Raw genomic sequence first — 72,089 nt, forward strand, 5'->3', positions numbered from 1 at the left:
CTTAAGGTCTGGGCAGGTACATATGGGAGGAGGTGTTCCTTCAAATAATCTGGCCCCAAACCGTTTAGGGCTTTGAATGTCAATACCAGCACTTTGAATCAGGGCCGGACCTGGACTGGCAGCCAATGAAGTTGTAAAAGGACTGACATAATGTGATCTCACCAGCCAGTCCCTGTTAGTAAACGGGCTGCCCTGTTTTGTAGCAGCTGAAGATTCCAGACTGTTTTCAAAGGCAGCCCCACGTATAACACATTGCAGTAATCAAAACGAGAGGTTATCAGAGCATGGATAACTGTAGCTAGGCTATCTCTGTCCAGATAAGGGCGCAGTTGGTATATCAGCCTAAGCTGATAAAGGGTGCTCTTTGCCACTGAGTTCACCTGTGCCTCAAGTGACAGTTCTGGATCTAAGAGCACCCCCAAACTATGGACCCAATCCTTTAGGGAGAGTGCAACCCTGTCCAGGACAGGACAAACATCACCTCACCGGACAGATGAACCACCCGCTAACAGTACCTCCATCTTGTCTGGATTGGGCCTCAGTTTGTTAGCCCTCATCCAGTCCATTACTGTGCCCTTTTTCTTTCTCTAACTTAGCTGCTGATGGTGAAGATGACCCATAGCCCTGGATACTACCACAACATGCTCTGGAAGCATCCAGGTCTTCAGGGAGCTACTGGAACTATTGTTCATGTGATCCCTGGTGGCTCTTGACAATGCTGAAGCATTGTTGCCACTGGGTAAGTTGGGGGAAATGGAGGGACAGTATATAGAACACAGAGGAGTTTCAGGAGAGACCCCTAATCCCATTATGCTTCTGATGACATAATCAGGAGCACAACAGGCACTAAACATCACAATGGGCTCAAAAAAAATCTTTAAAAGTTTACTTTGAGAATAAATAATGGCCCTGTTCAGAAGACAGCTTAAACCACTGTGCTTAAGCCAAAAAGCCTTAAGCACCATGGTTAAAGCCATGGTTTAAGGTGTCTTCTGAACAAGGGAAATTTTACTTGAGCCCATTCAGATTTGGGCTCTAGCTTCAATTTGCATTTTATTTCTCTGTTCGTGCTCCTGGTATATCATTTTTTATTGTCCTATTATTACTAAGGACACTGACCATTTATAAAATGCCAGCTGCTCAACAGTTTTTAACTTTATATTTCTATCCTACATTGCTCCTTTCCACTTGAAGAGATATTCAATAGAACAGCACTGCCTGCTTTTCATGTGAAAACCACGATGCAAATTTGCATTGAAAAGGAGCAAACAAGCTTTGTGCAGCTGTAGAATTCACCACATGATTTAAAATAAAGTAGTTCTAAAACTAAAATAAGTGGAAGCAAACAACATCAAAACCCAATGACTATTGACAATACAAGAAAAAGGGGAGGAGAAAGTAATGCTCTCCAAGTCCTGCTTACAGTGGTGCATGGACAGTCCAAACACAGGCAAGGGCAGGAGGCTGTCCAAACAGAGGGATTTACAGAAAAGAGCTACACTATAAGAAAACAAAAACAAATAAGAGACAGGAGCTAGTATGCAGACATTGCTCCAACATTCTGTACCTAGAACTGAAGGCTTTTTAGCCCGCAGACCAAAAGTGCTAACAGAGGAATTGTCAACATTGTTATCTTTTTGGCACCAGGTTAAAACTTTTCTCTTCTCCCAGGCAGTTAACAACATATGCTGAGTTTTTTTTAACTGACCTCAGAATAGTTGTTTTAAATGATATTGCTGTTTTTATGCTTTTAAGTTTTTGTATATTTGTTTTTAAAGTTTACTGTTTTTAACTTTTGTAAACTGCCCAGACAGCTTCAGCTATGGGGCAGTATATAAGTGAAATAAATAAATAAATAAATAAATAAATAAAATAAATACTTGCCGGGAGAGCCTTACTCATAAGTATACCCTTACTAATGAAGAGTCTTTTTTTACTCAGGTGGGCACTTCTGCATCTGGAAGGTGGCTGAGACTGAACCCGTGGACAGCTGTGCTCCCTGGCCGCTTGGCATCTGCTTCAGTATCCAAGAGGGAACTAATTATGTTGTGAGGGGTAGGGTTGATGGCCATCTCCCTTGAGGAATGAGGACACTGCCGTTACTACCACTGATCTGCCTCAACTTCCCCAGAGGCAGATCAGAGTTCTTCCTCTTCCACAGAGTTCCACTCACAAAAGGTCCTTCTGCTTAGGTTTTTGTTTGTTTGTTTGTTTGTTTGTTTGTTTTGGTGGGGGGTGATTCCACTCTCCCCACCACACCACAGCTGACTTCATTCAGCAGGGTCTCCTGATTCTCTGTGTTCTCTTTTCAGGAAATAGAGGGCTGCTGTGGGAAAGAATAGTAGGGAGGAAGTCCACTTCCACCAGGACAGTTGATCCAGCATAAATCTGGATCCAACCCAATCTGAACTGCCCAACTCAGAGCTTTGTGTGGGTACAAGACAGTGCAAAGATGCACATGCAAAGCTAGCCTTCCATGGGGAAAAAAATCACTGATCTGTCTCAATGTCCCCAGACACAGGGTTCCACTAACAAAGGTCCCTCTGCTTATTGTTTTTTTGGTTTTTTTGGTTGGGGACTGATTCTACTCTCCCCACCACATCACAGCTGACTTCATTCAGCAGGGTCTCCTGATTCTCTGTGATGTTTGGCTCAGTGCTTCAAGGTCATCTTCCAGGGAAGAGTCCACCCAGAGACACCAGAGTGCCCACAAGTACCATTCCACAACTTACATAGCTCTTTTTGAGTTCTGACTAGTTCAGACCAAAACTGAGTGAATTCACTGCACCACAGACATTAGAGCTACCAGCCTCTGCTGAGTGGGGCCTCCATCCTGTAGTCTGATGACAGCCCATGAAGCCTTCCCATCCAGCCCGGTGATGCCTGGCCAAGTTCCAGCATCTCCCTAAAGCCCTGCCCCCAGTCCTGTGGCCAGGAGCAAATGAAGCAGTGGTTCATGAAGGCAAGCGAAACTAGCTCAGTCAGTAACTATCACTTCCAGGTGTCTGGAGCACCTTGAGCTAGAGATTCCCAAAGTCTCTACATTCAAGAGGCAGCTGGACTACCATCTGTCAGGTATGCTTTAGGGTGGATTCCTGCATTGAGCAGGGGGTTGGACTCGATGGCCTTATAGGCCCCTTCCAACTTCACTATTCTATGATTCTATGATCCTCATCATAACTCTCATTTTTTTCTCTAGGAATAGCCAGCCTGTCTAGGGCTAGGGTGTTCTAATCTAACCACCACTACTCTGTAAACATTTATAGTAAAAATTTCAGGAAATTCCATATGCTGCACAATTATGCCCCTCTGGAACTGGAGAGGTTGAGTCTGTTACAGTGTCTAATTTTAGTGTTCATTTTATGCAGTGATCAGATTGAAATTATTGTCAGATTTAAGGATATCTTTTAATTTTATTTCTGTTAAATAACAGATAACAGTTTGTGTTATTTATTTATTTTTAAATGTAAATGCAATGAGAATAAGATAGGCAAAATGCTGATGTAGGTTACAATCATATACCAACGTATCTAGGAGTAAGCCCTATTGAATTAAATGAGACTTACTTCTGAGTAAACAAGTATAGATTTAATTTTTTTAATGTTTGATTTAGATGCTTCAGTCAATATAATATATCTATGATTTGACCTGAATTGTACAGACCTGTCCAGTGATAAACAAGGCCTTGGATATATTTGTTTGGCTGCTGTGTCATCATCCTTATTAATGGTATGGGATTTATGTGTGTGTGTGTGTGTGTAAGGTTGGTAGTAGGGCTGTGCATGGACCCCCCCGATCTGCTTCTCTTCAAGATTCGCAACTTCTGGATTGGGTCTGCTCCGCTCCGCCTATGGTCCGCTCCTCTTCACTGCAGAGCTCCGGATCTTGATCGGAGCTCCGCTTTTCCCCCCATAGACTTGCATTAAAATCCAAAAATGCCTACAACTTTTTTTCTGTTAATGTTAGAAACCTCAAACTTGGCACTGTGATAGCTTATCCATGTATACACATGCATGCCAAGCCTCAAGCAAATCCAAGCATCTCCTGATTTTTAGGGGATTTTTGAAAATCCGACACCCCATTTTCAGAAATGGGATTTACTCCGACATTTTTACAGATAAAAACTTTGAAGTGGGCACCGTCACAGATGCAATCTAGATCCACATTCATGGCAAGTTTCAAGCAAATCCCATCATCCCCTGATTTTTGGCAGGGTTTTTAACCTTTAAAGCATCACCCCTAACCCCAATTCACACCCCTTTCGATATCTCCATCCATTTTCATGTTAGAAACCTCAAGTTAGGCACCATGACAGCTGATCCATGTATACACATGCATGCCAATCCTCAAGCAAATCCAAGCATCCCCTGATTTTGGGGGGATTTTTGAAAATCGGACACCCCATTTTCAGAAATGGGATTTACTCCGACATTTTTACAGATAAAAACTTTGAAGCAGGCACCCTCACAGATGCCATCTAGATCCACATTCATGGCAAGTTTCAAGCAATCCCATCATCCCCTGATTTTTGGCAGGGTTTTTTTCCCCTTTTAACTCACCCCAATTCCAGTTCCATGCTGGAACTCCATCAATTTTCAAGTTAGAAACCCCAAATTAGGCACCATGACAGCTGATCCATGTATACACACGCATGCCAAGCCTCAAGCAAATCCAAGCATCCCCTGATTTTGGGGGGATTTTGGAAAATCTGACACCCCAGTATCTCAGGGATTTTTAAAGCTGCAGACAGCTCAATGGGCTTTCTTTATTTATGGCCTTTTCAAAGGAAATCCCAACATGCCATGAATTGGGGAGTAGATAAACCTAAACATGAATCTTCTTCCACACTTGAAAAATTTATTTGGAACTTCAAAAAGTCTAAATGAGCGCAGGAAGGACTTATTCCCTGAGTCAAAGCAAGACACACACAAACCATCCCTGCAAGGCGGGCACAGAGGAAGACAGGCAGCACTGGGAGAAAGCATGCCAGAGGCTTGTGGGGTTGAACCACAAAGCCCATCATGTAGTACAGTTCCCAGGCACCAGGCAGGCAGAGAGGCAGGCAGAGATATGCCATAGATCTATGGGGAAGTCAGTCCCAACAGATACCCCAAAACAACAGCACCCAGGTGGAGGCGGGAAGGCAGGCATGGAGCAGACAATTCTGGGGGCACAACGAAGTGAGCCAAGGATTGTTTCAAAGCCAGTAATGCAAACCATCCCTGTGAGGCGGGAGCAGCACAGAGAGATGCCTTTTCTTTTGCATCCCATAACTTGGAGGCTAGGAGGATAAGAGTAAACCTTTGTGATCCTTGCTTCAGAGTTGATTGACTGCATTGTGATCACAGCCATTATTAAACAACAAAAAAAGAATAACATTAATAATAGCAGTACTAATTAATATTAATAGCAACAACAACAACAACAACAACAAGGGGTTGAACCACAATGAAAGCCTTCCTGACTTCACTGAAAAGGAAAAGCCAGGAGAGCTTGGGCTATGGGGTGTATAAAATGTAATAAATAAATAAATAAATAAACAAAGGAGGGGTGGAATTAAAAGCAGCAGTGTTGCTGAATAAACAACAGCAAGAAGATTTTTTTTTAAAAAAAGGCTATGTCTGTCTTTTACCAGTAAGAGGAAAGTGGACGTGCCCAAGGGGAGGGGGAACTGTGCCAATTTGACTGGCCTTAAGTACCAGTCCTTAAGAAGCTACCTGACACTTCAACTCATGACAGGCATAGCTTCTCCACTGGTTAATCTTTGAAGGGTTCTGATGACCCTCCAAGGACAGGAGTGTGTGCACTGGGCATGTCCACATGCCCTAGGGGACCTCATCCCCTTGCACCACATCTATTCAGTTGTTCACCAAGGTTAGGGTGGGTAGCAGTGTTATTTATTTGCTTAGTATATGATTTCAGGTTGTGTTTGTGCGTTTGGTGGGGCTACTGTTTAAAAAAACACTGGGAAAAGTCCGTTCAAAGACTAAGAAAGAAAAGCTTCCCAGTATCCCAAGTTACTAAGTATCCCATTTTGCTTATCCCCCCTCCAACTTTGGGATTGGAGGATGCTTTATCAGGTGATCATGACTGGGAGTTGAATCTGCCTCGCAGCACTTCAAAAAGGTACTCCCCGCTTTTTTTACCATATTTTTAAAAAAATTATAGAAAGCAAACCACAGCACGCAAAGTACTGAAAATAGGCTCAAAATTACCCCCACCCACAACTCTCTAAGCACAGCGAGTTTCAAATAGATAGCTTGAAAATCAAAAAAGTTATCCACTAATCTTTTCCGCAATGCAATCCTATGGGTGAAAAAATCCAAAATGGTGGGCGGAGCACTCCGCGAAAAGAGGAGCGATCCACTTATGGTTGCTTCTCTTTGCCATGCTTCTCCAGCCCCCCGATCCGCTTCTCTTCCTCCTGTAGCAGAGGCGGATCACCCATATCCGCTTCTGCTTCTCCAATCCGAGGAGAAGCGGATCACACCCCTGGTTGGTAGTTGAGAAGCAGAGGGAATGGAATGGAAGAGTGGGAATGTGGAAGAGGGCTTCAATAGATGCAATGGGCAAGGAATGGGCAAATTGGGAGAAGAATCAGTACAGCTAAAAGGTCGAGGATTCTTTCATTTCGTTCTCTCTCAAGTTCATTCAACAGAAGAGAGAAACTACCAAAAATATAGTAGATCACTGTGCTTAACTAAAGCAAAAAGGAAGCAATAATACAATGTATGGATAAAAATCTTGCTGTTTGAATGTATCATTGTAATCATAATCATCTTCTCTCTTGGCAATCACTTTATTTGGATGGTCAAGCATCCAATCCTGGTTGCTTTTCACTTAATTATTAGTATTGCATTTTGCTTTTCAGTTTAACATGTGCATACATTTTCAAAATGGATAAAGCAAAACACAAAAACAAAACACGAGTACCTAGAGAAGAGAAAGACTGCCAAGCTGTTGTGGAAAAAAAAGAAGAGTTAATATCACATAGATATGAACAGATTAAATGCTTCTACTCATTTCTCTGACATCATATACATTTACTAAGAGGATTTTGAATGAATTAATGGGGCTTTACCTGAGCAATAGTTCTTAAAAGGTGGAAATTCAGCAGAGTAGCTAATGTGCTACATATTTGTCACTGAGAGTTATAGACATTGTGCAGTTGTATACTTAAATTAGATAAAACTCTTCTCAAATTCAACAGGGTTTAGTTTGGTTCTACAGCTAAATAATCAATATAGGCAGTTCCTGACTTCTTTTTTTGTCCCTGCTAAACTAGGGTGACCATATGAAAAGGAGGACAGGACTCCTGTATATTTAACAATTGTATTGAAAAGGAAATTTCAGCAGGTGTCATTTTGTATATATGGAGAACCTTATATACAAATGACACCTGCTGAAATTTCCTTTTCAATACAATTGTTAAAGATACAGGAGCCCTGTCCTCCTTTTCATGTGGTCACCCTAGCTAAACAGAATCACAAAATCATACTAGGCCAACATCTGTGGGTATCCTTTTGTGCAATGCTGAAGTCTTAGAAAGGATTGATGATTTTGTACATGGCTATCGCTTCTATGTAGGAAAACCATGTAGATACTATGCAATGTGACAAGTAAACAGGTAGCAAAATAGTAAATAGTATGCTAGTCATGTGTGGGGCATGTATAGTCTACATGGAAATGATATTTGTTTATAACATTTATTTATCCTAATAGAGACCATGTTCCCAAACCTTCTTTTGTTGGTCTGCAACACACTAGCCCATTAAGGCTGCAGTTCTTTTCACATTTGCCTGGGAGCAAGCTCTGTTGAACACAGGAGGTCGTAGTCAGTGGTAAGCAACCAGTGCACCCTCAGACACCTGTCTTGACACCCACCAAGGTCCTCTCCCCTATTTTTAAACATATTATATTCAAACTAAGATTTTAAGACTAAAGATTTTTGTCTTAAAATCTCAGTTTGAATATAATATGTTTAAAAATGTTTTAAAGTGTTTTATATGTCTTTTAAGAGTATTTTAATACCTTGAGTTTTGTAAGTACCTTCACATATATTTTTATATATGAGTATATTTTTGGTACTTAGTCTCTCTTTCTAAATTGTAAATGTTTTTATCGTGTTTTTAGACTGCCCTGAGGAAGGACCAAGTTTTTGGAGTCCGAAACGTGTAGGCTTATCTGAGGCTTATCTGAATAAACATATTTCAAGAAAGGCATATTTGAATAAACATTCTTCAAGAACTCTTTTTTTGGTTCCACCCCTTGCCCTTTGGCTTTTTCCCGCATACTCCCTCCTACAGGACATGGAAAGCCACATGTTTGTAGAGAGTGGAGTAGGGCAACAGAGAACATGGACTTCTTGGGGGCAATGTTTGGCATCTGCATTAAAAAAGAGAAATGGGTCCCCCCAAAGTTTCTCTTTTTACATTTCTAGGAAAAGAATTGCAGATATCTGCTATGTAAGCATCCTAGCTCTAGAAACCAATTTCTATCCATTTTTTCTGCATGTATGGCACTTGATGGTTTAGACCTCATTGAGCAATTGTGATTGTTTCTATTATCTAGTGAGAGTGAAGGAGGTGGTGGTGAAGTGTATTTGTCTAACTCCTAAGTGAACATAACATGTGTCTCCACTGTTTCCACTGCAGGCCAATCAGTGTCATATGCTATTGCTCCCAAGGAAGAAAAATGTGCATTGCAATGAAATTCAATATTCTACAAGGAGTCAAAGGAAAGAACCGGTCCATTTTTTAAAAAAGCAAAAGCTGCTTTTATTTACTTTGTCACTTCATAAGCCCTTTTCAAGCATTATCAGGAATGCATGAAATTGAGTAAATGCACACACAACTGATTAATGAACAATTGATTGTATGAATGTATGAATTATTGAATTGTATGAATGATGAATTGTACTAATGTCTCTCTGTGTGTTCATTCATGATGATATTGTATACATGGAACTATACATGGAACTATACCATTGTGCAAATCCAGGTTCAGGTTTGCACAATGTGTTCTATACAGGCTGACTGTTCACAGTATTTTCTAGACTGGGATCACTCCACAGTTTATTCAGTGCCAGGACAAGACATTTTTCTGCCTGAAATATTCTGTGGCAAAAAGCTGACCGGACTGGAACTTGAATCCTTCTTTAACACAGGCAATGGGACAGCATCTTCCACTACCCCCTGACAGCAACAGACTAGCTTAGAAGGTGCAGGGCAGGCCACACAGCTCTCTCCTCAAACATTTGGTGCCACTTCTCATCATCTGCTACCTGAGGCAACTGCCTCACTCTGCCTAACAGTAGGGTTGGCCCTGCCTGTATTCATAGCTGTAATCCAAATCATAAACGGTGCAATGCAGAAATGTCTTTGGAAAATTGCCCTTCTGATGGAATGGGGGAATGGTAGAGGAGGAGCAATAGGCGAAGTTGCACTATCAGCTGTAGAGGCTGTGGTTCTGATTTCAGTGGGGCTGTGAATCCATTCTGGGTTTCAGTTGGAACCAGCCAGCGCTATCCAAGATGTTGAGCCCATTTGAGAATCCATTTTCAGAGTTCCAGCTGAAACCTGGAGTGGATTCACAGACCCACCAAAGTTGAAGCCACCAGCCTCCATTGACTATCGGGGCCAACTTTCCTGTTGCAATAGACTCACTGGGTGGGTGGGGGCAAGGCTGTACTCACTGATGTATGCCCTTCTTATTTTTTTCCTTTGTATTACAAAGACATAACCTGTTTTCTTTTGAAGTCCCCCCCTCCCCTATTCCAGAAATCATGGAATTCACAGCATCTCCCCCCCCCCCGCCCCTGCCCCACACAGCTTGCTTGAGAGCTATTATTCCAACCTGAGGAAGAGATGAAAGAGCCTGAGGACCTCATTTGGGAAAGAGAAAAGGGGTCGGAGGCTGGAATTGTCCACCAGGGACAGTAGAGAGCCAAGGCAGAGGTTCCCTCCATTTGTACTGAGTTTTGTGAGACCTTCATTTTGGAAAATTAAAAGGCCTTCCAGAGATTAACTAGTGGGAATGTGATCTGATTCATCTTTCCTTATTTTTGGATGCTGACTCACTTAAGGGACATTCTTGTTAACATACATCGAGGGAGGAAACTGTCTGATTAGCTGCCCTGTAACCCACACACTTCCTCAAGAGTGATGATTAATTTTATTCACTTTTCCAAGATGTTTTTGAAAACAGATGTCCAGTTTTTCCGTAACACTATTACCCCTCCGTATGATTTTTTTTATGGATTGGTAGCTTGGCTCATATTAATAAATCAAGTTCTTGCTATGGATTGACTTGTTTCAACATGAGGAGGCATGCTGGATCAGACCAAGCGTCCATCCAGTACAGAATTCTGTCCACCCACCTGTGCATGTGAAACCCACAAGCAAGACATGACTGCAAAGGCAACCCCACCCCTGCCCATGTTCCCCAGCAACTGGTTTACATAGGCTTACTGCTTCAGATACTGGAGGTAGCATAGAGGCATCAGGAGTAGCAGCCGTTGCTGATACTATTGTGAGCTTGATGGGTTAGACAAGACGGTAATGGGCAAGATCAGTCCAGGCACATCATTTTGTAAGGTAAACTTTAGTAAATGTAAGGATGGGAAACCGCTTTCAGCCTGAGGGCTGGATTTAATTTCTAAGTCCTTGGAGGCTTTAATTTCAGAGAAGTTCTTGGTAGGCAGGGCCAAATACAAAACAGGCTGGCAAAGACAGAAGGGGTGTGGCCAAAATTCCAAAAATACCAGCATATTTTAACAAAAAGAGTCTGTGGCACTGCCATGACACAGGCTCTGAACAGCAGACCCAGCCGAGGCTACTCCCTGCTCAAGCCAAGCACCACCGCTTGATATGCCTGAGGCAAGGGATAAAACCCACCTTCCTCCAAACTATGTGGAGAAAGGGGTTAAAATTGGAGAAAGAGGATTTTAATATATATAATAATGCGCTGTGAGTTATATCTGCTTAGGTGAATGATTGTCAGAGTGGGTGTTATATGTGTAAACTTAAGATGATAAATGCCAAACAGACACGTGCGATTTTTGTGGTAGTTTAAAAACAAAACAATCCAAATTTATTTTTAAAAGTTCACAAGCTTTGTTTCAAATAACAACATTTAAAACCCTTTTTGAAACCTTTCATACAATCCTGTCACTCATTCACATACGCGCTTTCCTTTTTCTCACACAATCACTCTTGAACTTTCTTTATCTCAGTATTGATTAATATACATCCACTACATGCACACCACACTCTAAAGACACCACTCTCTACACTGACCCTCAAATTTCCCAGAACTTAAGTACCATAAACACAGAGAGCACTACAGACTCTAAGAGTACCTAACAAGTCCCCCTGAAAAGTTCTCTCAATCCCCTCAGTCATGCCCTTATATATCACTCCTCCCCCCTCCCAAGACATTCTAACTCCGCCCACTCAGGCCAACATTCTAAAAACCACAGACTTATAAACCGCAGACATACATTTGGAATTGACTTGGGTGTAATGCCACAGGCACCTTAAAGACTCTCAGTGTTTTATTATTATGGCATGGGCTTTCATGGGATAAAGCAACTTCATCAGATGCAGGAATTGCACAGGTCTGCACATCCAACGTCCCTTCTGCTTTCCTCACGGGAGTGTAGGATTGCTCCCTAAAGGAACTACAATGTGTTTCTGGGATGCCATTATATTCAAGTAAATTTTCCTTTTCGTCATGAGGTTACATGAAGAAGAGAAGTTCTCTACTTTGGGTGGAATGGCCTTTAGAATAGTTTTAAAAATCCACAGCTGACAAGATATTTTCCACCTCCTTTCATTGTATCATCTATCTCTCTATACTTTAGGAAGTTCTAATAATCCAGACGATACACTATTGCCATCTGCTTTTTCTATTGTTTGATTAGAAAAATCTCTAAGAACAGTTATTATGCTGACAGACTAAAGGAACTCAAATCAGTACTTTCTATTCAGTTATTTAGGAAATTAACGAGTGTTGCAGAGAGAGAGAGAGAGAGAAGGAAGGGGTGTTGAGGAGGGTGAGGGAGAGCCAAATAATGTGATGCATTAATATAATTTAAAAGCAATTTATATTCTCCCATCATTGAAAACAATGTGTGTATATTTTTAAAATCTAACTCTTAAATATTGTTAAGCTAGGGAGATGTCCTTAGAGAACAGGTAACAAAAAAACCTTTCTGAGCTTTGCACTGGGTGGTGGTGGTGGTGGTGGGGAGAAGTTTGTGGGGTCCACAAGGAGCCAGTTTGCAGAATGAAGGAGCACTTTTCCCACGACTAACTGGGGAGCATCTTTATAAGTAATCCACCAGCCATGAGTAATAGCAGAGTCCACCCTAATTCATAGAGTATGGTCAGCGTCATAGTTATAATGTGAGAAATCAGAAACTACAAGATAAGGAACTAAAGAGGCAGAGTGTGAGAAACCGATCATCATGTAAGTATTATAGCTTCCCAGCACTTTACTAATTCTCAGGTCCACCCACAGCAAATGGCATTATCGGGTAAATGCAAGAGCAGTAGATGCTAGCATTCTCTTTTACTTTTTTAAAAAAACTATAACAAATTTTCTAATAACATACTTTCTATGTTAATTTTTTTTTATTTTTTTTTATTTTAGTGCTATCTTCCATTGCGCTCCCTAGATGCCAAAGGATGCAATTTTTGTCAAATATTTAAATAGAATACGAAAAAGAGATATAAAATAAACATGTATAATTTAAACATGCTTATAGCTTTCCATGCAAAAACCTATTCAATCAAGAAGATTAAAATGATAAAGACTTCAGTTGAGAAGATTGCAACCTTCAAGCTTTCACATTCACTTCAGTAGTTTTTAATGTAATTTTAAGGAGTTCTTATTATTCACTAGTTTTAAATTAATAATGTTTAATGTTCAAGCTGTGAAATGTGAATGCTTAGCACTCCTTGCTGTGTTTTGGTATTTGTCTGAACCTTGCTGTTTTTTTATAGTTGTAACTTAGGCCTGTTATTGGCAAACTTACATGTTACATTTGGTGAGGGAGCAAATCATAGCCACCTACACTAAAAACAAACAAACCATTGCAAAATGTAGATTGTCTATTGCGGAAGGAAGGTGAAATAACAAGACGAGACAAGAGAAATGGAGTTAAATAGGGCCACATTTATTTGTGAGTTCCTGCAAGGAAAGAAGGAGGCCTAGGCTATTCTGAGATTATAAATGGGATGTAAGTCTTATTGGCTTGGATCCAGATTTACGCTGGACCAGCTGTGCTGGTGAAAGTGGACTTCCTGGCCTACCTTCCCAGGGCAGCCCTTCCCGCCCCCTGAAAATGCTACATAAAGAGTCAGGAGACCTTGCTGAGTGGGGTGAGCTATGTCGAGACGATCCCCCCCACCCAAGTCAGGTGGAGGGATCTTCCACAAGTGAAGCTTTTCCTCCCAGGAAAAGGCAGATCCTGGTTCGAACCCATAATTTGAACTTATACACAATAGATTCTTTGCATATAAGTGTTTTAGAGCAAGGGAATGTAAATACATTCTTTTACAATGCAATCTTATTCATGTCTATTCAGAAGTAAGCCCTATGGACTTCCATGGGACTTAGCCCCCAGGTAATTACATATAGGGTTGCAAGCTTAACGTTATATAATAAAAACACTGTAAGAAAATGTAGAATTGGCTCTTGTTTCTGAAAGAGACAATCTTTGGTGTCTGGGCTGGGGGGTAGATTGTGGGATATGAAAAGATGTCACAACTGAAGGTTAGAAAGAACCAAAATCTGATTTGTTAAATTGGCTATTAGGCTTTCTAGCTGGACATTGGAATAAAATGTAGAGATTGAGGAGCATGTTGGCGAAGATCCATTTCAGATCATGAGGTCATTGGAGAAAGGTATTAGCTTCCAGAAACTTGCATTTCTGGTCATTTGGGGGCTTGCCCCCAGAAGCACAACATTACTGCTGCTGTGCACACTGGGACCTGGTGGTGCTGGCTGCCAGTAGTAGGACCCTTAGTGCCCAACCCTGGAGTAGGCAATTCTGAGCAACATGGCCCAATTGTCTGGCTCAGAATAGGGCAGTAACCTCACACTCTCAGCATCTCTAATGTATTGAGTAAAAGAGTTTCAAATAATAACCAAACTCAGGAGTGGTAGAATCTGTAACTGTTGGAAACATCCTTTAAATGGGTGGAGTTGCTCTTTACCTTGTGTCATTATCATGATTGATAAACTTTCTTTTTTATACTCTATAATCAACTCCTCTTAAGAATAACTCCTTTGATCAGAAGATTAACCAACCCACTCAAAAATGAGGAAAATAAAGTATATTGTTTCTTTGACAAATTAATTTACACCTATGCACTAATTATCAAAAGCTCAACTTTTAATGAGTACTTGAAGACATTTACATCCCATGACACTTTAATGAAACCTGTTCGGTGAAGTTCCAACAGTGACATTTCCCGTGTCCCTCAGTGGAATGATAGACATTTGCGATGTTCATTTCACAGCAATCGTGGCCTATTTCACATGTTTACATATGTTTCTCTGGTTCAGTCACACCATACAAATGTATTTTAACCCATTGGATACATTGAATATAAAAAAACCCTGCTGTGATCTACAATCCTGAAAATGACAAATACTTTGCAAAACATTACTTACTTAAGGGTGAATTTATATAATGTAGTGTCAAATAATGGAAATACCACTTCTAGAGTGGCCTTCCTGTTGTTCAGGAGAATTCTGCTGTGAAATTAAATTATTACATTTGTGACTGAAGATGTACGCTGTCACCAAACACATTACACATCGCCTTTCCATATTTGACATTCTAGACACACTTTCTATTTATTTATTTATTTATTTATTTAAGTATTTTTATGCCGCCATTCAGCCAAAAAAGGCTCTCATGGCGGCTTACAAAAGTATTTCTTGACAGTCCCTGCCCACAGGCTTACAATCTAAAAGACATGACACAAAAGGAAAGGGGATTGGGAGGGAGGAGGAGAAGGGGGGAAAAGGAAAGCAAATTCAGGCACTACAATCTTAGTTGGAAAGTTCAGCAGTTACAGGGGACAGCAGGAGGGAGGGGGCTCTCAGCTATGACAATGATAAAACTTTCCTTTATAGAACATCTGTCTAATGTTATACAAATGAACTGATTTCATGGAAACATGCTATATGGAAGTGTAAATGAGCTGAGAATGATTCAGGAATTCCGAAAGAGAATGAAGTTTGATCTACTCTGCCTCCTGAAGATGCTCTTCTCAGCCACTTAGCAAATAACGGTGCCATTCTCAGCATTGTTAACAACTAATGAGGCCTTTCTCACCCTCATATCAGTCCAACTGCCAAGGCCTTAAACACACAACTTCCACATCTCAGCAAAAGTAACATAACCCACAGTCAGCTTCTCTACACACAGAGCAAACTTCTCCATTGTTATCATCCATTTTGGTTCATTATGGCTGCTCTGATGTTTGCTGAATCCATTAGATCTTTGGGCCTAGCAGGACCAGATTTACACACTCTGATCAGGTATTGCTTAAAGGCAAACCCACAATGATAGTTCTTAGGGTGACCATATTTTGGAAACCAAAAAGGAGGATAAAATGGCAACCCCAACAGGGTGTGCCCACCAACATGTCCAGCTCCCAAGGGGACGTGTCAACCAACTTGTCCAGCTCTCAACTAGCAATTACAGGAGAAGTGAAAAACCCTTCTCCACCCCCACACCATGCCCATTGGCACAAGAGCTAATAGTTAGATCCAAAAGATCAGTGAATTCACTGGAAAACTTTAGGAGATTTCAAAGCGGTTCTAGTTGCAGCAACTAGAAAGAGTGGGACCCGCTGCACAAGATAAAAATTCTCTCTCATTCCCAGAAAGTGGCAGCAACTGTAGAATATCATAATGCATTGTTGTTTTCTAGGTTTGTATCGTAGGGGATAAGCCATCTCCCCTTTGTGACTGAAGATGTACCCTGTCACCAAACAAATTACACATCGCCTTTTCATATTTGACATTCTAGACACACTTTCTAAGACAAAGATAAAACTTTCCTTGATAGAACATCTGTCTAATGTTATACAAATGAACTGATTTCATGGAAACATATTATAAATGGAGGCAGCCATACAGTGAGGGAGAGATAGCTTTATAGCAACTTTCAATCCTATAAATGTCTAATTTCAAGTAAAACCCAGTGAATTCAGTGGGACTTACTCCCAGGAATGTGTAAATAGGATTTTATCCATAGGCCAGATCTACACCAAGCAGGGTATGAAAGCAGCATTTAAGAAGCAGGAGCCACACTACTGCTTTATCGTGGTATTGAAGTGCACTGATAACTGTTGGAGCCCATCGACACATACCATATTCTGCTTTCATAGTGCTATATCCTGCTTGGTGTAGTTCTGGCCTTAGTAGCTATGCATGCACTGTATCATTTTACCATGTAAAGTAACAAAGAAAAAAGGGCTAAAACAGGAGATTGATCCCTCACCACCTACCCATTTCACATTAAACTCTTTTGATCACCAGGCAGCTGACAACCTTCCCGTGTCCCATGCCTGGCACATGATTACAAGTGGCAAAGACTGTGAGCTGCTCCAAGCAGTCCCAATTATGTGGACTGGTAAACACAATTATAGCTTCAAGGCCCCAAGGCACTATGGTGAACTCAATGGGTGCACTCTCAGACCCCCAAAAGAGGATTCCAGAGTTACTGGTACCGTTCTGTAGGTTTTCTATCCCTGGCAAGTTAATTAAGAGCTATACTCCCCCACATCCATCTGCCCTTCCTCTCCTTTTTAAAATTTATTTTTATTTTAAATTATTTTTAGGCTGCTTTTAAGGAAAAAACCTTTGGAATAGTTGAGCAATTAATTTCATGTGCACATAGGGTGAGGTGGGGAGAAATGGCCCAAATAGAATTAGGCATAAGTACGTAAGAAGTGCTATGCTGGATCAGACTGAGGATCCATCTAGTCCAGCACTCTGTTCACACAGTGGCCAACCAGCTGTCAACCAGAGACCAACAAAACAAGACATGGTGCAACAACACTCTCCCACCCATGATCCCCAGCAACTGGTGCACACAGGCTTACTGCCTCAGATACTGGATACACAAGTGGCTATGAGTTGTTCATTAGTTTCAGATCATGGAAGAGCAGTACAACTGCACAAAAATATTACCTAGAAGGAAGGTGAACTTAGGAGGTAGATCAGAATGGCTGTGCCATATATAAATTTTGTTTTATATATTGGCAGTCAAAGAAAAGTAATAGGATCAGGTAGTAAGAATGTAGGCTGCACCTACGCTTAATTCGGTGTAGGGAAAATGTTTCTTTGTGATATGTGTGTGTGTATGTATGTATGTATGTATGTTACAAATGCAAATTAAAAAGAAATAATAAAAAGTAGGAATAATTTTCTGAAAAAGAAGGCTAAAAGAAATAAGCCCTAAAGTCTAAAAAAGAAGTAAAAGTCAGAGCAAATCTTTCAAAACTTGTGCTTTGAAAATATTTTCCCCCTTTGGTTTCCTCAGAAATAAAATTAAGCTCCAATCTTAAACACACTTACTAGAAAGTAAAGACTGTTGACCATAATGGAATTTACTTCTGAGTATACTTGCTTGGGACTACACTGTTATTCTTGGTTAGAATGAAAAGGTTGGTAGCATTTGCAGTTAGGATCACATGCTCTTTCCTTCCACACAAATACAGAAAAGTTGAGTTTGTTTATCTACTTGCCATCCAAACTAGTGACATGCTCAGTGACAGGCAATCTGTGCGTGGGCCATTTTAGAGTGATGCCTTATGTGAGATGGGAGACATGTTTTCACATTTCCAGGTTGCATTTTCTATTCTGTTTTCTGGAGGTGGTCGACTCTGTATGTGTGTGTGTGTGTGTGTGTGTGTGTGTGTGTGTGTGCGTGCATATATCAGCTACCCAGGTAACAACCTTCTCATTTTTCTCTTAAAAATTAAATGATGCCTATCATTCATTATTTATAAGTTATTTATTTTTTATAGTGAAGGTTTGTTCATAACTCTGAGAAATTGTTAGTTTGCATGATTTCCCCAGTGTAAGCTTGTGCCCCTTTTAGGTTCAAATGAAAACACAGATGAGTTTGAATTTGTTTTAGATCAGGATTCTCCTAACTTCTTATTTAGTAGAGGTTGCAGTTATTTTAATAACATTAGCCCAGAATTAGGCTTATGTAACCAGACTCTGAGGCTACATTCACACAGATATAAACTGAGGGGTGAGCCTGCTGGAAAAGCACAGGTGTTGCATTTGTACAGTCTTTCAAATCTTCTCTTCAGGCTCACACTTAGGGGAACCAATGTCTTCCTGTTCCTTCCTATATGCAGCAGAAGTAATCCAATTGGCTGACCCATGTGACAAAGTCACTCCCCTCCTGACCATAGTTTTCCTACGTTTAAAAAGGTGTGTATATGTTTTAAAAATAAAGTAAAAACATCACATTAACATCCATGTGAATTAAAGGTCATGCTATGCTTTTTGTAAACCACTCAGAGAGCTTCGGCTATGGGGTGGTATATAAATGCAATAAAAAAATGAAATAAATAAACTGTTGTGAGACGAAACCATTAAATCTGGATAACATGTAAGCTGATTGTATGCGTCAATGCAGAGTAGAGCACCATCATAGGGGTGGAGTTTTATAACAAAATAATTGGATCTTAAAATCAAAGAAGATAAAACAGCTTTCTTTTCCTTGTTTCCCCGTTCTCCAAGGGTTCTCAACATTCCTCAATGATGACTGCTTATATATCCTAGAACAGTAGTCTTCAACTGCTCAAGGCCCAAGAACCACCTTGGACTCCCAACCTGCAACATGGGGCCCACTTCACAATTGCCCAACATGGCGGCAACAGCTTTGTAGGAGACTGTGGCTATTGGTTAGCCACAGATGTTAATCCCAAAACTCTCCCTCCTTCACCCCTCGGCCTCTTCCTAATATGGAAGTGTTCAGTTAGCCATCCATCAACATGACTGTTAGAGCAGTGCGACAATGGAATCAGCTACCTAGGGAGGTTGTGGGCTCTCCCACACTAGAGGCATTCAAGAGGCAGCTGGACAACTATCTGTCAGGGATGCTTTAGGGTGGATTCCTGCATTGAGCAGGGGGTTGGACTCGATGGCCTTGTAGGCCCCTTCCAACTCTGCTATTCTATGATTCTATGATTCTATGAAACGAGCCCTCATGTCACCTAAAAAACCTTCAGATACGGATCTTTTCGGGTCTCCAAACTATCTTCTACTTGCACCATGGGTTTCTGTCGGTTTTTGAATCACAAATTTGGACATCTGTCGGAGGTCTGTCGGAATCCCCCCCCCCCCCGGATTTTTGGTATGGAGCACACACCTCTAGCAAATACCCCATTTTTGAGCAAGGTGCTCAAGAGAGTGGTGGTGTCGCAAGTGCTCTTGGATGAAACTGTTTATGTGGATCCATTCCAGTCTGGATTCAGGCCTGGTTTGGGGATGGAATCAGCCTTGGTCGCCCTGATGGATGACCTTCTTCAGGAGAGAGACGGGGGAGAGCAACCCTGTTACTTCTTCTTGATCTCTCAGTGGCTTTTGATACTGTTGACCATGGTATCCTCCTGGACCTCCTTCATTAGTTGGGAGTTGGGGGGGACTGTTCTACAGTGGTTGGACTCCTACTTACAGGGTTGGTTCCAGAGTTATGGCTTGGATGAGGCCTAATAAACTGAGGCTGAATCCTGATAAGACAGAGACCCTATGGTTGGTGGTTCCCAGATCTGGCAATTGGGGTGTTTGCCTGTCCTGGATGGGGTTGCACTCCTTCTGAAGGAGCAGGTCCATAGTTTGGGGGTTTGAACCCATCTTTGTCACTGGAGACCCAGGTGGTCTGGAACGCCCATTATCAACTTTGGTTGGTACACCAGCTATGCCTGTTCCTGGATAGGGATAGCCTAGCAACAGTAATTCATGCACTGGTAACTTCATGATTATACTACTGTAACTGTATGTGGGACTACCCATGTGTGTGGTTTGGAAGCTGCAGCTTGTGCAGAACGCAGCAGCTAGGGTGCTCACTGGCACACCTAGTTCTGCACACATAAAACCTGTGTTAAAAGAACTGCACTGGCTGCCTGTTAGCTACCGAGCCACATACAAGGTTACGTTATTATTCTATAAAGCCTTAAACAACTTGGGGCTAGGATACATAGCAGACCGCCTTCTCTTATATACACCCTGATAACATTTATGATTGTCGGAGGAGGTCCTGCTTGTCATTCCAAGATGAACAGAATGTCATCACGAGAACCTTGATGGTGGGCCTTCTCTCTAGCAGCACCCACCCTTTGGAAAACCCTCCCTCGTGTGGTTTGGGAGGTGGGAAATGTAGCATCCTTCAAACGCCTCCTGAAAACGTATCTTTTAAGACAACTTTTCCCTGGACTATAACTTATTCTGGTTTTATATGACATTTTTATTTTTTAAAAAGTTTTAAATCTTGACTTTTGTATATTATGGTTTTAATTGTAAACTGCCCAGAGAGCCTTGGCTGTTGGGTGTTATAAATATGTAATAATATAAATAAATAAATAAATAAATATTCATCCTCCCCCTTGCAGCCCCTTGTGCCCCCTCATAAGCTACTTCTGAAGGGCTGGTGGACCCTCTAGAGCAGTGTGGTAGGTAACTCAGAAGAAAGGAGGAACTGGGAAAGATTCCCTGCCTGCTCTGTTCCTGCAGCCAGGAGCCTCCACTGGATCCCAGTGCGTTATGTGAGTGGGAAGGAGTCCTTCCATTCATGGAATGGCCAATTTGGATCCAGCCCTTTGATGACTGGATCCAATTGCACTTGCACCAGAAATATAAGCGTGATTCCTGCTAATAAAACTTTTTGTTCTCCCTGACCTGGAGGAACCATTTCTGGGACCAAGTGGGCTACTTAATTTTTGTATTTACTATCCGTGAAGCAAGTTTCAAGCTCCCATGCTGACAATGGAAGGGGGGAAGTTGCATAAGGCATATCTCTCTGGAATTAGGTTGAAACACCAACTCAGTGTCACACAGGTATTACATTTTTTTCATATAGGGCCCCAGAAGTTCCTAATTAGCTAGACTGAATTTGCACTAGTAGCTTAAACCTGAAAGGTCATGTAATCAGTTAACCAGCCCTTTGAACCTTGGAGACCCCTAGCAGGGTTTGGAATGAGAATACATCCTATTACATGAAGCTTGAAATTAGGTAGTTCATCCCACTGGGATTGAGACACAGCAAATACATTAAATAAAAGGGTGGTATTAATAGAGCTTTTATTTCTGTGAGAGAACTGCTGTTAACATTATTAGTGAGGGACCACATGACCTGACACATTAGAATGTATACTATTAACCTCACCACTGGGAACCTCTCCTGTTTTGCAGCCAAATAGTTTATATTACATTCTTTGAAAAGTACAATCAGCGTATGTTAAAATGATATGACTTGCAAACTGCTGCTTTAACATAACACCTTCTTCCTTTGAACAGAACATTTCCCATCATGGTCTGTCAATGCAATGAATTTTGTCATTATCGCTGAAAGATAATTTTTACAGAGACACAAGAAAACACAAACAGCATGCAGATTGGTTCTAGCATTGTTGGGCTGGTGAATACAACAATAGCTCTCCTGTCTCCTTCTTTCATAGTCCTGTGTGTGTGTGCGCGAGTGTGTAGATTCAAGAGCATCTTTAACTCCTGTGAAATTCTTTACCAGAGACATTGGCAGTGTTCTCATCACATTTCAAAAACACTCCCTATTTTTGCTGGGTGGAAATCTGTTGAATGCTACTCCATCATTTACATAAATTGAAAGACTGAAGCTTGGTCCTTACCATCATTAGACATGCTTCAATCATGTCCATTATGATCTTTAGACTGAAATTTTAGCACTGTTATAGGGTTGGCTCGAGACTAAGCTAGTTGCGGTTGAAATTAATGGGGAAGATAAGTAATAATTTAAGTCCCATTGATTTCAATGAGAACTAAGTACAACTAACTTGGTCAGGATCTAACAGGTTGTTAAGATCTTTGGGGGGTGCATACCCAATCAAGCACTATACCATGTGATTTTATCAGTCCACACCTTTCTTTTTAGATGTTTGTGGGAATTTGCCATACTGGTACAGTGAGCCATTGCTTAAAGCATAATCTGTACAATCTCTTCTTTATGCATGAGCTCACACTCCCCACATACTGGGTGGTAAATCTAGTGGCACTGGCTAGTATGGGGTTATGCAGTACGGCCAGGTGAGGCACACCCAGAGAGCACAGCATTTGATAGAAGGCTTTTTTTCTTATTCTTTTTCACATTCTGTGCCAAAGGAAATGATACGCATCTCACTTGAAATTAAATGGATTTCATCAACAAATAAGAAAGCAGAAGATCCAAGCAAATTTCCAGATTTCTACTAACAGGCTTATCATGTTTATTTATTCATTCATTCATTTATTTACATAATTTGTATACCTCTCAGTAAACAGATTTTGAAACAGATTCTGGAACAGTGAACATAGGAATCAAAACAGTAACAGCGTCAGACGAGTGTTTTATCAAATGCTCATTACTGCCCACTCACGGTTTTTCACAGATCCTTTTGATGATGATGTCTGCCTCCCGCGTATCTCCCACCCCTTCTGCTCATTATCTAATTGCAAAAAAGACCCAGAAAAGCCAACTTTGACTGGATGAGGACTAATAAACTGAAACTCAATCCAGACAAGACGGAGGTACTGTTAGCGGGTGGTTCATCTGTCTGGCGAGGTGATGTTTGCCCTGTCCTGGACGGGGTTGCACTCCCCCTAAAGGATCGGGTCCGTAGTTTGGGGGTGCTCTTGGATCCAGAACTGTCATTTGAGGCACAGGTGAACTCAGTGGCAAAGAGCACCTTTTATCAGCTTAGGCTGGTATACCAGCTGCGCCCTTATCTGGACAGAGATAGCCTAGCTACAGGTATCCATGCTCTGATAACCTCTCGTTTGGATTACTGCAATGCATTATACGTGGGGCTGCTTTTGAAAATGGTCTGGAAACTTCAACTGGTACAAAACAGGGCAGCACACTTACTAACAGGGACTGGCCAACGAGACCACATTACACCAGTCCTTTTCCAGCTTCATTGGCTGCCAGTCCAAGTCCGGGCCCGATTCAAAGTGCTGGTATTAACATTCAAAGCCCTAAATGGCTTGGGGCCAGGTTATCTGAAGGAACACCTCCTCCCATATGTACCTGCCCGGACCCTAAGGCCATCCTCAGGGGTCCTTCTCCGTGAGCCCCTGCCAAAGGAAGTGAGACAGGTGGCTACAAGGAGAAGGGCCTTCTCTGCTGTGGCACCCCGGCTGTGGAATGAGCTCCCTAAGGAGGTTCGCTTGGCACCTACATTATATGCTTTTAGACGCCAGGTGAAGACCTTTTTATTCTCCCAGCATTTTAACAGTCTATAAATAAATTTTAACTTGGTGTTTTAAATTTGTAATTTTGCATTGCTGCTGTTTTTATCTGGTTGAGCTTTTATATTGTATTTTATAGTATGGTTTTATACTGTTGTTTTATACTTTGAATGTTTTTAATTTTTGTGAACCGCCCAGAGAGCTCCGGCTATTGGGCGGTATAGAAATGAAATAAATAAATAAAATAAATAAATAAACTTTGTTCAGCTCTAGCGGAACATGCCGCTATTTCCTGCTGTGTGCAGGAGAAACAGCGGGAGAAAACGCCCACTGAACGGGCCATGTGATAATTGTTTACTTCCTCTTTCTTCTCCATGTAAAGAAAGAGGAAGTATTGTAGGACATAAGTGTGTGTGGAGGGGAACTCAATGGTAAGGAAATGTGATTTCCCCCTGTCTGATGACACTCTAAAAAAATACAAAAATTAAAACACCATTATTCTACTGAAAAACACAGAATGGCAATAAAAACCATGGCTGCATCAAGGAATGCTTCCTGGAATAAGCTTGATTTCAGGAGGTGCTTGACTTTCAGGTCTGCTATTAGGCAAATTAGCTAAGGGCAAATAGGATTGCTTCATTCACTATAACAAGATTGACACAAGAGGATTTCGTCAGAACATCTTCTTGCGACAATTATTAAAATCATTTTTGCATGACAGACAATAGCACAATACATTTAAGATATATTCATTATAGACACCTCTCCCACTGTTGATCTCATTAAAGTTCACTGAGCTGTGTTTTTGTGATATCCCAACATGATCAATAACCCTACGCGTACCACTGTTTGTGGCATATTTGAACTGGTACCATAATTCTTTAGATTTTGATTAGATGCTTGGCTTGTGGCAACATACTAACAGTTGCATCATTTTCCATTTAAATGGGCTAGCAGTTTATATTCCAATTTCACTGGAAAAGGCCGCTTACATAGTACTGCACCAATGTATGCAAATTTGTGGATGTTGACTGCTTTTAAGATGCTGCAGCTCAGACCCTCCTGGTTAAATCATAGAATTCCCATGAATAGAGGAAAAATAATAAACCTGAATGTTCTGTGATCTAGATAGACCAGGGCCATTAAATACGGTTTCTAAAAATAAATAAATGATCAGAGGGGTAGAGATAAAGTGGCCAGCCACCAAGGTAGTTGGCCAAAGCAAAGCAACCCAAAATCCTATGTGTCCTTCCCATTCCCCCATGTCTTCGTTGTCAAGAGTACTTTCCCTGTCCAACTAATTAGCAGCTTCACAGAAAAAAACTTTCATCATGTAAGAGTTAACTGCCCTCCCTAAGCCATGGCTAGACCAGGCCTATATCCTGGGATCGTCCTGGGGTCGTCCCTGGCTGATCCCTGTGTGTCATTTACATGAACAGGGATGGCCTGGTCTAGCCATGGCCGGAGTCTCTCTCTCTCTCTCTCTCTCTCTCTCTCTCTCTCTCTCTCTCTCTCACACACACACACACACACACACACACACACACACACACACACACACTCCTACCTCAGTTCTGATCCTGATTTGTATGTGTTGGAGGGATGCAGCTACTATTTATGAAAAACAAAGCAAACATGATGTGATCATACTTTTAATGTAATGTGTGGTTTGGCCCTAAGAAGGACAGCATGCCTGGCTTCTCATATTTTTTAAAGCACATTCCAGCAAAGCTATTTAAAAACACACACAACAGAAATAAACTTAGTTTGTGGTGGTGAGATTATAGGTCAACTAGTTCACAAACAGAGCTTTAAAATGGATTGCATTTGATTGCAGTTTAAGAGCTTCTTAGGTGGGTCATCACTGTTTCAAAGTTGGTGCACTCCAGCCCAGAGACTGACACACATTCTGTCTTCCAAACAAGCCTGTTTCATTTAAACACAGCCTTTCCACTGAACTCTCCCAGGTAGTGGCCTCTCTCTCCTCAGGCCAGAAGCAAAGGGTGTTGACCTCAACCACTTCCTTGTTCCTCCCAGGAAGCACAACCCACTTGAATCGAGTACTTCTTTAATAGCGTTACAATCACCTCCTATTCCCCAAGATTATTAATAAAAATTGTATCCTCATTTTATGTTAAAGCTCACAGCCTTATTCACTTCTTGTGATTACAATTGCTGCTTTTTCCTATTAACCATAAGAGTTTAAAGAATGCGGGTTTAAAAGAGGAGTTATAAATCAAGACACAATTTAATTGTACTCAGAAATACATTGCTTTTGGCATATCAAACCTTCATGATCCCTGTACGATTAAGCATCAGCCTTCCCATCCGATTTTAAAGAAAATGAAGTTACCTTCTATGACTATCATCTGCAACTTTTCCAGCTTCCCTTTTCTCATTGTTAATACATAGCTTACAAATTACTCTGTGCAGCAAAATCACCAAGAGAGGCTTGTTCAAGGTCTGTAGCTGCTTTCCAAAGGGGAACATAGCCTATTAATACAGCATCATCTTGCTGAAGAGATGGGAAGTCTATTAGGTTTGGTAACAAGCAAACGTGACTAGAGGACATCAGGCATATACCACAGTTCCTTACATCAGTGGTCTCAGGTCTTTTACTTCATTCCCCTTCTAATCTCTCTCTCTCTCTCTCTCTCTCTCTCTCTCTCTCTCTCTTTCTAATGGTTCTACAAAAACATCAAACCACTAAACTACATGATCGTAAAACTTTTGTTTCAGCCTCAAATGAGGTGCAATTCGCTTTTTAGAGTTACTATGAACTGATACTGTATTCATGTGAATGAGCAAAAGGAATACATACAGGCATTCTTAAGGATGTATAAAATATTGATTCAGTCTGCAATTTTATAGTAACATATTCAGTTCACATCTTCCGAACCTATACACAGACTGGAACACACTTGCGTGCCGAAATCCACACATATCAGAATTTTGCAGTGCAATTCACAACTCAAAAATGCACACATACACAATCACATATTAAGGAAAAGTGCAAAAGTTCAAGAAAAGGAAGGTATGCACACAATGCATTGTATGAGGGTACAATTGCTTGTGCACACTAGGAAAGGTACATAAAATGGATGCATTATAAGACATACATGTAGAAATATATATTAATTTTTGTGTGTTCCATTTTTGAATTGAATTTGCAAAGTGATGCAGAAACAGACTGAAACAAATTTAGAGTTGGGAAAATGAGAAGTTGGAAAAAACTGAAATGGACAAATTCACCCATTCCCTAAGCATTATACCTAGTTTTCTGAGCATTGGGATTTTCATTATATACCCCATCAACCAGTTGCAAGCAATGGCTCTAGCAACACATAAAACCTTTTGATGGACTAAGATCAAGAGTCCTATTTACATGTTATCCATGCATATACATGGACAAGGGGAAGCAGGGCCACACCATTCTCCAATCTCATGTGTGCAGCTGGACCTGCCTCCGCTTAGAATCGCTATCTAAAAACAGGTGCTTACATTCAACTCAATATGTGGAGATGCTACACATGATTGGGGTCCCAATCTCATGGAGTACTTCTGAAGTTCAGCTTAACATGAGTAGATTCTTCTTCACAGACATTGCGGATGTCCAGGGGAAGTGGGGCAAGTGATGTCAGAGGGGGGGGTGTAATTCTGTTCCCTATCCACATAGCCCTCGGAAAGACATTTATCTTTCTGTATTCCATCTTATTCTGGATTACTTAATTTCTGAGTGGGAACTTGAACCTGGCCATAGTTTGCATATTTTAAAAGCTACTATGATGACTTTTATATCATTCTGCAAGGCTGGAAACTCTTTAAAAACAGGAGGGGACATCAAACGGGAAAAAAAAGACTAATGTAGGGTTCTGAACTCCTCTAAAATTTATGATTTTATATATGTTTCGCTCCTACTTGTAGTACTGTAGGTTTTTTTTCCTGCTTTGTTTTCTTTTCAGTTTATTGTGAAGAAAAGTGTGATGATTTATGTTATCATTGTCACCCTAAAGGTCTGAAGCAAAGAAATGAAAACTAATATTAAAAAAACAGTTATATTAAGGACAGTCTCTCAGATCTGGTGACCTAACCCAGTTGCTTGAATTCTAATGGCACCAATATTGTGTACCTATGTATACCTGTAATGGCTAGCCATTCACACTTTGCTGGCCCTATATTAGATTGGAGGAATTATTATTATTATTATTATTATTATTATTATTATTATTATTAAAAATATAGTTGCCTCATTTTCTTACTCATTCCCTTTCTCTGTGCATAGCATTAAAAAGTAAAACCATATTTTCAGAAGATAAGCACAATCTCATTTAAGATCTGAAGCCTGGAAAAAGCTTGATGTAGCTAGAGTGAGGGCTCATCTACACCAAGCAGGATATTCCACTATGAAAGTGGTATAAAAGCAGTATATGGTATGTGTCATGGGTCCCAACAGTCATCAGTGCACTTTAGTACCACTATAAAGCAGTAGTGTGGCTCCTGCCTTTTATGTACTGCTTTCATACCACTGTCATAGTGGAATATATGCTTGGTGTAGATGAGCCCTGAGTCTCTGGCCTTAGCTAGACCTACCTGAAAGTCCAGGACGAAGGAGTGGAGATCTCACATTGCGATTAACGAGAGATCCCTCCTCCGTTTACACGTAAGGTGTGATGACCTCAGGAATAGAGGCGTCATGCCTGCCATTTTTTAAAAAGGAGACGGAACGTACCAACGGTCATGTGCAAAGGTAAGGTTTTTTTAAATTTTAACTACTTTCCCATCTCCCCCCTACCCTACCCCTGATGGGCGCAGCTCCCAGCTTCGTGTGGAGCCGGATAAACCTGCGGAAACGGGTCACACGCTCCGCGTTCTCAAGCTCAGCCCAAGACCGTGGAAAAAGCGGGCCCAAAGGGGAGGGCACTATCCCGGCGCAAGGGAGGGATGATCCTTCCCTGATCCCAGGATCCCCTGTGTGTCATCTGGATACACAGGGACGATCCTAGGGTTGGCCCCAGGATAAAGCCTGGTCTAGCAAAGGCCTGAATCTACAAGTTACAGCCACGATGTAGAGGTCACTCTAAATCAATTCACACGGCGATGGCTGACATTATATAGATTTCATGTGAATCCAGAGGTAAAAGTACATCACGGCAAATAACTTTTAGATAACACAACACACTTCACCCAGCTTAAATCTATCCACTCCTTATTACCCTAACCTATCTAACTACCCACTTAGTCTGTTCTGATCATCAGCTGCAGTAAAACTGTCACTCTGCCAACTTTCTGAGGCTGTAGACACTTTTTTTTCGTGACAAGCTTCAACAGAAGAAAAGTATAAGTAATTGAAGTGCTCTACATGTGTTTGCTGCATGCATAGAGAGAACTGGGAACCTGTGTTCTGGCATCACCCCCCTACATTCCTGACTTGGACATGTTGACAGAGAATGCCTGCAAGGACAATGTAAAGATGTTCAGCTTCATGTGCTTCCCTGCTGTATGTGATGGGGACCCTGGCTTATCAGGGTTCCCATCCACAGGGGTTTCTGTACTGAGTTCAACCAAATTAAAGCACACTTTCCAGACCTTCCCCATAAATATGGAAAGGTCAGGGGGGTGCATCACCAGCTCCCTCCATGTTTACAATTGACCCTTTAGGTGAACACCTAAAGATGACTTTATTCTGGAGACATAACCAACCTGGTGGAACAGATAATGGCTAGCTCAAGTGATCCACTCTTTCCCAAACGCCAGGCAGACAGAACTCTAGAGCTTGGCTTCTGGCTAATGAAGTTGTTAAACACACACTGGCTTGTTTTGTTTTGCTTTGTTTTACTGTGATTGATGGCTCATTTACCAGGGCAGGAGAGAGAGCATGTGCATCCAAAAAGGCACTTTCAAGTCTGTAATCAATAACGTGTAAATTGGCATTTCATTTGCTTTGCTGTGGGTTTTACAAAGCTCTAATACACTGTAGTTATGTTCCTAATCAAGCATCATTCCAGATATAGTAGAAACCCAACAGTATCCTCTTCACAAATGATGCTCATGTGTTAAATCAATGCATGAGCAGGGCCATGGCAGCTAGCTTTGCCCATGACTTTACATACTTAATATCCCACCCCACTGGCTTCTGCACGTTTAGCATGAATGTCTGCAGCAAGGAAGCCTTCACATACAGACAGTGTGAAGGCATCCATGTTCTGGAAACCCGTGAAATGGACTGTTTGTGTGAAGGGTTGTTTAAGGAAGATGTACATGCTGAACGTACAGGCATCAGGGAGCTGATGTACATAGTATCATGGGTGAGCCTAGCCAGCATACCCTCTCTCCCTGCTTACGTTTTGACTGAACACACGAGTATCAGTTTTGAAAAGGCCTATTGTGTTAGCAGTAATCATTATTGTGATTTTTCCTTCTGATGCTTTCTGTAAAATACTCATGACAGCTAACCATCCAATAAACAGAATTACAAGAAAATGACAAAAGATAATATTGAATAATCTAAACAATGTGTATAGAAGGAGTATGAGCAGCAGCAATGAGATATACTATAAAGCATAATATTCAGAAAATGCACACTGGAATGAAACAGTCTTTGCTGCCCATCAAAAAGTGAGGAGCAATGGACTAGGTAGCCCTTTCTTAGAATGCCATTCAAAATTCTGGGCTACACAGACAGGAAAACCCAGTTTCTTATGCATTGAAAAACTGGGGGACCCAGACACATAGAACATAGTGCTTGGGCAGGCTAAGATTGTGGGCAGCAATTCCTGAGATTCTCTGGTCACAGGCCACTTAGGGTTGTAAAGGCCAAGAGAATAAACTTGAATCAAGCCCAGGAACACATTGGCAACCAATGCAGATGATAAGGGATTGTAATATCGTCCAGCTTGCTGGCTCAAATCAGAATACTAGAAGCCACGTGTTGGATCAATTAAAGTTTTGGAATCATGTTCCAAGGTAGTTCCAGATAGAATACACTACAGTAGTCTGACCTGAAAGTAACTGGGGCATGAATGACTGGTTTTTGCAAGAAGGCACACAGATGGCACACCAGGTAAACTGGTAAAAGGCACACCTGGCCACCAGTACCATCGGATCATTCAGGAGAGCCTCCAAACTGTGAACCTATTTTGAAGTGGTGTATAGTCCCTCCTAATACAATTTGTAAGCTTATTCCGAGACAATCAGCTCCTCCAATGAACAGTACCTATATCTTGCCTTGACTAAGAGGGGATTTACACTAGTCAAGTTAGAACGTGTCTTACCGTTTTAAAGTGTGTGTTTGGTAGTATTTCACCACATGACATTCAGTTTGTGATGTTTTATTGTTGTCTGTACTCTGGTTTAATTTTGAACTTCTCTGAACTTCTATTTGGTATGATGTGGCCGATTTCATCGTATTAAATGGGTTTCCTGTAGTTCTTAATGAGCCAATCACATTCCTGGGGGGCATGTTTACATAATTTCTGCACCCAAAGTTGGAGCTGTTTTTTTCTTTCAAGCCTCTTTTTTGCAGACACTTTTAGTTTCACTTTTGGGAGGCTGCTGGCTGGATCGTTTGTAAGTGGAGGATTCTCGGAGAGAAGAGGAAGTGGGAGGGAAAATTGGCAGATGGGGAAAAAGAACAAATGGATTTCTTTTCTTAGTGTGGCCAAAAGGAATGCATTCCCACAGAAAGAGAAAAGTAAGTAAATGTTTTAAAAATTGCTACATTTTAAATCGTTCAAAAACAAAATGTTCAATGACTGTAAAAGCAATGTTTCATATACTAGTGTAGATCCCCTCTAAGCCTCAGTTTGTTCAGTCTCATCCAATCGAAAACTAATACTGGTTTAAAATTTCTATTGCTTCCCTGGAACCAGAAAATGGAATTGGGAGTAGAAACAAGAGGTACAGCTGGGTGTCACCCACACACTGGTGACACTCATGCCCTTGCCCAAATCACCAGATGACATCACCCAATAGTGTCATATTACAAATTACATATGGTCATATACTAAACAGCATTGGAGACAAGATGGATCCTTGCTGAACCCTACACGCCAGAGGTGGCAAGGTGCAACAGCACTCTCCCAGAATCCTATATGGGACCTCCCCACTAAGAAGGAATAACAACACTCAAAACATTGCCTTATTCTGGCTAGAGTTCCCAGAAGGATACCATTGGCAGTATTTACTTTGTCTCATAAAAGCAACTGGCTCCCATTTACTTATACAGAAGACACCAAATGCCAGTATGGGACATCACAACTTTTTCAGTACAAAGTCTTATTCTATCATACCACATTATTTATGGAAGTCTTTGTGAGCCATGGAGCTCTGGAGCTCTAGAGAATTGTAGTGTAAACTCTTGAATCTCACCAAAACTAATACATGCAGTGGAAGAAGAGATGCAATCTTTGGGATGCTCCTATACCTGCCTCCATATCCTAAGCCTACTTGTTTGGAAGCAAGTAGCAACAGGAAGGGAAAAAAATCAATGCATTTTTTTCTAAGCAGACTTAGGCACTCAAAAAAGATATTACAAACAAAACATTGTCCCAAGCAAAATATTATAAAATCTTTTCCTGTATTGATTTTTTAAGATACTAGAAGCTGCCTTGATCACTGTCATCTATCTATCTGCACATTCACGCACGCACACACATACACATACACACACACAATGAAATTTCTACCATTATTCAGGATATTTTTCAATATCTCACTTCCTGCTTATTCTAAATAAGCACAGAGTCAACTATCTCAATAGATCCTGCCACTCAAGATCATTACAAGACAGTAATGAAAACAATTAAATTCAGTCTTCTATATTAGATGTAGTACAGATTGATGTGAAACTTTGTATGTTACAAGTTGAATGTTTAGTCATATTGTGGGGGGAAGGAGGAAGTACTAAGTCGATACACACACTTACACTGACTACAATTACAAAGTGTGCAGCAAATGAAGAAAAAGAAATGTCAATTTACTGGATTTTAAGAAACCTCTTTAAAATTAGCTTCTGTCAGAAGTGAATGTTTCTTACAAACAGGTAATTATACATAATGAATCCCATAAAGAACACTTTTATTTTCTCCCGTGAGTTGCTTCAAGTCATCAGTATTGACAGGTTGCGGAGTACATTTAAGAAACCAGAACATTGAAAGGCATGGTTGTTTTAATTGGTGGGTGTTTGATATGAATTATAATAATGTCTTCTTTTAAAAACAATTTAATAGACAAAACTTGAGATCCCTAAGAAACTTCTAAAAATTCTTTTCTTTCCCACATTTGGCTGTCATTCTTGGAAAACTTTAATATTAGGGCTGAATATTTCATTCAGTAAAGCATATAAAGCACTATACATAAAATAAGTCTAGGTTAAAATATTCAAAAGAACTTCAAAATGGAGTGGAGATTTGTCAGTAATTAGTGAGAGATGAAGCCAGGGACTCATAGTTATTTTATGTGAGTACATATGTGCTTCCACTACTAAATATTTGCCTCTGAAAAATGCAGTCAGTCCTGTTTATGAGTCTCTGTCGAGGCAGTTTGAGAGCAGCATCAGCAATTGGTCTTGGCAAACAGAGGACATTTTTTGTCATTTTAAAAACAAGCATTTCTGGTGATCTCACTCTGTATGTATAGCTCTCCCTCATTTAATTATTGCTTGGTTATGTTATCTTTTTAAGCTATTTTATTGATTTTTAATGGACTGATGTTATCATTGGCTCTGTTTGTTAGCTGCCCAGTGAACATTTAAAGTGGTAGCGTATAAATTTAGATAGAAAGATACTGGGTTCAGACAACATGATAAACAATGGTGGTTTAAATAATCAACAGTTGATTATTTAACCCACCGTGGGTTGGTTATTTGGCTAAAATAACCAACAAAAATAACCAACACTGTACAGAGGTGTGGGTTATTTGAACCACTGTTGGTTATCATGTTGTGTGGAGGGCACTGTTGGTTATTTCCTCAGCCACTGTTTGTTATTTTGTCACCCACAGAGTTGCAAGGCAAGAGTAGTCAAAACGTTGGCTGTCGCTCTAGTCTAGCCAGCAGGATAGATTTTTGGCAGTAATGACTGATGGGATATTAATGGGAGGACTTAAAGAGGGAGAGAAGGCAGGGGATGAATGAGTCAACTCAGCATGGAATAATAGTCAACTTAATTCTGAGCTTAATCCATCCACAGTTAATTATTATTATGTTGTGTGGGGAGTACCCCCTAGATAAACAACTGTTGAGTTGATTATTACCCCACCATTGCCTACCATGTTGTCTGAATGCAGTAGTTGTGCTGAAGAACTGCTGATGGGGAGTCTTAAAACCAGCCTTCCCCAGTATGATGCCCTACAGGCATTTTGTCAACAACTCCCATCACCCCCAGCCAGCATTGGTAATGGTCAGTGATAAAGAAGGTTGTAGTTTAAAACATCTGGGGGGGGGACTATGTTATGGGAGGCTGCTCTGGACTTGGTACCTGCCTCCTTTTTAGTGTCAGTGCAAGCAACAGACCTCAGAGATGAACTTCATGAATTGGGAATCCATGTAGACCTTGAACACGGAGAGGTTCTAAAACATGTGAGGACTGTAGGAAATCACACATTTGAAAGTCTATGATTCCAACAGGGGATGAACTCTTTCTCACAATCCAGTTCAGTGTGTATCTCTAATGTAAAATGAACATGAAAAGTCATCTTGCAAGAGCATAGCATAGCATGAATCCACCTTTGTTGTTGATTTACAGAGCATAAGATTGTTGTTACACAAATTATTACAAGATTGAGCCGTAAAACAGTAATTGTACTCAATACAAAACAACAAACATGATGAGAATTTTAAGCAACTCATCACGGTTATTAGATACATTTTATGCTCCGTGTTTTTCCATTTTTAATGTCTTTGATTAATAATTATGTTGGTTGTTCACATGCAAAAAACCTTGAGGAATTTCCCTGTTCATGAAAAATTATCTTTAATTCACACCAATTATATCTAATACCATGGACTTGCTTAATTGCATTCATGTCTCCTTTTACATTTACACCCCTCCCCCCAGTTCAAATAGAACTGAAGGTCATTATGATAAACAGGTAAAGATTTATTTACATATTTAACCATAGCAAAAAAAAGTAACTCCTGTTTGGACAAATCAAGAATAAAGTTTTAGGATAGTTTAAGCCATAGCCCTCTCACCAGATTGGGGAAAAAACACAAACTATCAGAAAAGAGAAGCCACTGCTGCTTGGACTTCACAAGCTACTCCCCCAGAAGGGCACAGTACTAGATGAGTAAAACTGCATTTGGGTAATACTGGATTACTAGAGCCACACATCAGGCTGGTTTCCAAAATGGGAAAGATGCTGTCACCGAATTTCTTTGCATTTTGTAGTCTAGAAATAGTCTATAAACAAAGGCAGCAGATGCAGGCATAGTTCCATACTGCATTTGTGACTTACTCTGTGACATGTACAATTGCAGTGCAAAGGGAGGGAGGGAGCAATCCACAAAGTCTTTATTCAGCAAACCCCCCCACTTCTTTATATCTATAGCATTTGCAAAGCTATGAGCTGTCCTCTAAGCCTAATTAGCCAAACACAGCAAAACAGTAGCCTATCAACTAAATGGATGGTTTCTTGCCATGCCTGAGAGGCTTTTATTAGACTCCTCCTTCAGGGAGGGTCCTCTTATCCCAACTTCTGACATGCAGCAGGTCTTGCGGACCACCTCCCACCTCCTCTCAAATCCAACCACTTCATCCTGTTGACTCTGGCATCTGTCAAGTTTGGTGCTCCTTCCCCTGCCCACCAAAGAGTGAGTTCTCAAGGGTGGGAGGGGGAAGAAGGTCTCTGAAACTGGGCCTCTTGTTTGATAAGCTCATGAGAAGATTCCTCTCTCACTCCTGGAAAGTCTAGGGGAATTTCCTTCCATGCTTTCTGTCTCAACTGAGTTTCTTCTAGCTCTACCTCTGAGTCTGACTCAGAATCTGAAACAAACCAGGGAGTCTGGGCCCCATCTTGACAGCAGTGTTTTGGCAGCTCCAAGTTTTTGAGGACCTTGTGCAAAACATCCTCAATGTATCTTCTCCTTCAGTGAGTCTACCTTCTCACCACCATTGTCACCACTTTTGTTCCATGTCCTCTTTCTCTTTCTTTTATTAATTTATTCATTACATTTACATACCGCCTGATTGCCAAAGTTCTCTGGGTGGTTTACAAAGGTTAAAAACAATGAACATTAAAAACAAATATACAAAATTTTAAACCATACAAAGCATAAATACAAACAAACAAACAAAACAGACAATATCCATTTAAACAACTATTCTGGGGTGAGTTAAAAAACTCAGTGTATGCTGAAAAGGTAACAATGTTGGCACCAGGTGAGCCTCATCGGGGAGATCATTCCATAATTGAGGGGCTACCACTGAAAAGGCCCTCTCCCTTGTTGCTATCCTCTGAGCTTCCCTCGGAGTAGGCACTCGGAGGAGGACCTTAGTTGATGAGCGTAGTGTTTGGGTAGGTTCATGTCAGGAGAGGCATTCCATCAGGTATTCTGGTCCCAAGCTGTGTAAGGTTAAAACCTTAATTGCTACAGCTTCCTTGCTTGACAGGCAGAGAGCCAGTGATCAAGTAGGCAGTGACATCTGCTACTCCTCTTTCTTACCACTGCTGTTGCCTAGACCAGAGTGAAAGACAGGTGAACAGGAAGCCTGCAATGGTGAAGAGGAAGAGCAACTCCAGGGGGCTGATCAGTGGGGTCCTAGTGGGGTGTGGGCCCTCTGCTGGTGCCTGACCATGTCTACACTTGATGCCAGCCTGGCATTCACTATATCACCCTCCCACTACATCACAATATAGGACAGAGCACAGAGTCTTCAAGGGAGGAGGGGGAAATGTGGCCAACAGCCAACTATTCCCGAGACAGATTTCTGCCACCACCACTGGAAAGGCTTGTCTCTGACACTTTCACTTTAATTAGCCCTCCTCATATTCATTGTCAGGGGAGCATTGCGCAACATTCCTAGTTGCACACCTTCAGTAAGTGTAGGAAAAAGCAGCCAGAAAGCCACCATTTTCTGAAGTGATATGCGGAGATGTGTTACTGATGTGCTGTTCGCTTTTGCCCTTCAATAAAGTTGGGATGACCACAAGGACAGGAAACAAACTAAAAATGCACATGCAAAGTAAAGCTATTAGACAAGGCAGAAATAAGTTGAAAGGGTGCACCTTAGAGTAGTATTGCTCTTGAATTATGCAATAAAACAAAACACTTGACAACTCCACTACACATTTCTGGAATCTAACTAGATAGACTACCATAAAAAATGAGGCTGAGAGTGGATGGAGAGAAACATGCTTATTTTGGGGGTGGCCACATGCCCTCTTTAACAGAAGGCTATTTGAAGTGCTGCCAGAGGACAGACCTCTATTTAAAGACATCCTCTATTTCAAGGGCTGTCCAGTCCAGTTTAAAGATAAGAACCAGTAGGAGGAAGAGCTGAGCCTTGAAGTTGCCCACCAACAGCACTTGGACAGCAGACTGAGCAAAGAACGTAGATCTGCTAGTTACAGTATGCTGAGATGTGTTGCATTTCTATTTAAATTATAAAAATGATTTCTAAATTTGCATCTATATGTATGAATTAACATGTGCCAATTTTATGCAAACTGCTAACCTCTTTTGTCCCCTTTTTTGATGATGCATTTACTGTGGTTTGTTTTGTTTTTTGTGATTCATCAGTGGTTGCCCTACTTATTTCAACTGTGGGTTTTGCCTAGGTTGGACTTGATTTCCACCTACTGCCAGGGTGCAAGAGGCCGGCCTATAGGTCTCTGTGCTATTCCACACACTTAGGAGGATGCACTGCAAATCAACAATTTCAATATGTGGGCGGATTAGCAGATCTATTCTATTGAAATATCAACAGAATTTGAGAACACAGATATTCAAGTATCACTGATTCATTGAGACTTGGGTGCCTTTAACTACTTTGATTAGATCCATTATTGGTGTTAATTGCTACCTGGTTAACTTTCAGAGCTAAGATCAATTTCCAAGCCTTGTGCCACTCTTCAGTTCTCCTTCAATGCAAGTTTATTCCCTGATAATTATGCATGATTTTCTATACACATGTCATAATGACAACTACGGTGGCCAAGTATCTTAGGCCTTAGCTAGACCTACCATTTAGCCCGTAACAGAGGAGGGAAGATCCCGCGATGCGTTTATCATGAGATCCCTCCTCTGTTTACATGTGACGTGAGATGACCTCAGAAGGAGAGGCATCGCAGCCGCCATTTTAAAAAAAATTAAAGGGGCAGCAGTGCACGAACGCTTGTGCGCTAAAGGAAGTGTTTTTTTTAAAATTTAAAGTACTTTCCCCTCTCCCCCCACCCTACCCCGATGGGCACAGTGTTCCTGAGGTGCGGTGCGCCCCATGCATGGCTCCCGGCTCCTTGCGAGGAATCGTGCAGAGCCGGGTCAAGCCACGCACCCGGCCACACGTTCTGCAGTCTCGGGCTCAGCCTGTGACCATGAAAAAAATGGGGCCAAAGGGGAGGGTGAGATTCCAGGGCAAGGGAGGGATCATCCCTCCCTGATCCCAGGATCCCTTGTGCGTCATGTGGATGCACAGGGATGATCCCGGGGCAATCCCCAGGATAAAGCCCCATCTAGTTATGGCCTTAGTTTACAGACAGCAATACTCTATTTGAAGATGTCTTCTACTGCAAGAGCTGTCCAATTCAAGTCCAGTTTAAAGATAAAGAGCCATAAGAACAGAGAGAGCCTTGAAGCTGCCCATCTGCATGTAGAACCTGGTCAGCAGACTGAATAGTCACTGGTGGGTCACCTTCTTCCCCACTATGGTGAAATATATTGTATTTTTGAAATTTCATCTATACATATACATTAGAATAATAAAATATTATGCAGATCTGTGTCTTCTTTTTGGAGATGCATAAGTGGTCATCCTAATGAAACCAGCAGCAGCAGCAGTAGAAGAAAAACTTCTGACATGTTTAAAGAGTCTACAGGATTTGTACACTGCTGTCAAATATATCCCGCTGACCTCCAATGGGATTTACAGGTATACCAGATCCAAGAGAGGTGTTAGACTGTCCTTCAGCAACAAAGAAAGAAAGAAAGAACAAAACAAAACAAAAGAAACAGCGAGTCTTATAACACCTTGAAGGCTAACAAATCATCAGATACATGAAGCATTATTTGTATTGCAGGCACATTGTAAACAAGACTGTTGTTTCATGTGTACCAGAGTTGACAAATATATAAAAATGTTCATATATGTACAAGAATTGAGGGCCTCTTCTGATGCCTGAGACTTTTAGCCAGAGGCCATCTGCTTGCAGAAAATGTCAGTCTTCTTATGAAAAGACCCTTTTTATGAAAGAAAATAACTTTTCGCCAAGAGATGGGGCAGCTATTACTAGGTATTGTAACTAATTGCAAAAAAATAATGAGGTTCTGTCTAAGAAAGTTATGTTCTAGCAGAATGGCTCCAATTAGCTGATAAAGACCAAGTGCATGAGAATACAGATGGCTAGATCTAACTATTTCCAGAAATTTCCAATAGTTTCCTTTTGCAAACCTACTCAGAAAGGTGACAAACCCTTTCTTCCAAATACAATTGGTTAATTAATGTTACTGAGGTAGGAAAATGGTTGTAGAATGAGTGCCCCTTTCTAAAGAAAAAGGTCTAAGTATTGCACAGACTCCAACAGGTGCTAAACGTCCCCACTGATTCTCCTACATCCCACCAGTTCTGTTGCACAAGCAGCCCCCACTGCTAATGCAATGGTGATTTAGAACTTCCAGGGCAACCCAAAATGAGTGGAAAAGACAGGCTGCTTACCTGTAACTGTAGTTCTTCGAGTGGTCATCTGTGCACTCACACATTATGGGCTCTGTGCCTGTGCGGAGCCAAGACTTGGAACTTCTATAGCTAAAGAGCACTGTTTTGGTGGGAACCCTCCCCCACTGTCCTATTGCACATGTCCAGAGGGGTTCCCACCCATCTCCTCAGTTCCTGGAGACTGACTTGCTGGCCTCGAGGCCGAGGAGAGAGGACCTCTATCGATGCCAGTTAGGTAAGTAGACACAGAAGAGGGGATGGTGAGAGGGTTGTGTGGATGCCATGTCACCTTTGGTGCGGGATTGGTGGTAGCAACCAGATGAGGTTTGCTTTCATTGGAATTGTTGCTGAGTGCGGTTAGCTCTCTTGGCATATTGCTGGGGTTGAAAGGAGTACTGCCGTCTGCTCTAGTATGCTATCAAAGAGGGGTAGTTTGTTGGTATCTTTGAGAGATAACCATTTTCCTTGCTGCTGCTTTTGCCTCCTGAATTGAGTCCATGGTATCATTCGTGGTTGTATTAATGAGGCCCTTGACATCAAAGGATATGTCTTCTATGCAAGCTCTGAATTCCGGGGTAAGGCCGGCAGAACGTAGCCACACATGACTGCATACAGCAATGGCACCAACCCTGGCTTTTGCATCACAGTCGGTATGGTGCCTAGTGGTGCTGAGCTGTTGGCCCCATCCTGGAAGACTCTCGCTAGTTCCCTCTGATCATTGGGGAGGTTTTTCATGGCGACACTCTGTTTGTGTTGGAATGATCAGCAAGACCTCCTCTGAAGATATTACACGTTGCCTGGGTGGTCTGATAGGTATTCTAGTCCCAAATTGTTTAGGGCTTTATATGATAACAAAACATTGTATATAGCTCAATAGCGAATAGGCAGCCAGGGCAGTTCTTTCAACACAGGTGTGATGTGAGCATAGTTAGGTGTCCCACTGAGCACCCTAGCTGCTGCATTCTGCACTAGCTGCAGGTTCTGAATCACGGACAGAGGTAGCCTCACATAGAGCACATTGCAATAGTCTAATCAGGAGATTACCAGTGCATGGATCATCATGGCTCGGCTATCACTATCCAGGAATGGGCATAGTTGGTTTATGAACCAAAATTGGTAATCAGCGCTCCAGACCACCGAGGCCTACTGGGCCTCCGGTGACAAAGATGGATCCAGGAGCACCCCCAAACTACAGTCCTGCTCCTTCAGAGGGAGTACAACCCCATCCAGAATAGGCAAATACCTGAATTCCAGGACCTGGGAACTGCCAACTCAAAGTGTTTCTGTCTTATCAGTTTAAGTCTCATTCATTGGCCCTTATCCAAACCATAAGTGCATCTAGGCACTGGTTCAGAATATGCATCACTTCACCTGATTCAGATGTCACAGAGAAATAGAGCTGGGTGTCGTCAGCGTACTGGAGACACCTTGCCCCAAATCTCCTGATGACCACTCCCAATGGCTTCATATAGATATTAAATAACACTGGGAACAGGATGGTGCCCCACAGTTTAGCTGCCATGGGTCTAAGACGCAGTCATCCAGTGCTGTCCTCTAGAACTGCCCCTGCAGTGCCTCAAACTCCCAACTCATGGAGGGAATCCAGGATGATACCATAGTCAATGGTAACAAAAGCTGCTGAGCGATCAATTAACAGGATCACACACACACCCTGTCTTTCTCCTGCATAAAGTAATTCATCAGGACAATCAAGGGCAATTCCATCCCAAGACCAGGCCTAAATTCAGTCTGGAATGGATCCAGATAATCAGTTTCATCCAAGAGCGTCTGCAGTTGAGATGGCACTACTCTCACAAGCACCTTACTCATCGATGATTGTTAGCATAGATTTCTGGATCAGGGGATGGTTTTTCAGGAGTTTCTCCACTACCTCATTCAAGGCAGTAGGGACCACCCCATCATGCAGTGATGTGTTCACTATTTCCCTGATCCATCTAGTCAGCCCCCTGCAGCTAGCCAGAATAAACCATGATAGGCAAGTGTCAAGAGAGCATATGGAGGGTCGAACAGATACAAGTGTCTTGTTCACATCCTCAGGCTCCAAAAACTGAACTTGATCTCACAAACAGGAAACGATGACACACTGGACACCTCAGCAGACACTACATCAATAACAATGTTCAAGTCAGCATGAAAGTGAGCAAAGTTATCTTCAAAGTTTCTTGAAAACTCATCACAGCAAACCCCCAAAGGTTCCAGTATTGGATTGAGATTAGTAACCCCTGAACCACTTAGAAAAGTTCAGCTGGATGCAATGGAGGTGGCAAAGTAAGCCTTCATTGCTGCCTTCACAGCCATTCATAGGTGTGTTTATGCACTCTTATGAGTGTTCGACCACTTTTATGATGATTCTTATGCCACTTATGCATCAGCTATCTTCTGTCCCATTTGTGGTCAGTTTCATAACTTTTTTTTTTTGAATAGTGAAAGCTGTACAGTTAGTTACTTCAAATACAGAGAATGGTCTTTTCTTCTCTTCTTTAGTTTCCCTGTAGGGAATCTCAGTATTTACCACAGCATATGCCAACAGTGTACTCTTACACATTGGGGTTGAAGATAGCATCTTATCTGAAATTATTTTATTTGCTGTGGCAAAATCTCTATGGGCAAAGCCTTTCATTATCACTTCCATTGCCTGTTGTTGATTCTCAAACAGCCTAATCTTCTGTCTAACATGTTGTTGTTGTTGTTGCTCCCATCAAATATAGAAGTGCAAATAAATTTAGTCATCAGGGATATACAGCAGCATAACTTCTCACAGATAGTCATTATCTATTAAATTTAATCATGTCGATTTATATCTTAAAGAATTTTTGTGCCCTTTCAGAAACTCGGGGGTGGGGGAGTCAAACTTACATGTCAGTGTGAAGAGATATTGCTAAGAGAATTTGAGAGTACCTAGGTAACACCACCAATGCCTTAAAATAATATACATTTTAAAAAGAAAAGTGTGACTTTCTCTCCTACACCCGGAAGCTGTATGAACTCTTTTTTCACATAAACAAGGCAGCATTTCTAAACAATCTTATTGGGAAGTAAGGCCCATTAAAGATAGATAGGACTGCACTCTAAGTATTACACTGCGTTAATGGACACAGTATTCCGCCCGTGGCAGTAGCTGCAAATGAAAGGTTGTTTGCCTCCCGCCTCCCACCCACCCCCTGCCAGAATGAAAAAATAAAGGCAAGAGTTTGGGGTGCAGAGTAAGGATGTTGGAGAAATCTACAAAAGATTCAAATGAACTTGGATTTTTATGAACCCGGCCTTTCGCAAATTCGCATTTGCACAAGTGGAACGAAATTCTCGTACACCTCCCTAAAAATAAAAATCTGAGGCCATCAATAAGCGAACAATGGTAAGAAAGATGCCTGACGATCTGCAAAACACAGATGCATCTGTTTTAACAAAATCCATACACCCTTAGCTAAGGGTCATAGCTTTATTACCCAACCCACTAAAGATCTGCAATGACCTGATAAAAACACAAAAGCTAACTGTAGTCACCCGGCTGTCTGAGGCAGGTGAAGGCATCCACCAGCCTCCTAAAGAACAATTAGGGTAGACATTTGTTCATCACCCAAACAAAGGAAATGTATCACCAAACCCAAAGGCTAACTGCTGGCTCTCTTTCCTTATGGTTCTTTAACTTTAAACCACACTTAAACTGGACACCTCTTCAAATGGTGGACACCTCTTCAAATAGAGGAGTGTCTTCTGAAAGCTCTTCAAATAGAAGACTAACTGATACAAAGTAGGACACCTGACCACCCTAGAGGCAATACGACTTTGGTTCAAGGCTACGGATCCCCTGAAATTGTAGATCTGGGCCCCGTCATTACCTGCTCATTATAAAGCTGAACCGACGGTCCCCCCACTGCTGGGCAGTGTTCAGTGGGTCAGAGCTACCAGGCCCCAAAGGCTTTCCACACCCTGAGCTGGACAGCAATAAGGGGCAAACTATCCTTCACTCTCCAGATGCCTCAGGGAGCTCATCATGGCATGTTAACTAAACTAACTAGGTACCAGCACTGCTTGCCATCTATGATCAGATTCTAGCCATTTGGATCAAATTACAAGAACAACCCACCTCCACAAAAAGGGGCAACAAGGAATTGTCCCTAATCCCTCCCACTACCAAATGTAATATAAAATCTATTGCTGTGCTGAAAAAAACTTCCATGTTTCCCCCCAACCATTCTCATTTAATATGGTAGAAAAGAAATTCAGCAGAGATGTTTTTTTTTTGGGGGGGGAGGGAGAAATTCTCATGGATGGTGTTCTGGGATCTTGTGCTTACCTTACTTATGAGGTGGCTGAGAGAAGTGTGTATGAGTGTCCTGTCTTTCATTGTACAATCATTTCTTTGGCATCCTGTAGCCTTCCCAGCTTCTCTCAATTCCATTAAAGCCCAGAGGAAGAGATTATGAGATAACTCTCCATGGGGCTTTTTCAGACCAGCCTGGAAGTTTGGTAAGGCAAGGAGGCTGCAGGCTGATGAAGTGATGTGTAGGGTGACCATATGGAAAGGAGGACAGGGCTCCTGTATCTTTAACAGTTGCATAGAAAAAGGAATTTGAGTAGGTGTCATTTGTATATATGGAGAACCTGGTGAAATTCCCTCTTCATCACAACAGTTAAAGTGCAGGAGCTATACTAGAGTGACCAGATTTAAAAGAGGGCAAGGCACCTGCAGCTTTAACTGGTGTGTTGAAGAGGAAATTTACCAGGTTCCCCATATATACAAATGACACCTGTTGAAATTCCCTTTTCAATACAACTGTTAAAGATACAGGAACCCTGTCCTCCTTTTCATATGGTCACCCTACATGACATGACATCACACGCCCGTGCTTGAGCCCTACTGGGGAATATTTGCTTAAGCCATAGCAACAGATAATACAATGCAATGCCTATAGATTGTGGGGTGGGGGAGGGAATTTCACCAGGTGCTGCATGCATACAAATGACACCTGCTGAAATTCCCTTTTCGATACAACTGTTAAAGATACAGGAGCCCCATCCTCCTTTTCATATGGTCACCCTACCAACACTCCTAGCATCCCCTTGATCTAGTTAGACTCTTAGAGCACAATGCTATGCACATTTTCTCAGAAATAAGTCCAATGTTAGTCAGCTTGGCTTGCTCCCAGGTAAGTGTGCATAGTGTCATTGTTTCTGCACCGAAGTCACAGGTGGAATATAGGTGCCTGATACCCCTGAATTCAATGGGAGTTACTTCTAAGTAAACATACATTGACTGCATTGTAAAGGCATCTTTCCTTTTGCTGTATGAATGTCTGCACTTGTGTATATGGCCATTTGCATATACACAAGAATAGATACATTTATCAAACCACGTTCATATGAAATAAAGCTTAAAGGCGTAATATTTTACAGGCTCCATCAATTTGTAAGTACTTGCCATAGGCTTTAGGAGCCATTATGCAGCTTTAAAGGCTGCAGCTGCAGAGAATTATTCTACTATCCATTCCATTCATTTTCTCCCATGTTTCAAATACATATTTGCCAACACCATAGGCCATTTTTTTCTGTTTTTGTTTTGGACCATGTTACAAGACAGAGAGTAAATTTTTAAATGTTGAGAAAATGGGGGAGGGGGAATTAAGCATATCCTCAGGCTTGTTTTGGAAGATATTTTACATTTGTGTAACAAAACTAGTGAGATTGTCAGTTGCCCCTGTTTTTTCCAGGCAAAACTACAGGGTGTGGGGTGAAGAAATTAAAAACTGAGATTGAAAAAATAAGGCCAAAACAACACGTTATACGTAGTTCAATTATTGTTTTCTCTGAGGATGTTTATTAAGAAAAGCAAGTGTGGATCGGTTCAGGTTGTGTAGAGGACCTGAAATGCAGAAAGGGGGCAGCTAAAACCTTTTCTTTATTTTTTTGCCAGCTGTAGGTTAGGCCAAAGGGTTGCATTCAATGGTATTATTCCACTAGCGCAAAGCTTCTACCATTTGTGGGAAATCCAGTACTCCTCTTCTGCAAGCCATTGCAAAGCTGTTGCTCAATCTGTTGCAGAAGGGCTTGTACAACTCATTACACCTTCCTTGGGCTAGATGTTCCTTTGTGCAACTTTATTTTTATTTATTTATTATTTATTACTTATCTATTGCTTTCCACAAACTTATCAAAGCATCAAACATACAGTGTGATTACCATCAAAATATAATAATAAAACAATACAATAATAAATAATTACTAATCGGCAATAAAACTATACACACTCTAATGTACGTCACATTATAACTGGCTGGGTGACACTTCAGAGAAAAACCTGGGTGAAAAGATGGGTGCTAAGAAGATGCCTGAATATCAAAGCAGTGGACACCTCCCTAATGACACTAAATGCTATGTTGTAAGTGCTCCTGAGGTAAGCCTGAGGACCAGGTGGCATCATGAGAAGTGTTCCCTCTGTGGATCGCTAAGAAGACATAAGGGATGAAGCAATCTCCAAGGTAACCTGGTCCCAAGTTCTTTAGGACTTATAACAGTAGTGGAGGGAGGGACTTTAACTGGATAAAGAACTGGCAAGGAAAGGGTTAAACAGTCAGCCCTTCTCTCTGCCCCGCCCCCATTTATAGTCCTCCACTGGACCTGGACCTGGACCTGGACCTGCGCCCAACAGTTTTTTATGAGGAAAAAAAAGCCAGGAGGAGAAAAAATATATGGTTTCAGGACTGCATGTGTGAGAGGGTGCTGCATACCTCAGTTATTGTTGCACTAGCATTGCTGGCCTCATTCATTTATTCATTACATTACATTTTAAAACCATCAAATAACTGTAGTTTACTGGGCAGTATAAAAATTGAATATAAATTAAAATCATAAAATGCAAGATAAAATTTAAAAAGAATAAGTAAAACCAGCAGCAGAGGAGAAATAACAGTGCAAAGATCTAAAAGTGCTAAAACAATTCTCTAAAATGGCTGGGAAAATAAAAAGGTCTTCACCTGGTGCCCAAAAGACTACAACATGGTTTCCAGGTGAGCTGCTCTGTGGATGGCATTCGACAGGCAGGATGCCATTTCTGAGGAAGCCATTTCTGAAAAAGCCCTCTCTCTCTTGTAGCTATCTGCCTTACCACATGTGTCAGGGGCAACCAGAGGAGGCTTCAGATGATAACCTTAGGATCTGGGTAGGTAATGGGAGGAGATGTATATTTTGCTTTGGTATGGTATGGTACAACCTTCTGCAAGCCAGTGCAACTCCCATCATCCCCAGCTAGCATGGCCAATGGTCAGGAATGCTGAGAGATGAAATCCAAAACATCTCAAGGGCACCAGGTTGGGGAAGGTTGGTGGAGTACGTACATAGTCTAAGTCTGGGTGCAGGGGTATTGTGTCAAATGGCACATATTGCAGCTACTAATAAACACCACAATCTTAACTACATTTATTCAGAAGACTACCACTAAGTTCAATGGAGCTTACTCCTTGGTAGTGTTTAGGATTGAAGCCCCAAATCCTTTGCCTCCCAGTGTCTCCACATTCAGCTTTGCTACTATCTTAGCATTCCTAGCTATGGCCGAAGAAGCAGAATATACTAAGCTAATTAGGTCTGATAGCAGAATTACTTCGTAGGTGAGGAACTGTCCTTAATAAGGCTGACAGCTGGCTCTCCCAAGCTGTAGACAATAACAGTTACATTTTCATTGTCTACTGGTGGAGATACATTCCAAAGATTCACTGTCCACACACAGAATAATTAATATCACCCTTATTTTTAACTGACCCCAGAATAAATAAAAGTACATTCAACATGCATATTACATTAAAACTTAAGTTACGATCTACAAGAAATTCCCTTGTAGTTACATTTCCCCATAAACTGTTCCATAGATTCTAAAAGTATAATACATTTCCTGCAGGCTGTTACTACGGAAGAGGGTTAAGGGTGGAAAAATATGAAAGTTGTATGGCTTTTATTCATAGCAAAGCTTAGATTTCATTACTCTTTTCTTAAGTCTGCATTCTCTTAATGTAATTTAATATAATTCAGACTTTCCACGGTGACCCACCTCCATGGTAACCAAGTAACAGATGATATTTGGGGGATGAGAGTGAAGTATATGCTCTATTATTTTCCACTGAACTTAAAAAGGAAAAGAAAAGATGCCAGATTATCTCCTCACCCCCTCTTTTCTTCTCTCTCTATCTCTGTCTTACCTCAGTTTTTAGGGTCATTCTATTAAGTAGCTTCTAAAAACTCCATTAACTAGTAGTATAAAGCTGTAATACTCTTGTCCACACTGTATATCCTTATAATAGAATCAGAGGAAATTAAAAGTAAAGTGACCATATGAAAAGGAGGACAGGGCTCCTGTATCTTTAACAGTTGTAGAGAAAAGGAATTTTCAGCAGGTGTCGTTTGTATGCATACAGCATCTGGTGAAATTACCTCTTCATCGCAATAGTTAAAGCTCCAGGTGCCCTCCTCTCTTTTGTATCTGGTCAAGAGGGCAGGACTCCTGCAGCTTTAACTGTTATGATTAAGACAACATTTCACCAGGTGCTACATGCATTCAAATGACACTTGCTGAGATTCCCTTTTCTATACAACTTTAAAGATACAGAAGCCCTGTCCTCCGTTTCATATGTTCACCCGTGACCATATAAAAAGGAGGACAGGGCTCCTGTATCTTTAACAGTTGCATAGAAAAGGGAATTTCAGCAGATGTCATTTGCATATATGGAGAACCTGATGAAATTCCCTCTTCATCACAACAGTTAAAGCTGCAGGAGCTTTACTAGAGTGACCAGATTTAAAAGAGGGCAGGGCACTTGCAGCTTTAACTGTTGTGATGAAGAGGAAATTTCACCAGGTTCTCCATATATACAAATGATACCTGCTCAAATTCCCTTTTCAATACAATTGTTAAAGATACAGGAGCCCTGTCCTCCTTTTCATATGGTCACCCTACTTTATAAAGGTTTCAGTTTTTATGCTTTGACAGAGAGCGGCATGGTATTGGATTTCATGTTGTTCATTTATTTTATTTTATGTATTATATGTAATGCCACACCCACCCTTACATGTTTTTCTCATTTAGTGTTTTTGGAACTCTTTCAAATATTTGCCTGAGCAAGAACTTGCAAATTCACCTTGAATTTTACTTCAGATGAAATTCAGGGGCAAATCTAGTGGAAACAGCATATGCTACTATAGTTAATTGAGTAAATAGAAACATGAATATGGAATGGATAGGACAGATGAGTGTATGGAGTGAGGTTTGTTTTGAGCTTTAAATTGGTTGTTTTAATTGATTGATTGTAAATTAGTTTAATTTCTGGTTAGAAGTTGATTTAATGTGTATTTATTGATTTTTGTTTATATTGTGTTTTTTATGTTTTGGCTCATTGGAATGTGTTCTGGTATATAGAGTGCAATATAAGTTTGTGTTGTTGTTGTTATAGTTGGGGAAAATGGGTGGTACAATGCAATATTATGTGCTTAAAGATGGAAGCTGCTGGTCCATTCAATAATATTGCCTTCATGTTGGCTGTTATAGTGAGGCTATGTAATGATTGCTGCTCATTATTCTGGCAAGTATTTGGAGAATAAATCTTTAATTTCTTTGTCTGCACTGGAAGGTTCAGTCGTAGGTGTAAGACAACACGTTACAGTGTAGGTGTAGAGCCTGCAGAGCCACAATATTTGGAAAAGACACAGTGCTGCTTAGGAATTTCACTTTTGTTTTTGTTTTGTTTCAGTACTACTGAGGGAGGGCTTCCCCCTACTTTAATGGGGGGTAACACTTGTTCTAACTTATTTTATGCACTCTTCATTGAATTATAATTTGTCAAACTGTCTTATTGTACCCATATGTCAGAGTAGAGAAAGTGAGATTTGACATGGAAGTCTTATGACTACAAGCCATATATTGTCTGTCATAGAAAAAGCAAACTGAAAAACAAGAAAACCCAGAGTGACAAACAGGTCACGACTGAAAGTACATCTGTAACCTTGGGAACGAGAAATTAGACTGAGTATAGGTTTGTGATCCAGCCACAGAGGACAAGAAAATGTCTTACATTACAGCTAATAACTCCATGGTGCAGGCTGAAAAACTTCTTGAGTCCCAAATGGTATAAGGCCTTTCCACAGGCCTATATCCCATAACTAAGTTGATGCGTGGCTTGAGTGGATCTGTATGAAATTTGGTAGGTGGTGAATAGTTGTGGGCTTGATCCCTTCATCCCATGAGAGAGCTGTTTTCATTGATAGTTTCCAACAGCCTTACCAAATCTGGTGACCTCCAAATGTCTTGGACTACCATCATCCCCAGCAAATGCTCACATGTCCAATACATCTGGAGGCACCAAGCTGAGCAAGAGTGAGGAAGATTAGTATAGAATAACCACAAAACGAAGTGGCAAGTTAATGATGGACAACTCTAGGAACTGCACTGCCTTTACTTGGTATTCCCGGAGGTACTATAAATGTGCCAAATTTGCACCCCAGACAAAGAAGTAAATCTGACAACTGGGAAAAAAATTGATGTTGAGCACACAGTGTTGCCTCTCCTGAGCCAAAATCAGGAAAGTGTTTGTGTGTCATAAATCCACAGGGTTGAAACAGTTCATTCCTTTCTTCTTCTTTTTTCCCCTGTAAGTCCTGAGACTGCACAATGCTTGTAGAAAAATATAAAAGTGGAGAGCAAGTCCCTTGTTGTGGTTAATCTTATGTAATGCAGCTGGTTTTATTGATTTTATGATGATCAAAGATCATTGAAACTGGAACATTAAGAAGATCTCATGATGCAAGCAAGAGAATAATGTACATCCATAGCTAATATGCAGAAGAAATATTAGGCCTGTCATACTCACACAGCTCCAGTTACTGGCTGAGACCAGTGATCCATCTAGAAGTTGGAATAACATTACTTGTAATAAATGCTGTTACAAATGTGGATTGGATTGCTTGTTACGGAACTAGACGTATTTTATTCTCTGAAGGCTTTATAAGAGGAGTTGCTCAGTTTACAAATTCAGAATTTGAAGGCCAAAAGAGAGGGGGTGAGTCAATCATATGAAGTGCATTCCATAGTTTGGGGGCAACACAGGAGAAAGTCCTTTCATACATGCCTGACAAACAAGCCTCTGTGGGTAATGCTACCTTCAAGATGGCCTCTCCTGCAGATCTTAATAGTTGGGCAGGTTCATAGCAGGACAGCTAACTCCTTAGTTAGCCGGGTCCTAGGCCATTTAGGGCTTTAACAGCTAAGACAACACCTTTAATTGAGCCTGGAAAGCAAGTGGAAAGCAGTGCAGGTCTTTTAGGACAGGTGTAACATGATCCCAATTGAAGCTGCTGGGCACTCTTCAGTGGGAGTCCCACACAGAGCATATTGCAATAGTCTAAACATGAACATAGAATCATGGAATCATAGAATAGCAGAGTTGGAAGGGGCCTACAAGGCCATCAAGTCCAACCCCCTGCTCAAAGCAGGAATAACCAAGGTATGGATAAATCAGACTGTTGCACCAAGCATAATTGTGCAAATACACTCCTTGCCACCACCGCACCACCTGAAGGTCCAGGGATAGCATAGGATCAGGTAGCTAAAAGATCAAGGAGCTCCCAAGCTATACACCTGTTTCTTCAGGGGGAGTGCAACCCCTTCCAGAACAGGATGAACTACAATCCCCAAGTCAGGCTTTCTCCTGACCAATGATATCTCCACCGTGTCCTGATTTAATTACAGCTGAAGGCAACATTCAAAGGTTCCAACTGTTTCCTTAATGTTAGGTGACAAAGAGCAATAGAGCCCAGGGCCAGATCTACATCAGTAGAACATAACACTTTGAAAATGGTTTGAAAATGGTATATGAAATGTGTCCTGGGCCCGAACAGTTGTCAAAATCATTATAAACTGATATAAAGCGATAGTGTTGATCCTGCCCAGAACAATAAGCTTTATCCTGGTCGTGCTTTTTATATTGTATTTTGTATTTATGTTTTTAAATTGTTGTTTGTTTTGTTGTTTGTTTGTTGTTTGTTTGGTTGTTTTATTATGCTCTTCATGGTTTTAATTTTTGTGAACCGCCCAGAGAGCTTCGGCTATTGGGCGGTATAGAAATGAAATAATAAATAAATAAATAAATAAATGATTCAGCATCAGCTCTGATACCACCCCAGCTAGCTCAGAAAGGGAAACTGTTGAGCAGAGGTGAGGACAATACTCCAACAGAATCCCTACACTGTCCTGACCACCCAACTGAAGCAATATGCACTCAATAGCAGACTGTTAGAGAGAGCATCTGGTTAGCGAGATAGAATTCCTGAAGACTGCAGCCACTCTACCTCCCCAGTCCAAGCCTGCTGTACCACAGATGCAAGGAAAGGAGGGCAGAGCTGGGTGAGGCACACTCCCCACTCTTCCCTCTGCCAGGTCTGACATGCCAGGTCAGCATCTTCATCCTGAATATATTGCATGAGTGATGTTTGCCCAACAATTGACCTGGGGTTAAAGGGCAGGACCTTTAGGCTAGGAGGACTAACTTCAGCGTAGCTTCTTTCAGTAGCCAACATGGCCTACCCTCCTTTCCCTGCAGTGGCCAGTTTGGAATCTCCCACGTTATGTCCCCCCTTCCACTTACCACTTCTACAGTTGCTTCAAAATCACACCCATTTACCCACTCTCCAAGACACATATCATAAAGGCCACTATAGCAGCATTATAAACAGCTCTTAAAATGCACCGTTTAAATGGTCCAAGCAGTGCTTCAAGCTCCCTGCAGAAACCACACACACCAGTACTTGTGTGTGTGCGCGCATGCACACACACAGACAGTGGGGTGCCCTTGGCCTCTAGGCTTCCCTAAGGAGCCCCCCAAAGGGTGACCCCCTTTTGTATCACTCCTTAGGTGGAGAACCCATCACCAAGGGCAGTGTCTCTCTTATAGCGCTGGTTTCCAGCAATGGTCTAATGGGGCTAGGGCTACTGGAAAAAGCTGAGTCACTGCCTAGGGCCTTAGCTAGATCTAAGATTTATCCCAGGATTGTCCCAGAATTATTCCTGTTCATGTAAATGACACACAGGGGATCCTGGAAGCAGGCAGGGACAACCCCTGGACGATCCCAGGATAAATCTTAGGTCTAGCTAAGGCCTAGGCCTCTCTAGTAACCAGAAACTCTCTGGGCAGCCAGGCCTCCTGAAGAAGGTCTACTTGAGAAGAAGCATCCCTAGGCAAGCAAATGAGCAAAATGGTAAAGGCTTACTGTCAAACCCAGGGCAGCTGGTCATCCTTCCTCCTCCTCTGGCTACTAGAATGGCTGCTGCTGTTGCTGCTATCATACATAAATGATATGTATACACATACATAAATATTTCATATATATATATATATATATATATATATATATATATATATACACACACACACACGCACACACACCTATGCCTGCCTGTTTTGCTTGTGAGATTCAAGGTGACATGGAATCAGAAGATTAAAATATTGCAGTAATTCAGATAACAGTGCAAAAAGGTTAATATATTGCAGATGGCTGTGAGCAAAACGCTGACGTATTATAAGAACACTGATAGTATATGAATTAGCAAGATTCCTAAGTTGGGCTGGCCCAAGTCATTTTACTTCCCAGGCACGGAAGACACCCCATTCCACATACAGAATCTTACTTCAACACTGGTCCACATCTGAGAGCTAGTTCAAGGGTGCAGGCAAAACTATGTGGGACTCACAGCTCTGTTCTCCAACACCTTATTGTCACTTCCCTTCCCCCAGCCTCTGTCCACCTGAGGCAGCCATCTTACTTTGCCTAATCATACGACCAGCCCTGGGGGTATTTATAGAAAGCATGGCAGATTTGGAAATGTAGTTATCAAGGTTTTGATACTGGTTCAAGGTAGGACCATATTTGTCAGAAGGGATGAGTCATTGTTGTTGCATCAGGTAAATAATCACCTGTGCTTGCCACCTATTACCAAACGTTTAAAGAGAGTGCTTTTTACAATATAGACACCTCGAAGACCTGAAGTATAGATAACTTCGTCAACTTAACAGTCTTTTAGCATTTAAGAAAGCTATAAAGACTGATCTCTTCCGGCAGGCCTATCCAGTGGAATTAGGTCACTTTTAGGATTTTTAAGGATGTTTTAACAATGTATACTATGTTTTCAATCAGTATTTTATATATTTTATACTTGCTGTTGTTCCCTGCCTTGATCAAAATGGAGAGGCAGGTAAGAAATAAATTTATTAATAATAATAATAATAATAATAATAATAATAATAATAATAATATAACAGAGTGGCTCATGTTTTCGGGCATTTTCCTGGTGTTCAGTTAGGTTGTTATAGACTGAGAAATAGCAATAATTCAGGGTTTGTGAGTCACAGCCACCCAAAAGTGGTGAGACTTAAAATGTTTACGTGAATTGTTAAAAATTTACTGGAGACAGTATCGATTTTCTTGCAGCCCCCTAATATAAGTGCCACGCCGACATTTACAAAGAAAAAAAAGTGGGGGAGGGGCTAATATATTTGCAAGAGTCTCCAGTTGCTCATGCACCCCAGAATAAAGACAAGTGACAATAAGACTATGTTAAATTGGGTCAACTTTATTTAATAGCTGATCTGCAAAATTTTATTTATTTATTTATTTTATTTATTTATTACATTTTTATTCCACCCAATAGCTCTCTGGGCAGTTTACAAAAATAAGTCCTTATCAACTTTACTCCATCCCCCAATGATGGGTCAAGGGCCACACATACACATACAGGGTAAAAGATGAAAGGGGGGGAATTATCCATTGACCACATTGGCCTAATCTACACCAAGCAGGATATTCCACTATGAAAGTGGTATGAAAGCGGTATATAAAAGGCAGTAGCCACACTACTGCTTTACAGTGGTATTAAAGTGCATTGACAAGTGTTGGGCCCATTGACATATTCCATATACCATTTTCATACTGCTTTCATAGTGCAATATCTTGCTTGGTGTAGATTAGGCCTTTCACAGAGAGTTTGATATGGTAGATTTTTTTAAAAAAATATTATCATTACATTTATATACCACTTTTCCCCCCTCCAAGGAACCCAAGGCGGCTTACATGATCCTCTTCCTCCTCACCATTTTAATCTCACAACCACCTTGTAAGGTAGGCTAGCCTGAGAGCTCATCTACACCAAACAGGATATTCCACTATGAAAGTGGTATATAAGAAGCAGGAGCGACATTACTACTTTATAGTGGTATTGAAATGCACTGACAACTGTTGGGGCCCATTTACACAGGCCATATAACGCTTTCATAGTGTTATATCCTGCTTGGTGTAGATGTGTCATGGGCCCCAACAGTTGTCAGTGCACTTCAGTACCACCATAAAGCAGTAGTGTAGATCCTGCAGTGCACTTCAATACCGCTATAAAGCAGTTGTGTGGCTCCTGCCTTTTATATACTGCTCTCACACCGCTTTCATAGTAGAATATTCTGCTTGGTGTAGATGAGCCCTGAGAGTCATTGACTGGCCCAAAGTCACCCAGTGAGCTTTATGATCAAGGATCAAGGATCTCCTGCATCCCAGTCCAACACTCAAACCACTACAGAATGTTATGCACTAAATATTCTACTGCTTGTTCATAAGTACAGAGAGCCTGTGTAAACCTACACCCTATATTCCAGATCATCCAATGATCTTGCCTACTTATAAACCATGTGAGAAAATGTGCCGTTATTTATGAAACTGAGAGGTGCATATACAGTACACCAACTTTAAAATCACTTCACTGGCTGCCAATTAGTTTCTGGGCAAAGTATAAAGTGTTGGTTATTACCTTTAAAGCCCTACATGGTTTGGGTCCAGGTTACCTACGGGATCGCCTTCTCCCGTACAATCCGCCCCACACACTCAGGTTTTCTGGGAAGAATTTACTCCAGTCAACAAAAACAAGGCTGACAACCATTACCCAGAGGACCTTTTCTTCTGCTGCTCCAAGACTGTGGAATGGCCTGCCGGGAGAGATTCGTCAACAGTCTTCTGGAATTTAAGAAAGCCATAAAGACTGATCTCTTCTGGCAGGCCTAATAATAATAATAATAATAATAATAATAATAATAATAATAATAATAATAATAAATGATAAATTTATTTCTTGCCCGCCTCTCCACTTTGATCAAGGTGGGGAACAACAATAAACGATAAAATACCAGCTGAATTTTAAGATGCCTTTTAATAATGTGCTGCTTTTAATAATGTATTAGTTTTATATGTTTTAATCAATTATATGTATTTTATGGTGTTTGCATTTGTGTTGTACCTCGCCTCAATTCAGAGGGAGAGGCAGGTAACAAATAAATATATTATTATATATTATTATTAAGAACTGGGGAAAGCCCTCTATGTCTAATTCTTGTATTATAGTTTTAAAAAAGAAATCTGGAGGTCCATCATAGTTCATGATAAGATGTTGTTGGAGCCTCGGAAATAATGCATGAAGCAACACCTTTTAGTGGCTTTTACTAACATGCATCTATAGCTGAACAATAAGCAATATGTCCAAAGGCTACTGCTTCAGAAGCAAAGTAGCAACAGAGGCCAATGAAGATTATAGGCAAAGAAAATTAAATGTAGAGGAATAGAGTTATACAATGCAGCTACTGTGAACAAAATAGGGTCAGTGCTTGGTGCAACCTACTGCTGGTGGAAATGGTTAAGCATCCATTATTCTGAGCCATCAGAAATGAGTGCTTCACAAAATAAATTCCTTTTAGCCTGCTACGTTAACCTCACTTTTTTTAATACTGGACAATATGAATTAATACCAGCCATTATTTTATATTGGTAATAAGCATAAACAGTCTTTTAAAAACATAAACACACACACATACACACACTTATCTGTATAGTCAGATATACACTTTAGTTGTTATGTCTGACCAGTTTGCATATATATGACCATTTGCAATTGTATTAAAAAGCTGCATTCTTATGTACGAAGTGCCAGATATATTAACATTTTGGGTTATTTTTGCATGAGGTTCGGAGGTAACACTTTCAGATGCAACTAACTTTTCCATTGGTTTATTGCTTCACTGATATTTTGTATTTTATGTTCTTAATTTTGTGCACTGCCCAGAGAACTTTAACCATTGGGTGGTTTTAAAATGAGATAAATAAATAAAAATATGTATGCTCTCATGGAATCAGTTTTAAAAGTCAACCAGGGAACAGCAACTAATACACCCAACTTATCTCACAGGCCGCTGACTCACAATTTTCCTATAAAAGTAAAGAGGGAGCAGGTATCTGACATCATTAACATAAAAATTATAATTTGCAAAGTACTGTACAGTTTTCTCTGGGTTGGAACCAATCTTACAGTGGAGTTCTATGGGAATGATGCTCTATTGATGGAGGGCTGCAATATCAGATTCCTCCATCTATCCTAAGCCCTGCCAAGATTTGGGTTTTTTTATTTTGTTTTGTTGCTTCCTGTTCCTCCTGCATGCTAGTTTTAGCTAGATGACCCTCTATTCTCTTTGGTTCGCTTTCCTTTCCGGCAGTGGGCATGAAGGCAAAGAGGCTTGTAGATCCACGTCAGGGCTGTGTGAATCAGTAAAACTCAAACCTGCCAAAGTTCTCTGAATTCCATCTTGAAGCTCGTTCTGACTTGAGTCCATATCAGACTGTGAGCTCTGTTCTTTCCGCATGAAAATTTGTGCCTATTTCCATGCATATTTATCCAAATGTATGTACCAGTCGTGCACATCTCTGAAATGTATGCATTCTTGTCCTATTAGTTAGATCACATGTGTGCAAATTTTTTCGAAAGTAAAAATTTTGTATGTGCATTTTAAAAATGTATTTATGCTTTTGAATGAATTTTCTTTTGTGGGGTGTGTGTGTCCATGAATCATATTGCAAGCTCAGAAATGTATGAACTTTGCACTTGAATCCATGTTTAGCCCAGAAGATTTGAGGCGAGTAAATCCTTATAAAAAAATGAACGGAAACAAATTTCTCACACATCCCTACTTTGCATCTCTCCCCACCCCTTTCCTCCTTCCCCGACACTCTTCGGTGGTCACTGTTGCAACCTCAGAAGAACAGCTAATGGAAGTCATGGGAAAAGCCTCACTCATATTCTCCCCCAAAGTGTAGATCTATCTACAGTTTGGGGAGGAAGGTCCATCCACCATATTCTGTGGCTCCTTAGATGCCAGCTAGGGAGCCATAGGATTGCTTTGCTAGTCATACTTACAGTAGATCCATTGAAATCAGTGGGACTTAGGACAGTAATGACTAATTTATGCCTAATAGATTTCATGGTGTGTGCCATAAGTATGACTAAGGGCCTGTTCAGACAACACATTTAGCCATGCTTAGGCCGCTAACCCTTTTGCAGCAAGTGGTTAGTAGTGAGGGTGTTTAAACCATGGTTATGCAGCCATCATTGGTAGGAATGGTTCACATGACACGTTAAGCCATAATGTTTAGTTCAAGTGCTTAACCATCATGGCTTAGCATTTCATCTGAACAGGGTCATTATCCTTTCTTTGCATTTTCCCCTCCTTCAACACCCAATAATTAACGAAATTACAAAAATCCCAAAACCTCCAACTCGGTATTCCAGTCTTTTCAGACCTTTGCCTTCCATAACCAAATGTCTGATATGATCAATTTGAATGTTGGTGGTTGCCAATGGCAACCAAAAATGGACAATAACCTCTTTTTCCCTCTCTCTTTTATTTGTTTGCCAATTATCTTCCTCCTTTCTTTGGGATTTTCACCTGTCATCACAAGATAATTAATGACTGCTTTAGAAAACGGAAAAAAAAGTGCAATTATAGACTACTTTGCTTTAAATAAGAGGTTTGCATCCTTACACCTTATACTTTCATGCCAAGCATCATCTGATTTTTTTAAAAAATACTGTAAGGGCTTCTTATAGTCTCATAGCAGGTTCATTACAAATTTAAAATGAATTTTAATGAACAGGAAGAAGTTAACTTTCAGTTTAGAAATGAAAAGCTATTGAAAAGTCCCCCTTTCCATTAAATTTTCTAACATGAATAGAATGCCTTTTTTCTACCAGAAAATTAGTTAGCAACCTGACCTGCTTTTTATATATATATATATATATATACACACACACACACACACACACACACACACACACACACACACACACACACACAGAGTCGTGTGAAAAAGAAAGTACACCTTCTTGGAATTGTATGATTTTACATATCAGGACATAATAACAACCATCTGTTCCTTAGCAGGTCTAAAAATTAGGTAAATACAACCTCAGATGAACACATGACATATTACACCGTGTCATGATTTATTTAACAGAAATAAAGCCAAAATGGAGAAACCATGTGTGAAAAAGTAAGTACACCTTATGATTCAATAGCTTGTAGAACCACCTTTAGCAGCAATAACTTGAAGTAATCGTTTTCTGTATGACTTTATCAGTCTCTCACATCGTTGTGGAGGAATTTTGGCCCACTCTTCTTTACAACGTTGCTTCAGTTCATTGCGGTTTGAGGGCATTTGTTTATGCACAGCTCTCTTAAGGTCCCACCACATCATTGCAATGCCTTAATTCTTTATTTTTCAGCCATTCTGTTGTAGATTTGCTGGTGTGCTTGGGATCATTGTCCTATTGCATGACCCAATTTCGGCCAAGCTTTAGCTGTCGGACAGATGGCCTCACATTTGACTCTAGAATACTTTGGTATACAGAGGAATTCATGGTCGACTCAATGACTGCAAGGTTCCCAGGTCCTGTGGCTGCAAAACAAGCCCAAATCATCATCCCTCCACCACCGTGCTTGACAGTTGGTATGTGGTGTTTGTGCTGATATGCTGTGTTTGGTTTTTGCCAAACGTGGCACTGTGCATTATGGCCAAACATCTCCACTTTGGTCTCATCTGTCCAAAGGACATTGTTCCAAAGTCTTGTGGTTTGTTCAGATGCAACTTTGCAAACCTAAGCCGTGCTGCCACGTTCTTTTTAGAGAGAAGAGGCTTTCTCCTGGCAACCCTTCCAAACAAACCATACTTGTTCAGTCTTTTTCTAATTGTACTGTCATGAACTTTAACATTTAACATGCTCACTGAGGCCTGTAGAGTCTGAGATGTAACTCTTGGGTTTTTTGCAATTTCTCTGAGCATTGCACGTTCTGACCTTGGGGTGATTTTGCTGGGACAACCTCTCCTGGGAAGATTGGCAACAGTCTTGAATGTTTTCCACTTTTGAATCATCTTTCTCACTGTAGAACAATGGACTTTAAATTGTTTGGAAATGACCTTATAACCCTTCCCAGATTGATGGGCAGCAGCAATTGCTTCTCTAAGATCATTGCTGATGTCTTTCCTCCTTTGTATTGTGTTAACACACACCTGAATGCTCCAGACCAGCAAACTGAAAAAACTTTGGCGTTTATAGAGGTGGTCATACTTGCTGATGATCAATTAATCACGGGCATTTGATTAGCAGCACCTGTCTGCTACTTAGCATCTTAATTCCTATGGAAGCAGTAAGGGTGTACTTACTTTTTCACACATGGCTTCTCCATTTTGGCTTTATTTCTGTTAAATAAATCATGACTCAGTGTAATATGTCATGTGTTGTTGTTCATCTGAGGTTGTATTTACCTATTTTTTAGACCTGCTAAGGAACAGATGATTGTTATTATGTCCTGATATGTAAAATCATACAATTCCAAGAGGGTGTACTTTCTTTTTCACATGACTGTATATATATATATATATATATATATATATATATATATATATATATTAGATTTCCCCTTTTATTTTAGTGGTTTTTTACAATGGAATGTTTTTTTTAGATAAGACATAAAGGAGAGAGATAGACCCTGCCTGCTGATGTTGATACTTCAATCCCAAAAGCATTTAGTAGGAATTGGCCTTTTGATTGCAATGGAATATGCTTCCAAATACATTTCCTTAGGATCAGAGTTTATGGTGAATGTGGATAAACAGTGCATTCTGAGATTAAAGGTATCAAAATGTGAACCGCCCAGAGAGCTTCGGCTATTGGGCGGTATAAAAATGTAATAAATAAATAAATAAATAAATAAATAAAATAAAATGTGTAATTCTAACTTAGTGTATTGTGTAACATTGCTGTGATAGTAAGTATTTCACAGTGAGAGATGAAAAGGATATCTCTTACTGAAGCTTAAACCTTAGGTAAACTTAAAAGGATGAAAATATTAAACAAAGATGGTTTAAAGATCCTCAAAGCACAGTTACTGTTTAGCAGTATCCGGTATAGGCCATGAGCCTTAAGAAGCTGCTTTATACTGAGTCAGACAATCATTGTCTCCACTGACTGTGTTGATTTCCAGGGTTTCTTGCACTGGATGCCACTTAGCTGTTGTGGCATAGATCTTTGTTTGAACTGCAGCAACATGTCTATTGGGATAAGGGAGGAGAAAGATGGAGTGGGGCACAGCACCATGGGAAGCTTGAAAAGTAAGCACAAGGCATTTGTGCTGGATGTATAACATAGGTCTTTGTTTCAGTGTAAATTATCCAGGAATCCCTTTGAGATCTAGGGAATAAGAATGAGAACAAGCTGAGCAGCAGAGTACTTAATTTCATCTCTCAAAGTAATTTCAAATACATTTACTTTACTTCCCCAGGCATCATGACGTGCCATACATCTCATCAGAATAATATACAGCAAGAGGAGGCAATAATCTTAATTTCTTATTAACCACCTTGGTCTTTGGAAAAATAGGACATAAATGTTTTAATTAATTAATGATAAAGTGGTTACATAAGAACAGACTTTAAGGCAGGAACCCTAAACAGATATTGGTGTGGTGTGGTGTGGGGGACTGTGCTTTTACAGAGATGTTTAGGATGGAATGGAAATCGTTTCAAATGCAAACTACAGCCTATGTTCCAGTTTCTATGAGAATGTAGAAGTACTGTCACACCCTTGAATACTAAAGTGATCAGGATTTAGAAAAAATATGCAGTATTAATCATAAGAATATTTAATGTGTAAAATCTTTTCAGTGATGATGGCTAGCAACATTTAGCACTTCAGCTTTAATATCCACAGCTATTTTTTATTTTTATTTTAAATCAGCTAAAGTAAGACAGATGCTCTAAATTCAGAGGCTTCTGGCTAGTGGAATTTTTTTAAAAAAATTATTTTCAATTAACTTCAGATGGTGGATTGGTACAACTGTATCAAAGTTGAATAATATATTACATTTTGGCCTACATTCCTGAAGCATACGCAGAATGAAAGGGACAGAAAAACCTCAGTTTTCCCACTACAATTCACATTTTCTTGGCAGCTGGCTGTGCTGCTGTAATAAAAGTGGTTGAAATTAAAGAAAGTATGCGCTGATTACAGGAAACAACTCCTGATTGAAAAATAGGAGCTTATTCATTGCACCATTTGTTCAACCAACATGTCCATATCCTGGCTACTCCAGCAAATAGAATGTGTGCATTGAGATTTATTTATTTATTGCATTACTATACCGCCCAATAGCCGAAGCTCTCTAGGCGGTTTACAAGTATGCTATAAGTATGAACAGTGACTGCATTTCTTGTTGATAGTTCACTCAATTGTCATAGAATAGCAGAGTTGGAAGGGGCTACAAGGCCATCGAGTCCAACCCCCTGCTCAATGCAGGAATCCACCCTAAAGCATCCCTGACAGATGGTTGTCCAGCTGCCTCTTGAATGCCTCTAATGTGGGAGAGCCCACAACCTCCCTAGGTAACTGATTCCATTGTCGCACTCTGGGAAGATTGAGAAGAGATCCTGGCTCTCCTCTGTGTGACAACCTTTTAAGTATTTGAAGAGTGCTATCATGTCTCCCCTCAATCTTCTCTTCTCCAGGCTAAACATGCCCAGTTCTTTCAGTCTCTCTTCATAGGGCTTTGAAGAGAGACTGAAAGAACTGGGATATATTCATGGATATGTGATTCTGTTGGGAATTTGTTGCACCTTGTGAATTTCAGAGTTGACTATAAGGAAGGACATATCTTCTTATTTCAAAGAAGTAAGTACTTCAAAGAAGTAAGAAGATATGTCCTGGTAGGACATTTCAGAAGCTATGAAAAAAGACTAAAGCCTCCATTGCATCCTGATCCAAAGCCCATGTTTTCATGGGCTGTCCATTGTCCTGGGTCCAAAGAACTGCATGAATAATTCTACATGCCCAATAGGACTTTTGTCTTGTGTTACTTTAAAAACAGCTCCCCATACAGCGTTGTGAATGTTTTGCGAAACTCAAGGGACTTTCAAAAGCAGTGTGTGATATAGCAATAAGGAAATGATTTTCAAAGGAAAATGTCTACCACCCCATCAGGCATGACTAAGCTATTGGTAATATCTGAAGTAGCTCTTTGGGTACTAGTCATTGTCTTTTAGACTATGCATACTTATAAAGACTTCCAAGTTTGCATGCTGAACATTAGTTTACCTATATAGGAAAAGGGAGAGGGGCGAAATATGCAACAAGTTCCCATTGGACCTTCTTGTTTGCAACAATAGGTGTTGTTGTTTTTAGCATTTTCACTGCAATTTCATTTGTCTGTCAGTCAGTCAAACAATTTATCTATCAATTGATCTATGTGGAATGTTCATGCTATGGAGATTTCCAAAGCTACTAGCTTGTCTTGGTGTTGGCAAGAAGCTGTTTGTGAGAAATTGGTAGAAAAAGAAGGGGGTTGCAGAAGGGTTGCCCAGATTGAAGTGTCATCTTGGTGGGCTGAGCAGTGTCGCCCTATTTGGACATGGGCATTGCTGAAAAGCCAAAGCCCCTGTCTGTCAAGTGGTCTGGAAGAGACTTATTCCTCCCTTTTTAAGCTGGTGCAAAGGCAAGGAGCCTTTGCTAGGAACATCTGCTCTGTATTCCCAGAAATACCTCCCTGTTTGGATCCATCATCGGCTGAGACTCTGGGGTGAGGGTGGGGGCACCCTGCAAACTCCTACACTTTATCAATTCCTGACAGACAGCTCCCTTGCCAAGGCCAAGACAAGCAGATGGCTTGCAGGGAGTAGGGGCACTCCCACATCTCTGCTCTGAGAACACTGAGGCCTTAGCTAGACGTAAGGTTTATCCCGGGATCATCCCAGGGTCATCCCTGTTCATGTAAGTGACACACAGGATATCCCAGGAGCAGGCAGGGACGACCCTGGGACGATCCCGGGATAAACCTTAGGTCTAGCTAAGGCCTGACAGAGATTAACTCACACAGATTCTAACATTCCAGCCGAACAGGCCCAAAGCCTTCCAGACTATGTCTAATCTTAGCTAAACCTACAAGACCCCATGGCCAGTTCCTTAACTATCCCTGACACATAGCTAGATAATTCCATTGTTTAACTATGCACTGTGTGAAGAAGTAATGATTTTTATCAGCTTAATGGCATGACCCCAGATTGTAGGGAGCTGCCTTATATTGAGTCAGACAATTAGTTAATCTAAATCAGTATTGTCAACACTGTTGGCCATGGTTCTCCAGGGTTTCAGGCAGAGGTTTTCCAACCCTACCTGGAGACACTGGAAATTAAAACTGGAGCCTTTTGCATGCAAAACATATTCTAAACCACTAAGCTACTCCTCCACTTTCTTCACACTATGCATACTTTTATACATCCTTATCATGTCCCTCCTTAGTCACTTTTTTGTAAGCTAAAAAGCCCCAAACCTGTCATTCCCCCCCCCCCCAATAGGGGAGTTGCTCCAGCCCTGTAATCCCTTTTCTGCATCTTTTCCAGCTCTACAAGATCTTTCTTGACGAGCAGTGACCAGAACTGTAGATAATATTCCAAGTGTGGTCATGCTATATATTTGATTAAAGGCATTATGAAATTGGCAGTTTTATTTTTTATTCCTTTTCCAATAAACTCCCAAATGGAATTTTTCTTTCTCACAATAGCTGGATGCTGGGTCAGTGGTTTCATCAAGCTATCCACCACAACCCCAAGATTTCTTTCTTGGTCAGTCACCCCTAGCTCAGACCCTATCAGTGTATATGTGAAGTTAGGATTCTGCTCCACGCCCCCAAATGTGTATCACTTGACTTAACATGAAGAGATCAGGGATGATGGTTGGGCGTGCACCCTTTTTTTGCTCTTAAAGTCACCCTCGGTTCACATGTGATTTAAATGAAAAGCAAGCTGCACATGAACGCAAAAATATACTTACATTAATAACGACTAAGTCCTATTGCATTGCAGTATCTGGATTCCTACACTTTGCCAAAGATGTTGCCTTAAGGCAGCCCATCCTCAGCTGTAAAGAAACTACAGGAATGAGGCGAATTACAAACCACAGGCAACCATGAAATGATACTGACTTTTCTTTCTTTTTTACTTCTTCCCAGTAGGCACAACCATGGCGATGGCAATCTTCTGAGCCATAGATATTCAGTAATTATTAAGGCACACTGTGCTTTAGAAGCAACATAGCCTTATGGCAATTATGATATTGCTGGATTGTTGGCCTCCTCCTCCTCCTCCTCCTCCTCCTCCTCCTCCTCCTCCTCCTCCTCCTCCTCCTCCTCCTCCTCTTCTTCTTCTTCTTCTTCTTCTTCTTCTTCTTCTTCTTCTTCTTCTTCTTCTTCTTCTTCTTGTCTAATTACAGCCTGAACTAATTAAGGGGTATAGTACCCATTGAAGGCTGATGATTTTTGATGTACAGGCAGCCAAATAAAAAGTATCATTTTCTACAAATTCCCCCTGCTTCTGTCCCCCACAAAGACAGATTAATATTGCATAATGAGGAATGAAATTACAAGATTAGGATAAAAGAAATGGACAATTTACTAATCCCCTTGATAAAATAAAAATGATGTTGATCCGCCTTACAGTTTTGCAGGGAGAATGAAATAAGGTACTACGCTCTGAGACTTAGGAACAAAATCAACTATAAACTTAATATATCAGGGGTGGCCAACTGTGGGAAGTCTAGGGGCTATTTTCATTTTTTTTCCCATGACGCTATGGGCTGCACTACAGAGCAACCCCACCCCAAGTCTTTAAATGGGGGGAAATGGCAGCAAACCACTCCGTAGCAGTATAGAGAGATACCAGGGTTATATTTAGCTTGTTTACAAGCCAAAAGGGACAAATTCAGCTTGAAAACACATTAAATTTAGCCTTTTTGACACACCATAGCCTCTAGGGATGCAATTCAGCTATTGGGTGGTGTATAAATGATAAATAATAATAATAATAATAATAATAATAATAATAATAATAATGTGTGTGTTTAAAATTTGGGGATTCATTGAGGAGCTTTGGGGCTTCACCAGGGCTCAGTTATCAGGTGCCACATACAGTGCATTGGTCTCGTGTTGCTCACTTCTGTATGCATGCTTTGGCAGACAGCGCATAAATACTTTGAACGGTCTACAGAGGCCACTGGTCAATGTCACACTCTATTATGCTGTGCTGGTTTTGCATAGAGGATAAACTTCACATTGCCAGGCTGCCTACTGATACAAACATTGTAGCCTGAAAGGTTCTATGCATGGAATTCAGTCCCATTGAACTCAGTAACCTAATTTTGGTGAAGGAAACCTGCCATATACCATTTTTGTAATGTATATGCAGCATCTGGAAAAGACGACTTCTACAATACAAAGTGCTTGAAGTTTAGTCCAAGACCTAAATGCTGTTATTTAACTATTCAAGCTTTCAGATTGAAATCCCCTTCATCATCATGCTCTTCTGTTGTTTCTTTTCCTTTGCTTACACATTTATAAGCACCAACCCAAAGGACTGAAATACCATTTTTAAAACTCAGATAGCAGGATGAAAGCATACTCCAACAGCAAGCAAATAATTATTGAGCAGTTGTAAAATCCAAACATATGAAGCCCTCCTCAAGATCTCAGCAAAAGAAATTTCTTCTTGTCCATTTATGCAGGCACCGGGGAGACAGCAGTGGGAGTCTCCATTTCAGAGGGTGAACAGTTCAAACTCCCCATCCACTCCCCTGAATAAGATTGACTACCCATCAGGAAGAAAACTGAAGTTCTCTGCAAGTCTGTATTGAATATATAGCACTAAAACTGTTGGAGCCTGCTTCATAATGATAGCTCATTTTGCAGAAATGAAAAGTGATAATGGTGTGTTCTCTCAGTTTATTGCCCCATGCTATGACTTTTATAGGTAAAATGTACACTCCGCACTGTGTAGATTACAGAGTGGTGCTTTAGGACAAATATACAATTAGGTGAACCCTCCAAGTAAAGGGCAATTTGTTTTCATCAACTTCCAATTTTCTTTCCCCATGAGCAAGCTACTGTAAGCACAGCCAGGCACTGGATAGATACATATTTTATCCTCACAACCACTTTGTTGCTTGCATAAAGTTCCTTAGACATTGATTTAAATTAAACACCAAGGCTCATGAGTTCAGAATTCCTTCACTCTTGGATTCTGTGAGTTATTGCTAAATACTGTTGAATAATACAATGTTGTACAATACAATGAAGAAAAAGAGGAAATGCGCGCGCACACACACACACACACACGCACGCACACACACACACACACACACACACACACACACAGAGCATTTTACTCACTAAAGCCTGAGACTTGATTACAGATTTATCTTATTCTTAGGTAGAGCAAATACCAATGGTGTAGTATTATTAATGAGGACCATGATTCAACCCCCCATAACTAGTCCTACGCATTCACAGATGTTCTAGGATGGGGTGGGCAATGAGACTCTCCAGATGTTTTGGCCTACTACTCCCATAATGCCTCTCCATTGGCTATGATGGCTAGGGCTGATGGGATTTGTAGGCCAAAACATCTGAAGGACCACCCCTGCTCTAGGATACATCTTTTTTTTTTCATTAGCAGCATCCAATGGTACATGGCAAATGGCTTTTGAAACGAAGACGAAATTTTCACTATGCCTAAAACCATCCCAGATAGAGGCAGAACAAACCGTAAGAGTTTCATAATATTTGAATGTACGTTTTTTGAGTCCATCGATGTCATACAAACCAGCACTTCCTTTTATTTATATAGATTTATTATTATATGTATTTTGTATGGTTTTGAACTGCAAATTGTCTCACAAATTTCAGGGAAATGCAAAAACTGAAACGGTGTATTAGTCCAGGAAATGCTAATCTGGTTCGTTTGTTTAAAAATGAGGACCGAATGAAATTCTTGAACATCCCTAGTCCACTGCTATGAAATTAAGAATTTCGTATGGAAAATACATTGTTAATTTTCAGTGGGTGAATTTCCTGTGGCTGTTGCAAAGCAGTTCTGTACCTAGACACAGATTCATAAGAAGGAACAGTCACAGAAGAATTACAGGCAAATGGCATCTCATGCTGCCATTTCCCTGTAGAAACTGATTATGTAATCAGTCTAATCAGCATCCTTTATTGCTGCCACTTTAGGATAAAGTGTGACCATGCATGATGGGGAGATATGAAGCAGAGCAGTAAGGACAAAGATGTTAATAAACCCATGATTCTTTTCATGAGGTAGAAACTTGTTGAGAGTAATCCATGATGACACCAGGCTATGTATTGGTCCACTGTTGCCCTAAAGATGAAGTGTCAGTGCTTGAACCACAGTTAACACCTCCAGAAGCATTTGCAGATTGGAGTATCCAATCAACATGATGATTAAGTATTTTTTTTAAAAAAAATATCTCACAAGGTGTGACTAGTTCAGCCCTAGGCTGGTTTGATTTCCCATCATGATTCTGAGTCACAAGTTATGGGTCCCAGGAGACAAATCTTGTTTAAAGTAGAAATGACTATAAGTGACATAGAGAATGTTTCAAGTGGGGATTTCCCTCTAGGCATCCTGAGTAAGCTCTCTCTAGTAAAACTAATGCTACTCATTCTGCTGCCTGATTTATTTGTAGTGTCTGCTACTAATATGCAAAAGGAACTGACAATATCACAGTATAACTAAGCTAGTATATTCAGAGCCCAGAGGCTCTGGGTCATCCAGCGGTAAGTAGCTGATCTAGTCTGATCTCATAATGTGGCTTTTGAGGCTCCCTTTGCTCTGATGTCATAGTGCCAAGAACTTGGAGAAGACAATAATATCCATAAGCAACTGTACTATAAAACCTGTTGGTACTGCTAGAGACTATGGCTTTTCATGGGAAATCTTGTGCATGACCTTCACCTTCATATGAAGTCATACTCATTCTGTTGGTTATTATTGCCTACTAGAGTTTTGTTAATACAAGCAGCAGCTAGCGAGCTAAGCATGTACAGACAAATTCATGGTCTATGCTGTGTTGCACCAGAGAAGTCACATATGACTTACTTCAAAACTGTAGGCAAAGCTTGTGTCAATCAAAACTGAGTTCCGCATCCATTTTCTACACTGCAACTGCTTCAGGTAACAAGCTAAAGGAACGACGCCAGTGCAATTTGATACTAGAACAATATCATTGATACTGACTCACATCCCAGAACATGTATGGACAGCAAATAACTCTCCCAGAATGATGCAAGCTAGGACTGGATTTTTAAAAAAGTAACCCTCTTGTTAATTTGATGTGCAGAGCAGACTGGATGCAATTTATTTCTTTTTTTTTAAAAAAAAAAAATTGCATTACCACAACCAAATTTCTGCACAGTGGCTGTGGCCACAATCTCTAATAGTGTTACCGTCGTCGTCTCCTCCTCCTCCTCCTCTTCCTCCTCCTCCTCCTCCTCCTCCTCCTCCTCCTTCTTCACATTACCATGGGCAGTATCCAATAGAGCCTGTATTCCCCCACCAATTCTTTTGTACCATGCCAATTCCATTGTGCAAGCAGCCCCCACCTCTTAATGAACAGTGAATTACTGCTTCTGGGGGCAATCTGAAACAAGTGGAAATGCTCTTTTTCTGGAATGGGGCAGGTCAGTGGATCTCCCATAAGGGAGCTTTGCCAACCTGCCCCAATCCAGAAACAAGCATTGCTGCTCCTTTTGGGGCTTTCTTTATGAAGCACTAAATCTCCATTGCATAATTGGGAGGTCCCGCTTGCACAACAGAATCAGCAGGACCAACCACTTATAGAAGGGAACCAGTGGGGGAGTAAGCCCCTTGTTGGATACTGCCCAATGTCTGAGACTCTACACAATAGCCACAATCCATAATAGTGTTACATACTTCCAAAAGCCACAGACTACCACAATGAAATCAATGGACTTATATGTGCTTAATATTGTGTTAAGAACATAAGAAGATCATTACTGGATCAGACCAAAGGCCTATCTAGACAAGCATTGTGCTCACACAGTGGCCAACCAGATGTCTATGGGGAAGCCCGCAAGCAGGACGTGAGTGCAATAGCACCTTCCCACTCATGTTCCATGGCAACTGGTATTGAAAGGTAATATATAGCCATAATGATTAGAAGCCATTGAAGGCCTTGTACAGTGTTGTAATGCAATCAATATGTTTTATGGTTGTTTATTTTACAGGGCACAGATTGCTATGGAATGGATTTCTATAGCAGACATAGTATTCTGATTTGTGCCTATTTTGCAATAGACCATTGATTTCAACACATTTCATGGGCCTATTTCACGAGATAATGGATAAAAAAAAACACTCTACGCACAGTCTAGCGAACAATATAGCTAGTGTACTACATTTGCCAACAGTATCTGGATAGCAGATAGTGTTGGGCGAAGATAACTGGTATCCTTAAAAAAGCATTAGAGTAAACTGCAGTTTCAATATCTGAACAGTAATAGAATAGGAATTCTAGTCAGCCGCATTCTTTAAAATAAAAGAAAATAAAATATGTGCTGCTTAGTTGAAAAGTCTATCATTAAAAATGGCTGACATAATAATATCAAATACAGACACTGAAGAGACTATCATCACAATAGAAGATTTATAGTTCAAACACCTTCCATCCTCCCTGAACAAATACTTCTTTCTTTTTTCCATTTTTCTTTCTTTTTTATATAATCAGAATGTATTATACATTCACTTTAAAACCTTAACAGCTCTGGATCTAATCTTTATATGAATTTGGTCAATACTGTATCGCAGCACTCCAATACATTATAAGTGTTCAAAGTACAAAAACTATACACGACTGTTACATACACAAACTGTAGAACAACCACTGGCATCTATGGTAAATCTTCAGATCCTATGACAGTCAGAGCAATATTGTATATAGGCAACACCCCTGGTGGCAACTGTACTGAGGATGACTCAACAGCACTCCTGTATTGCTGTTTATTTACTTACATTTATATTCTGCCTTCTTTTCCCTCCAAGGAATCCAAGGTGAAGTACATAACCCTCCTCCCTATTACCCTCACAACAACAACCCTGTGAGGTAGGTCGGGCTGAGAGTCTGTGACTGGCCCAAAGTCACCCAGTGAGTTTCCATGGTCAAATGGGGACTAGAACCTGAATCTCCTGACTCCCAGTCCAACACTCTAGCTACTACACTACACTGGCTCTCTATGGAGTCTTTAGCTTCTGTTTTTTAAGAGCAGTTTCCTGGGGCGGGGAGCAGAGTTAGGGTGGGCAAAATGGAGCATTATTTCTGAAAGTGAAAGATCCTGGCCCTCCTCTGTGTGACAACCTTTTAAGTATTTGAAGAGTGCTATCATGTCTCCCCTCAATCTTCTCTTCTCCAGGCTAAACATGCCCAGTTCTTTCAGTCTCTCTTCATAGCGCTTTGTTTCCAGACCCCTGATCATCCTGGTTGCCCTCCTCTGAACACACTCCAGCTTGTCTGCATCCTTCTTGAATTGTGGAGCCCAGAACTGGACACAATACTCTAGATGAGGCCTAACCAGGGCCGAATAGAGAGGAACCAGTACCTCATGTGATTTGGAAGCTATACTTCTATTAATGCAGCCCAAAATAGCATTGACCTTTCTTGCAGCCATATCGCATTGTTGGCTCATATTCAGCTTGCGATCTACAACAATTCCAAGATCCTTCTCATTTGTAGTATTGCTGAGCCAAGTATCCCTCATCTTGTAACTGTGCCTTTGGTTTCTATTTCCTAAATGTAGAACTTGGCATTTATCCCTATTAAATTTCATTCTGTTGTTTTCAGCCCAGCACTCCAGCCTATCAAGATCACTTTGAAGTTTGTTTCTGTCTTCCAGGGTATTAGCTATCCCACTCAATTTTGTGTCATCTGCAAATTTGATAAGCGTTCCCTGCACCTCCTTGTCCAAATCATTAACAAAAATGTTGAAGAGCACTGGGCCCAGGACTGAGCCCTGCAGTACCCCACTCGTTGCCTGTCCCCAGTTTGAGAAGGTTCCATTGATAAGTACTCTTTGAGTCCGATTCTGTAGCCAACTGTGAATCCACCTAATAGTTGTTCCATCTAGCCTACTTTTAGCTAGTTTTTTTAATCAGAATATCATGGGGCACTTTGTCAAAAGCTTTGCTGAAGTCAAGATATATGACATCCACAGCATTCCCACAGTACACAAGGACCACTTCGTCCCATATCAAATGGCCCATTCATGAAGACCAAGTGGACAGACACTTTTCCGTGGCCCACCTATGAGGAATGGGCAAGGGCAACTGGTTGAAAGAAATAGCTCCTTCTCAATGGATGCACCAATATTATGGCACACCTTGCACCATAAATTCCAGATCTTGTCTTTGTTTTCTTAAGATTGATAATGGGCTTCTTTAAAATAGTGATTTATAGCACGCTCATGACTGGCCACTCACAGATGTTTGTGG

The sequence above is a fragment of the Elgaria multicarinata genome, chromosome 7 (genome assembly GCF_023053635.1).
Source record: "Elgaria multicarinata webbii isolate HBS135686 ecotype San Diego chromosome 7, rElgMul1.1.pri, whole genome shotgun sequence".
Lineage (NCBI taxonomy): Eukaryota > Metazoa > Chordata > Lepidosauria > Squamata > Anguidae > Elgaria > Elgaria multicarinata.